This window comes from Erinaceus europaeus, chromosome 13, assembly GCF_950295315.1.
Source record: "Erinaceus europaeus chromosome 13, mEriEur2.1, whole genome shotgun sequence".
Lineage (NCBI taxonomy): Eukaryota > Metazoa > Chordata > Mammalia > Eulipotyphla > Erinaceidae > Erinaceus > Erinaceus europaeus.
In genome coordinates, this window is record NC_080174.1 from 58,763,266 (window position 1) to 58,835,354 (window position 72,089).

Genomic DNA, 72,089 nt, shown 5'->3' on the forward strand with positions numbered 1-72,089 from the left:
TCCTGGGTCTCTGTGCACTGTAATGTATTTAACCAGGTGTGCCACCACCTGGCCCTGGTTTTTTTTCTGTAGGCTTCACAATTGGAATTTATTTGATAATTTTCTTTCTTTTCTTGTTTTCTTTTTGCCTCCAGGGTTATTTCGGGGGTCTGCACTACGAATCTGTTGCTTCTGGTGGCCATTTATTCCCCCAATTTTTTTAGATAAGACAGAGAGAAATTGAGAGGGGAGGAGAAGATAGAGTGGGGGAAAAGATAGACACCTGCAGACATACTTCACCACTTGTGAAGCGACCCCCCACACACAGGTGCAGAGGGGGTGGGCTCCAACTGGGATCCTTGTGCAGATCCTAGCACTTCATAATATGTGCACTTTACCCAGTGTGCCACAGCCTGGTTCCCTCTGATAATTTTTTTAGGCTAAGATTGGGGTTATAGGATATTGGAAGGAAGATCACAAAGGTAAAGTCCCATTTTCTTTTATTTTTAAAAAAGATTTTATTTATTTATTAATGAGAAAGATAGGATGAGAGAGAAAGAACCATTTATCACTGGCACATGTGCTGCCAGGGATGGAACTCAGGACCTCATGCTTCAGAGTCCAAAGCTTTATCACTGCACCACCTCCCTGACCACGTAAAGTGCCATTTTCAACACAGGTTATAAACCATAGATACTAGCAACATGATTTATGGCTATTAATATTGGTTAAAGTTGTGCTAGACAGTTTTAATCGTAAAATAAACCTGTAGATACTGTCCCCCTCCTATTCCATACAATATGGTTTTGCTTGTCTAGCTCTAGTTAAATAACTATTATGCTATCTTTGCAGTCCAAAAAACAATCTTTGCTCATTTATTGTTTTTATTTGTTATTAATAGTGTTACAAGATTGTAAGGTTACAATGTCTAGTTCCACACCCTAACCACCACCAAAGTTTTGTATTCCCACCCTGCCAAAGATAATCACCACACTCTCACAAGTCCAAGAAATAATTATTTTTTTTTACTTATTTATTAAATATAGACAGAGAACAATTGAGTAAAGAGGGGTAGACAGGGAGGGAAAGAGACCTGAAGCCCTACCTCACCACTTGTGAGGCTTTCCTCCTACAGGTGGGGAACAAGGGCTTGAACCCTGGCCCTCGAACACTGTAATGTGTGTGCTTAACCGGTTGCACCTCTGCCTGCCCTCCATCCCCAAAGAATCTTTTTTAAAATTTTATTTAAGAAAGGATTAATTAACAAAACCATAAGGTAGGAGGGGTATAACTCCACACAATTCCCACTACCCAATCTCCATATCCCACCCCCTCCCCTGATAGCTTTCCCATTCTCTATCCCTCTGGGAGTATGGACCCAGGGTCGTTGTGGGTTGCAGAAGGTGGAAGGTCTGGCTTCTGTAATTGCTTCCCCCATCCCCAAAGAATCTTAAGGGTTGGAGACAACTCCTTGGATAGTGCGCTTTGTCTTGTGACCCAGGTTTGAGCCCAACCCCCACCACATTGAAGGAAGCTTCAGTCCTGTGGCTTCTTTTAATCCCTCTGTGCCTTCATTGTATCTCTATTACAAAAACAAAAAAACAAAACAAAACAAAAAAGGCTGCGGAGACAACACGATGGTTATGCAAAACCAAAACAACTTTCATGCCTGAGACTCTGAGGTTCCAGGTTAAATTCCCAGTACCAAGAGCCAGAGCTGAGCATTATTCTGCTATCTCAAGCTATCCTTATGTCTTTCCTTAAAATTTTTGTTATTGAAAGAAGCGGATGCTCCTTAGGAAACAAAATGGAAGAAATCTAACCACCTTTTTTGGTCCAGTAAAGGACTTATCCATAGTAGACCTTCAGTCGCCAAGATTCTGGCATAAAGCAACTACTTCCGGCTTTCTCGGCCAGCCTCACTTCCTACAGGGGCTTTTTACTGCGCGTGCGTAAGACCCACCCCCAGCCCCGGAACTTAACCGTTGACGAAAACGTAGTGTTTTAAATCCCCTGGGTCTGAAGCCAAGAGCTCGGGTGCCGCCCTTAATTTATTCAAGCAGATCGACGATTGGTCAAGCCTGGAACCTTTAAGGAGTGTTGATTGGCTGTCCCGCCTATACGTGGCGTTGACGGTATGTGACGTATATGGCACCGCCCCTTCTCCCTGATGGGTCGGCTCTGCGACCAGTAAGCAGGCGGGGCGCGGGCTTCGGTTTCTGGATCTTGTGTTTGCCGCCTCTGTTCCCGCGACCCAACGTCCCCAAGGCGGGGCGGAGCCGCTCCTAGGAGCCAGCTTCTGTTGCAGCCCAACAAACAGACGCTGGCTTGGCGGAGGTTGAGGTGAGTGAAGAGGATTCTGTGCCCGCTCCTCTGGAGGGGCGGCGGCGGGATGGCAGCCGGAAGGTGGGCCGCGTTCAGGCCCGGTTGGCGGCGGCTTGTGCTCTCAGCTCCAGGAGCCTGTGGCCAGTCATATGAACGGGAGCTGGTGGGAAACACTCGCTTGGAGGACCTCGAGTTCCTGGGAATCGCGTGTAGGTTGTGCGGCCGAGGTCCGCCATCGCTCAGGTTTCTCTTGGAATTGTTTTCTCTGCGGACGTGTTTGGGGACTGAAGGCCCGGGCGCCCGGGCTGGCGCCGCTCACAGTGCGGGACTCGGTTAATGCGGGAAATGTTTCACCCAGGGGTGGCAACGCGACACGTAGGGACTTGGCCACGGCGTGGAGGTGGCTGCGCAGAGCAGGCAAGTCCGTTGATGGGGAACGTGGGGCAGGCAGCAAGGCCGGTGCGAGGACGCAGTTTGCAGGCAGGTTGAGGCTGGGATAAGGCGGTGGGGCAGAGGGTGAGGATGTTGTTCTGTGTGCCTAAAGAGCATAATGGTTATGCAAAGAAGCTCTCCTGCCCGAGGCTCCAAAGTCCCAGAGTCAATCTCCCCACTACCATATAAGCCAGAGCTGAGCAGTGCTCTGGTCAATAAAAGAAAAAAGGAAAAGGAAAGAAAAAGAAAAAAAAAAACAAAGAGGAGTCACCCGTCTTCTTAAGCTGGAGAACTGTTTGGATCCTTCTTTTTTCAAATTAATTAAATGGAACGTGACTTCTGGTAATAAAAGAATTCCAAAGGATGATGAAAGAATATAGGGAATGCTGAACTGTAAAAAGAAAGCATTGAGGTTTGGCATTAGCTTTGGCTATTCGTCTTGTGTCTGTATCCAGTGTGCGGTTGGAGTATTGTTGCTGGTTTGTTTGAAACAGGCGAGAGTGGTAAAAGCTGAAAGCTTGCTGTGCTGAGACCCATAGGTACGGAAAAATGAGAGTAACTTGATGAACGGTGGAGCAGTGCAGCAGTTGTCTTCCTCGACCTCTGTGAGAGAGGAAGGAGCAGGTTGGCAGATACATAGGTATATCAGAGGACAGGTGGAATAAAAAAAGTAAAAGACTACTGATTTTCCACTGATTTAAAATCAGTTTGTGGGGAAGTTGTGCCTTTGTAGGATTGAAGATTTGTTGATTCTTATTAAAGGGCCAATTAATAATATATCCCCAGATTTCCTTGTTTGTTGCATTGTGGTTTTCTAAGTATCATGAAGCTTTTGGCTAATATCTCATATACTTAATAGTACTTACCAGTTCACTAAGTTGTTACGAACTTTGGGGGTTGGGGCAGAATCTGTGCTTTCCTTAGCGAATGGATATATATTGGTAGGCTTTGAAATCCAGAGTAAACACTAATTTGTAAGCAAAATGACAATGAAGTGTGAAAATTATCACAGTTCACAAGCATTTTAAAATTAATTTCTAAATGAAAATACTTCATATAAGCATCCAAATTTTGCCGATGATTTTAATATTTGGTTGAAATATAGATGCTGTTTTTTCTTTTTATCACTCATCACTATTCATTTCCTTAGGATGCTGAGCATTGGAGATTAAATAGATAATTACTAACGATTATGGAATATATCTGTCCTCGCACTGTACCCCAGATGAATACCAGGTAAGGAAGAGAGAAGCAGAGCATCATTCTGAATGAAAAAAATCTTTATTATTTATTTATTTATTTATTGCCTCCAAGGTTATTGCTGGGGCTCAGTGCCTGCACCACGAATCCACTGCTCCTGGAGGCCCCCTTTTGTTGCCCTTGTTTTATTGTTGCTGTGGCTATTGCTGTCATGTTGTTAGATAGGGCAGAGAGAAAGGGAGAGAAGAGGGGGAGAAAAAGATAGACACCTGTAGGCCTGCTTCACCGCTTGTGAAGCAACTCCCTCCACAGGTAGGGAGTTGGGGGCTTGAATTAGTATCCTTACAGTGATCCTTGCGCTTTGTGCCATGTGCACTTAACCCGCTGTACTACTGCCTGACCCCCAAATCTTTATTTTTTAAAATATATCTTTATTGGGAGTCGGGCGGGTAGAGCAGCGGGTTAAGCGCAGGTAGCGCAAAGCACAAGGACCGGAGTAAGGATCCTGGTTCGAGCCCCTGCCTCCCCACCTGCAGGGGAGTCGCTTCACAGGTGGTGAAGGAGGTCTGCCGGTGTTTATCTTTCTCTCCCCCTCTGTCTTCTCCTCCTCTCTCTATTTCTCTGTCCTGTCTAACAATATCAACAACAACAGCAATAATAACTACAATAAAGCAACAAGGGCAACAAAAGGGAATAAATAAATATTTAAAAATATATATGTATATATATCTTTATTTGTTTATTGGATAGAGAAAGCCAGAAATTGAGAGGGTAGGGGAAGATAGAGAGGGAGAGAGACACCTACAACACTGCTTCGCCACTTGCAAAGCTTTCCTCTCTACAGGTAGGGACTTGGGGCTCAAACCCAGGTCTTTCCTTGCACATTGTAACGTGTGCTCAACCAGGTGTGCCACCACCTGGCCCCATAAGTTTTTAATTAATATATTTATTTTACCATAACTTGGGAAGAAAAATAATACTCTAGATTCAGTAAAATCTGGTTCTATATCTTGTCACTAGTAGGTGGTTGACCTTGACCAAATTAATTAACTTAAAACTTTTTTAAGTTTCCTCTGTTTACTAGGGATAGTAATCTTTAACAGGATCATTGAAGGGTTTAATGGAATTGCTGAATTAAAGGATCTGCTATATAATAGACAGTAAATGCTAGTTTCATCCCGTCCTTCACTTATTTCATTTTCACAGAAAATCCTTTTATTGATGAGAAATTATACCTGAATACTTGAAGCTTAAAATCACACACATAATTACTTATATTATAGTACAGTGGGAAAGTAATTAGGTTCCCTTTCATCCAAGCTCTAATCCCTTTATAATGACTTTTTCACACTTTAGATAGTAGGTTTCCTTAAATAACCCTAAGCCTTTCCTTATTTATGTGGAGTAGGAAGGAGGAGCCTAACACCTGTCTTCTAATTTTCTCAGTCTGTCATTATTACTGTGAGGACCAGGCACACTGCCTTGTGTTAGTTGACTCTTTGACTTAATAATTGTTTGTTTCTTCCCCTAGAGAAGAACAGTTAATGCCAAGGCAATTTTTTTCCTCATTTAAGCTGGAATTGCATCTGTGAGTTGTCATTATTTTTTGTATTGGTCTTCTTCACGCCATATGTTCTTACTAAAGACAATGGAAACATGATCAGAGAGAATATCCTATTCCCTTATTCAGTTTGGCCCTTCTGTTCTCCCCTACTGTCACCACTTTTTTTCAAAATATTTATTTTCTTCCCTTTTGTTGTCCTTGTTGTTTTATTGTTGTAGTTATTATTGTTGTTGTTATTGATGTCGTCATTGTTGGATAGAAATGGAGAGAGGAGGGGAAGACAGGGGAAGAGAAAGAAAGACAACTGCAGAACCTGCTTCATCACTTGTGAAGCAACTCCCCTGCAGGTGGGGAGCCAGGGGCTCGAACCGGGATCCTTACGCCAGTCCTTGCTTGTGCCACATGCGCTTAACCCACTGTACTACCACCTGACTCCCTCCTGTTACCACTTTTTAAAAAATATTTTTATTTATTTATAATTTTAAAATATTTATTTATTCCTTTTTGTTGCCCTTGTTTTATTGTTGTAATTATTATTGTTGTCATCATTGTTGGATAGGACAGAGAGAAATAGAGAGAGGAGGGGAAGATGGGGAGAGAAAGGCAGAGTCCTGCAGACCTGCTTCACTGCTTGTAAAGCGACTTGCCTGCAGGTGGGGAGCCAGGGCCTCAAACCAGGATCCTTACGCCAGTCCTTGTACTTTGCACTGCCTGCACTTAATCGCTGTGCTACCGCCTGATTCCCCTAAATATTTTTATTTATTATTGGATAAATACAGAGAAAAATGAGAGAGGAGGGGGCGATAGAGAAGGTGAGAGACAGAGAGACACCTGTAGCCCTGCTTTACTACTCACTCACAGAGCTTTCCCCCTGCAGGTAGAAACCAGAGGCTTGAACCTGTGTCCTTGTACACTATAATGTGTGTACTTAAATTGCCTGGGCCCCCGGCAACACGTTTTTTGAAAACTACTCATCTTTGTTTCTTTGAAATGACTTTTTTTTTTTTAAACTTTCTTTTTATTTTTTAAGATGAGAAAGGAGAGAAAGAGCCAGACATCAGTCTGGTACATATGCTGCCGGGGATTGAACTTGGGACCTCATGGTTGAGAATCCAATGCTTTATCCACTACGCCACCTCCCAGACCACGAAATAACTTGTTTTATGTATGCATTTTTTATTTTATTTTATTTTGAATTGTCTGTGAGGGTCAAATTCATTCCATAGATTATAGTCAATAACATGAACCTGTGATTATTTTATTTTATTTTTTAAATATTTTATTTACTTTTTTATTTATTAATGAGAAACATAGGAGGAGAAAGAGCCAGACATCACTCTGGTACATGTGCTGCCGGGGACTGAACTCAGGACCTCATGCTTGAGAATCCGATGGTTTTATCCAATGCGCCACATCTGGGACCACTATTTTATTTTATTTTTTTAAACTAGAGCACTGCCACGCTCTGGTTTATGGCCGTGTGGGTGATTAAACCTGGGACTTTGGTGCCTCAGGCATTACAGTCTATTAGCCTGACAGCTTTGCTGTTGACTGGCTACGGAAGAAGGGCAAACGCTAGAAGAAGAAACATAACTATTATCCTAGCTCTCTAACCCTACCCCCAACTTGTGATTTTAAATTATTTTTCCTGGTATATTCAGTACTAGTTTCTTTTTTAAATATTTATTTATTCCCTTGTTGCCCTGTTGTTTTATTGTTACAGTTATTATTGTTATTGGTGTCGTCATTGTTGGATAGGACAGTGAGAAATGGAGAGAGGAGGGGAAGACAGAGGGGGACAGAAAGAGAGACACCTGCAGACCTGCTTCACCGCCGCCTGTGAAGCGACTCCCCTGCAGGTGGGGAGCCGGGGACTCAAACTGGGATTCTTATGCTGGTCCTTGTGCTTTGCGCCACGTGCTTAACCTGCTGCACTACTGCCGGACTCCCTCAGTTCTAGTTTCTTTTACTAATTTAGTGACCTGTTTTTCAGTAATCTATAGACATTAGGGCAGCAGTTAAGAATTTGAGAGGGACTAATCTATCCCTTCCAAAATTGTGTCTGTTTCCAGACATTGCCTCTTACAAATAGCACTGCCACAAACATTAAGTGTGCACAGATCTTTTTGGATAGATGTTTTTTGTGTTCTTTGGATAGATGTCTAGCAGAGGAATTGTATCATATAGTATCATATAGTAGTTGTATCATATAGTAGGTTTATTTTAAAAATTATTTTGTCTTTTTAAAAATGTTTATTTTATTTTATTTATTTTACCAGAGCACTGGTCAGCTTAGGCTAATGGTGGTGCTTGGAATTAAACCTGGGACCTTTGGTGCCAAAAGCATGAAAAGCTCTTTGCATAACCATTGTGCTGTCTCCCCAGCCCTGTTTTGCCTTTATTTTTGGATAGAGACAGAGAAGTTGAGAAGGACCGAGGAGATAGAGGGAAAGAGAAAAAGAGACCACTGTGGCATTGCTTCACTGCTTGTGAAGCTTTCCACACTGCAGGTGGGGGCTGGAGAATTCCAACCCTGGGCCCTTGTGCACTGTAACTTACGGGCGACTGGGTGCACCACCACCTGGCCCCAGTAGGTTGATTTTTTTTTTTATGTTTTCAGGAATCTCCAAACTTTTCTATGGACGCTACACTAATTTGCATTTCTTTTTTTTTTTCTCTCATTTTTTTTTTAATTTTTTATTAAAGAAAGGATTAATTAACAAAACCATAGGGTAGGAGGGGTACAACTCCACACAATTCCCACCGCCCAATCTCCATATCCCACCCCCTCCCCCGATAGCTTTCCCATTCTCTATCCCTCTGGGAGCATGGACCCAGGGTCATTGAGGGTTGCAGAAGGTAGAAGGTCTGGCTTCTGTAATTGCTTCCTCGCTGAACATGGGTGTTGACTGGTCGGTCCATACTCCCAGTCTGCCTCTCTCTTTCCCTAGTAGGATGGGTCTCTGGGGAAGCTGAGCTCCAGGACACATTGGTGGTGTCTTCAATCCAGGGAAGTCTGGCCGGCATCCTGATGACACCTGGAACCTGGTGACTGAAAAGAGAGTTAACATACAAAGCCAAACAAATTGTTGAGCAATCCTGGTCCCAAAGCTTGGAAAAGTGGAGAGGAAGTATTAGGGAGGTACTCACTGCAAACTCTAGTGTACTTCTGCTTTCTTACTTTGGTGCCATACTCCAAACTCGGTCAATTTCTGCTTTGCGTTTCTACTTCTTTTTTTTTTTTTACATGCATAACATTCCCCAGATTCCCATTCAACAATACAACCCCCACTATTTCATTCATCATTTTTCATGGACCTGTATTCTCCCCACCCACCCACCCACCCACCCCAGAGTCTTTTACTTTGGTGTAATACTCCAATTCCATTTCAGGTTCGACTTGTGTTTTCTTTTCTAATCTTGTTTTTCAACTTCGGCCTGAGAGTGAGAACATCCCATATTCATCCTTCTGTTTCTGACTTATTTCACTCAACATGATTTTTTCAAGGTCCATCCAAGATTGGCTGAAAACGGTGAAGTCACCATTTTTTACAGCTGAGTAGTATTCCATTGTATATATATACCACAACTTGCTCAGCCACTCATCTGTTGTTGGACACCTGGGTTGCTTCCAGGTTTTGACTATTACAAATTGTGCTGCCAAGAACATATGTGTACACAGATTTTTTTTGGATAGATATGTTGTGTTCCTTAGGATATATCCCCAGGAGAGGAATTGCAGGATCATAGGGTAGTCTATCATGTCAGATATGAGAATAGCTGTTCCTGCCCTTTTTTGTGGGCCATTGGCTTGAATGATAGTTTTCCATCCTTTCACTTTAAGTCTGTGTTTGTCTTGTTGCGTTAGGTGAGTTTCCTGTAGACAACATATTGTTGGGTTGTGTTTTCTGATCCATCTTCCTACTCTGTGTCTTTTAATAGGTGAATTCAGGCCATTGACATTTATTGATATCAAAGATTGAAGATATTTTAACACCATTCTTGTAGAGTTTTAGAGTGTTTTGATATGTGTTCTATTTGTGGTGGTCTGGTTGTTTATAGGAAACCTTTCAGAACTTCTTTCAAGGCAGGCTTGGTGATGGTTGCTTCCTTCAACTGTTGCTTGTCTGAGAAGGTTTTGATGCTTCCATCTAGTCTGAATGACAATCTAGCAGGATATAGTATTCTTGGCTGAAAGCCTTTCTCATTGAGCACTCGATAGATATCTTGCCATTCTCTTCTGGCCTGTAGTGTTTGTATGGAGAAGTCTGCTGCTAATCTTATGGGTTTTCCTTTGTAGGTGACTCTTTGTTTTTCTCTTGCAGCCTTGAGGATCCTTTCTTTATCCTTATTCCTTTCCAATCTAAGTATGACATGTCTTGGTGTCTTTAGGTCTGGGTTAATTCTGTTTGGGACCCTCTGGGCTTCTTGAATCTTTATGTCTTTGATGTTGTCTAGACTAGAGAAATTTTCAGCTATTATGGCCTGGAGAACGCTTTCTTCCTCCCCTTCTCTTTCTTCCTCTGGTAAGCCAATAATGCGTATATTGTTTCTTTTGAAGTCATCCCATAGGACTCTGTTGTTGTTTTCAGCATCTCTTAATCTCTTTTTGAGATCTCTTACTTCTTCTTTAGTTGTCTCTAATTCATCCTCAATCTTGCTAATTCTGTCTTCAGCCTCATTGATTCTATTCTCTCTGCCCTCTACTGCTTTCTGGAGTTCATCTATTTTGTTGCCCTGCTCTGATACTGTTTTAGCTTGTTCAGCTAGTTGCCTTCTTAGAATTTTCTTCCATATTCTCATTTGTTGTTCCTGCATTTCTGATTACAATTTTTTCAAATTCTTTACTCACTCCTGTTATTATTTCCTTAGCTAATGTTTGGATGTTGAACTCGTTGTTTTGTGCTTCGCCCTCTGGAGGACTTTTAGCTGGACTCTTGTCCTGGTTCGAGTCTCCATTATTTTTTCTTGTTGTTTTAACCATTTTATATAAGTTAACAGTTTTTTCAATCCCTGAGTTGGAGTTCAGTGGTATAAAAGCCTTTTTTTTTTTTCCCCTGTAGGCTATGGTAGCCTGAGGGCTTTTAAACTATCAATAGGCTTCTTGGCTTAATCAATTACTCCTGACCAAGAGATAAAGCAGGGTGTGGCAGAGATAATCCAGTGGTTATGCAAAGAGACTTTCACAGCCCTTCAGCTATGCCACCGAGGTATAGGTCTTCTCCTGAGTTTCCCGGTTAGATCTCTGTGCCCTGGTGTCCCTCCCTGTTGCTGCTCCAGATTCTGAGGGTAGTAGCAATGGAGACTCAGAGTTGTACTTGGTGAGTCTCTGGGGAGTCCTTTCCTCCCTTCAGCTGTCCCCTTTTTGGTGGAGCAGACTGGAGGTGGTGTCTCCACTGACAGACTGTCGAACTGTTAGCAGTCATTTAATCTCTCCTTAGGCCCCTCTCTCCTCTCTGTCACCAGCCACGCGTGTTTGTACTCACGGGTGATTTACTGGGTTTCTGTGGTCATTCTAGTCCTGTCTTGTTTCGGTCCGGGTGGTCTCCTTTGGTATTCCTAGTTGATCCGGGAGAGGAGAGGAGAGGAGAGGAGAGAAAGCCATCTGCTGCTCGTAGCTCCGCCTCCGGAAGTCCCTAATTTGCATTTCTACCAACAGTGTGGAAGGGTTCCTTTCTTTCCAGATCCTTGCCAGCAAATAATTTTTTTGTTGTTGTTAACTATTTACCACAACACTCTAGACTATTTTTTTTATGTCTTTTTTTTTTTTAATTTCTTTATTGGGGAATTAATGTTTTACATTCAACAGTAAATATAATAGTTGCACATGCATAACAGTTCCCAGTTTTCCATATAACAATACAACCCCCACTAGGTCCTCTGTCATCCGTCTTGGATCTGTATTCTCCCCACCCACCTACCCCAGAGTCTTTTACTTTGGTGCAATAACACATAATTATTTTTGCCCTTTTCTGTGTAAACCATTCTTTTTTTTTTAAATATTTATTTTATTTATTTATTCCCTTTTGTTGCCCTTGTTGTTTTATTGTTGTAGTTATTATTGTTGTTGTCGTTGTTGGATAGGACAGTGTGTAAACCATTCTTAGGGGTGAGATGATCAAAAGATTTTGAGACATAGTGATTGTGGGTTCGAACTCCCAGAGGGATAGGAAGGCTTCCAATGGAGGGGATGGATACGGAACTCTGGTGGTTGGAACTGTATAGAATTATACTTATCCTACACTTTTGTCAATCATTATTAAATCAATAAAAGATTTTGAGAAAAAGAGGAAGGAGAACTAGGGCATCTGGTATATGCAATGACAGGTACTAAATGTGGGACCTCATCCTTGCAAGTTCAACGCTGTAGCCTCTACACTATACATTCTTCTGAGCTGCCACTCCCAGTTCCTTTTTTTTTTTTTCTTTTTAAGCTTGTGTGTAGGAACCAGGTTGTGGGCACTTGGTAGAGTGCACCTGTTATAGTACACAAAGTCCCTAGTTCAAGCCCCTTGCTCCCCACCTGCAGAGGGTAAGCTTCATAAGAGGTAAAGCAGTGCTTCAGGTGTCTTTCTTTCTGTGTGTCTGTGAAAACTAAATATTTTTTAAACCTTATGCATGCATATATAAATTTATATATAGGGAAAGGAAAAAAAATCCATATTTAAATTTTGAGTGCTTATTCTCCATTCTCCCTATGGTTGTTATAATAACATTTCTGTTTTCTTTAACTTGGTAATATTTTCAACTCTTCTAAAATTGTTAAAGTAATCCAAAGAGCCCCATTTTTTTAAAGTTATATTATTTCTAATGAAAGTTTCTAATAAATTTGCTATACATGCTTTGATTTACAATTATACTTTTTAAGGTTCCCTTCAAGCAGGATGGTCCCTTTCTACTTTCCTCCATCAAAATATGCACTTTGGAACCCAATGCCAATTGGAGATTTCATCTACGTACGTATCAATCATTACAGGTATGTTTCTTGTTTCAGATAAAATCAAAAAGATGCTTGAGTAAAGCTGATTACTGTGACTAATCAATTTATTTAACTTTTACATTTAGAAACTCCCCTTAGACAAAATAACCCCTCTTTATTTTCGATTTACTTTTTATTTTAATTTTTACTTATAAAAAGGAAACACTGACAAAACCATAGGATAAAAGGGGTAAAACTCCACATAATTCCCACCACCAGAACTCTGGATCCCATTCCCTTCCCTGATAACTTTCCTATTCTTTTTTTTTTTTTAAAAGATTTTATTTATTTATGAGAAAGATAGGAGGAGAGAGAAAGAACCAGACATCACTGTGGCACATGTGCTGCTGGAGATCGAACTCGGGACCTCATGCTTGAGAGTCCAAAGCTTTACCACTGCGCCGCCACCTCCCAGACCACAACTTTCCTATTCTTTAACCCTCTGGGAGTATGGACCCAGGGTTATTATGGGTTGCAGAAGGTGGAAGGTCTGGCTTCTGTAGTTGTTTCTCCCGCTGAACATGGGCGTTGGCAGGTCGATCCATACTCCCAGCCTGTCTCTTTCTTTCCCTAGTGTGGCAGGGCTCTGGGGAAACAGGACTCCCGGACAACATTGGTGAGGTCTGCCCAGGGAAGTCTGGTTGGCATCATGGTAGCATCTGGAATCTGGTGGCTATAAAAAGAGTTAACATATAAAGCCCAATAAATTGTTGACTAATCATGAACCTAAAGGCTGGAATATTGCAGATGAAGATTTGGGGTCTCCGTTTTGAAGATAGCTAGTCAGCCTATTTTAGCTATAGTCCAAAGGGCCCATGACTATACTAGTTTTTTCCAGAGGCTGACATCTGATATGTAGGTGGACCCAAGTTGTCTGGGGAGATGATGTCATGGCTGGAAAAAAGGGCTAGAAAGCTGGATCAGGGAAGGCAGTAGCTCCCAAATACGGGAAAAGCGTATAAATATTATTAACTATAAACCCTATTGATTTGATCTGGGGCTCATATTCAGCTTAAGAGCCTATATGACCTCTGTATCCCTGTAGATCTGAACTCACATTCTGTGGTCATGAGTTCTAAGCTGCCCCAGTTTTAGGACCCATCTTCCTTAGGTGCTAGATAGAGTTTGTTGTCCAGCCTCCCTTCGGAGGATGGAACAGTCTCTAGCATTGTTGATCCACATTGAGGGCCGAGTCCTTTGGGGGCCCACAAAGGGTTCCATTGTGTTGTTCCTCACGGAGATGACTGATAACAATAGAGAGAGGGATCTATGTGGGGTCTAGGCCCATTATGTTTGTTTGGGAATTCCAGGACTCCCTGACTAGGGCCCCAGATGATGGGGTGGCCTGATAGTGACTTATTCGATTTACTTATTAATGATTGTAGAATTGTCTGTTCTTTTTTCCTTGTCTCTTAAGAAATCTCTTATATTTCCTGTTATTTTTCTGTTTTACATTTTGAGTTACTTTTTTTGTTCTTCAATTATACTAGCTTTCTTTTTAGCTGAACTTAAACACCATCTGATTTGCTAGTTTTGGTATTTTATTTTTTTGTTACAGGGTTGTAGTTGTGGTGCAGTGCCTGCATAATAACTCTACTGTTACCTGTGGCCTTTTTCTTTAATTTCTTCCTGTCTGTATCCTACAGTGATAGTAAGAAAGGGAGAAAGACATATGTAGCACTGCTTCACCTGCAGGTGGGAACAGGAGTCTTGAACCCATGTATGTTTGTGCATGATAATGTGTCTACTAGGTGCACCACTTCCTGGCCCCTGTTCATTTAGGTATTTTAAATGAGCTTGTTCAGGGGCAATGAGACTGTAACCTCATTTATTTATTTGTTTGTGTAATTTTATATGGGAGCTTTTTTAAAGATCAGGTTTTTTAAAATATACACTTTATTTATGAAAAAGATAGGAGAAAGAACCAGACATTGCTCTGGTACATGTGCTGACAGGGATTGAACTCAGGACCTCATGGTTGAGAATCCAATGCTTTATCCATTGCACCACCTCTCAGACCACTTGAAAGATTGTTTATAACATATGTGTAGTTTGTAATTAATAAGACATTTATGAGTTTACCCTCAGTTGGTGATATATTTCATTGAGCTATTTTTGTTTTGCTGTTAGTGCTTTGCAACTATGTGATTCCACCTCTCTGTTAAAGTGTTTATTTTTTTGCCTCCAGGATTATTGCTGGGGCTCGATGCCAGCCCAAGGAATCCACTGCTCCTGGAGGCTATTTTTTCCATTTGCCGTTGTGGTTGTTCTTGTTGTTATAGCTGTTGTTGTTGGATAGGACAGAAAGAAATGGAGAGAGGAGGAGAGAAAGATAGACACCTGCAGGCCTGTTTCACGGCTTGTGAAGCAACCCCCCTGCAGGTGGGGAGTTGGGGCTCAACCTGGGATCCTTACGCCAGTCCTTGCTCTTTGGGCACCATGTACCTGCTGCACTACCACCCAGCTCCCAACTGTTTATTTTTTAGTGGGGGAATTAAAGGTTTACAGTGAACAGTAAAATAAAATACAATAGTTTGTACATGAGTGACATTTCTCAGTTTTCCACATAACAGTTCCAACCCCACTAGGTCCTCCTCTGTCTTCCAGGACCTGAACCCTCCCCTCCCACCCCAGAGTTTTTTACTTTGGTGTAATACACCAACTCTAGTTACTTTTTTTACCTCCAGGGTTATGCTGGAGCTTGGTGGCAGCACTATGAATTCACTGATCCAGATAGCTATTTTGTATTGAATAGGACAGGGAAATTGAGAGGAGGGGAGATAAAGAGAAAGAGACACTTGCAGACCTGCTTCACCGCTCGTGGTCTCATGTGGTCTTGAATTTTGCTCTGGTTCACAAAATCTAAGCAAATGCTTACATAACAATTATAGCTCAAGTATCAGCTTGCAGTTTTGGTCTCCAGGAAGTCCTACCTGTTTCTAGGCTTTGACCGTAGTGTATGTATATACTTGTGTATAGGTTTTAAAGCTGTATGTTATATGCTAGGCAGTATTTCATGGATGGGATTGTTTTTTATGGTGTTATATTTACCACATTCATGAGACTTTTGTCGTTTTTCAGAAATCCAAAAGTGGTGGTAACTGAAAAGACCATCCGCCTTGCTTGCCGTCATGCTAAACAAACTAAAAAAAACTTGCCATGCTTCTTACTTGGTTCTCTCACAGTGGATGAAGGTAATGTACTTAAAGATGGTTTTATGACTAGAATAGAGCTTAAGTTTACAGTTTTTAATAAGAATAGAGTTCATGTTACTGATGAAAATTATTTTATAACTATAATAAAATGTATTTTTATTGATTTGATAAGAATTATTGTAAAGGACCAGGTAGTGGGAAACTTAGTAAAATGTACATTACAATGCACAAGGGTCCAGTTTCAAGCCTCTGGTCTCCACCAGCAGGGAGGAAGCTTCATGAGCAGGCCTGTAGATGTCACTCCTCTCTCCCTTCCCTCTCAGTTTCTCTGTCTCTAGCCAATAAATAAATGAACAAAATGTTTTTTTTTTTAAAGTAAATACAATAGTTTGTTCATTCCCCAGTTTCCCATTTAACAATACAACCCCCACTATGTCATTTATCATCCTTCATGGACCTGTATTCTCCCCACCCACCCACCCCAGAGTCTTTTACTTTGGTGCGATATGCCAATTACATTTCAGGTTCTACTTGTGTTTTCGTTTCTGATCAGAACCTGGGTTTTTTTATATAGCTACATGTATGTTTATTGTCTAACCCCTTAAATTTTATTATTTTTTAAATTTTATTTTATGAGATCTGTAGGTTGAGAAAGAAAGGACGGAGAGAGAAAGAGAGTAGAGTGCTAGTCTGGCATAATTGTTTTCAGGGACAAGTTCAGAGTTTTATTTATTTTTTAAAAATTGATTTATCTGGGGAAAGAAAACATCATTTGGCACATGGTATAATGGGGGTCAAACTCTGGATCTCTTGCTTGAGAAGACAATTTTTTTTCCAGTGCATCACCTTCTAGGCCCCTATTATCATTTTACTTTATTTAATTATTTAGGATAGAGATATGCGGAAATTGAGGGGGAATAGGAGATAGACACCTATAGCACTACTTCATCACTTGTGAGGCTTCTGCCTTGCAGGTGGTGGGTGGGGGCTTAAACCCAGGTCCTTGGTATTATAACATACACACTCATGTTTTGTTTTGTTTTTTAATTATTTTACTGTCTTTATTTATTGGATAGAGATAGCCAGAAATATTATAATGTGCATTCAAGCAGGTGCGCCACCACCTGGCACCTGTTTTTTTCCCCCCATAATTTAGTGTACTGGTGATTTACTGTCACGGAGGCTTGTTCATTGGATTTTCTGCTTTTAGTCCTTATGCAGTATAATAACTACTATTTTTCTTTAGATGAAGAAGGCATTACATTGACAATAGATCGCTTTGATCCTGGTAGAGAAGTGCCCGAATGTCTAGAAAGAGTGCCTACTGCTTTGCTTCCTGGGGATTTTGTGATTCCGTGCAAAATTCAAACTCAAGGACCGTGTTCAAGAGAAATAGGAGTTCATAATGCAGATGATTTTGCTTCTGCACTTAAGGTGTGATTCATTGCTGATTTGATTTGTGTGTGTGTTAGAATTAGCATATTTTAGTTTCACGTATGATTATTGTGCACTATGTGCTGAACCATTTCATTTCCTAGGTCCATATGTAATAAATATTAGGATTGACATTTTTTACTGGAAAGCTAAGTTGGAAATATTTGATTGAGATTAGGATAGTAATTTTTTTAATATTTATTTCCTTTTGTTGCACTTATTATTTTATTGTTATTGATGTTGTTGTTGTTCGATAGGGCAGAGAGAAATGGAGAGAGATGGGGAAGTTAGGGGGGAGGTGTGGGGTGGGGAGATAGACACCTGCTGACCTGCTTCAACACCTGTGAAGCGAATCCCCTGCAGGTGGGGAGCCGGGGGCTCAAACCAGGATCCTCATGCTGGTCCTTGTGCTTCGCACCATGTGTGCTTAACCCGCTGCGCTACCACCCAACTCCCATAAATCTTTATTTTATTAAAATGTTTTTTATTTACTTTTCTTTAATCTTTATCTGTTTCATAGATACAGCCAGAAATTGAGAGGAGGATATAGAGAGGGAAAGAGACAGAGAGACACCTGCAACACTGCTTTAAAGCAGGTGGGGACCAGGGGCTTGAACCTGGGTCCTTGCAAATTGTAAGATGTGTGGTCAGTCTACCAGGTGTGCCACCACCCGGCCCCTGATTAGTATAGTAAATCTTAACTTTGACATAATCATTCATGCAACCTTCTGGACAAGTGGATAAAATAAGACAGTTGAAATGTTACAAAACTAAAATCACCTAATTCTTGTTTTTACTTTTTATTTTTTTAATCTTTATTTACTTATTGGATAAAGACAGCCAGAAAGGGGAGATAGAGAAATAGAGACACCTACAGCACTGCTTCACCACTCGCAAAGCTTTCCCCCAACAAGTGGTGACTGGGGTTCAAACCCTAGTCCTTGCGCATTGTAACGTGCACTCAACCAGGTGTGCCACCACTCATCCCCCAGATCATGTAATTTTTGTTAGTACAAGTTACATATCTGTAGGCACCAGTATGAAGTGAAACTTTTAGAGCCATGGATCTATTTCAGAGTTTTAAAAAGTACTTGTCTAATATTGATTCTTCAGGCTCTGCAGCACCATGTGTGTAGCAAAGATTCCTTGGACTGTGGTCAGCTACTTTCCCTAAGAGCTCATTTCACTTACAGTGAGAATTTGGACAGTACTGATACTGACTTGCACTGGACAGCAGTAACTTTGGCAAATACCTTCAAATGCACACCTGTGAAGCCCATCCCCATTATTCCTACAGCTCTAGCAAGAAATTTGAGCAGTAATCTGAATATTTCTCAAGTTCAAGGTATTTATAAATATGGGTAAGTAAGAGACATGCAGTCTATTATTTTAAATATTGGACCTACTTATTTATTTTATTTTTTAAATTTATTTCTTTATTGGGGAATTAATGTTTTACATTCAACAGTAAATACAATAGTTTGTACATGCATAACATTCCCCAGTTTCCCATTTAACAATACAACCCCCACTATGTCATCCATCCTTCATGGACCTGTATTCTCCCCACCCACCCACCCCAGAGTCTTTTACTTTGGTGCGATATGCCAATTACATTTCAGGTTCTACTTGTGTTTTCGTTTCTGAACCTACTTATTTATTTTTATACCTAATACTTTTATATATAATATTCTCAAGGCATGAAATAATTGTACAGTTAGTTTAGATGCCAGTGATGTGTTATGCTGAGATAAGTAATCAAGGTGAAAAATGAATTCAATATTGCTTTCCTTTCAAAGATATTTTGAAATATTTTTGCTTAGGTTTTAGCTCACCATATTTTTCTCCACTTTTCTATTTATTTGTTTATTTGAGAGGAGAGGAGAGGAATCAGAGCTCCACTCTGGCACATGTGATGCTTTGACCACTGTGCCATCTCCTGGACTGCATTTCTTTTTTTTTTTTTTTTTTAGCTATACCATGTAAAACTAAGAAAAGTTGGAGAATTTCTTTACAATATGCAGTTTTTTTAATGTTTGTTTCTGTTTTTAGAATTTATTTATTCATGAGAAAGATAAGAGGAGATACATGTGCTGCCAGGGATTGAACTCAGGACCTCATGCTTGAGAGTCTAGTGCCTTAGCCACTGTGCCACCTCCCGGACCACTACAATATGCAGTTTTAAGTATGAATAATGAGCATTGCAGATAAAGGAAATAATTAAATAAAAAGTTACACTACTTTATAGTACTCTTATCAAATAGTCTACCAATTGAGGGTGGAGCTTCCTTTCATAGCTCTAGCAACCTCCCCTCCAACTTCCTATCGCCACTCTTAGTTTCTTAGGAAATGTAATACAGATTGCAGCCTCTGATCCTCAGCAGGCCTGCTTTCCTGAATCCTCTCCCACTTTCTTTATCCATTGTTTACTGACTTAGGCTAGACAATGTAGGTACCCTCTGCTTTAAAGTCAAGCAAGTTGCTTTTGGCTTTCTTTCCCACTGACTCCACCCTAGTTCCTGTTAGGCCTCTAGAGTTGAAAATGTTTGCCAAGGTGTATGCAAATCCAAGATTTACTCTCACAAAATGCTTCTTCAAAGAAGATGAGAGGGGGAGATAGCATAATGGTTATGCAAAGAGACTAATGCCTGAGGCTCCAAAGTCTCAGATTCAAACCCCCTTCCTTCATCACCTTAAACCAGAGGATAAGACAAAGAGAACTTTCTTTTTAGAGGATCCCTAGAGTAGTAAGAAAATTTTCATTTTTGAGTCTCACATGCTGACCAGAATACTTTTTGGGTTGGAGTAGCACAAAGCAAAAAAAAAAAAAAATAAAAGTATTATTTATTTAGTATATTCAAAAATAATGAAATTGAAGTGGAATAATTAAGTAAATATTTCTCTTATAGTAACACCAGGGCATGAGAATTTAAGTTGAAATTAACCACAAAATTATTTTGCTTAATGATCCTTCTTGTGTATTAGTAAAGCATGATTTTTACCTTCCTTAGAATAATGCTTCTGTGTATTCTAGGAGTAACCTAGGCTGTTCAGTACTCTATTTCTCTTGCCTACTTGCTGTGTTTGCCCCCCCCCAAGCATTTAAAAAATAGATTTATTTTGTTTGTCTTAACATGAGATAGACAGAACACACCACTCTGCTGCATACAGTGCTGGGGATTGAACTAAAACCTCATGCATACAAGTCCTGTACTCTGCCAGTTGAATTATTTTCCCAGTTACTGCCATTTACTTCATTTGTTTACCCTATTCTTTTTTTTATTTTTTTTTGTTGTCCTTATTGTTTTATTGTTGTAATTATAATTGTTGTTCTTGATGTCATTGTTTGGATAGGACAGAGAGAAATGGAGAGAGGAGGGGAAGAAAGAGGGGAGAGAAAGATAAGACACCTGCAGACCTGCTTCACCGCCTGTGAAGCAACTCCCCTGCAGGTGGGGAACCGGGGGCTCCAACCGGGATTCTTACACCGGTCCTTGTGCTTTGCGTCACCTGCGCTTAACCCACTGTGCTACTGCCCGACTGACTCCCTGTTTACACTATTCTTTTTTTTTTTTTTTTAATTTTTTATGTGTATATATATTTTTTTATTTAAGAAAGGATTAATTAACAAAACCATAGGGTAGGAGGGGTACAGTTCCACACAATTCCCACCACCCAATCTCCATATCCCACCCCCTCCCCATTAGCTTTCCCATTCTCTATCCCTCTGGGAGCATGGACCCAGGGTCATTGAGGGTTGCTGTTTACCCTATTCTTATTAATATCTTATTATGGTATAGATATTGACACTAGAATAAATAGATTTTTAAAAAATACTTAATATAGTGGTCCAGGAGGTGTCGCGGTGATAAGGCTTTGGACTCTTCAAGCATGGGGTCCCAAGTTCGATCCCCGGCAGCACATGTGCCAGAGTGATGTCTGGTTCTTTCTCTTTCTGTCTTTTTCATAAATAAAATCTTTTTTTAAAAAAAATACTTAATATAAACATGTAGATAAATAATAGTGGGACTTTATGAGAACCGAGTGGTGGTACCCCTGGTTAATTTAAGCACACACATTACCAAGTTCAAGGACCCAGGTTTCAGCTCCCATTCCATACCTGCAGGAGGGTCCACTTCACAAGCAGTGAAACAGGTCTGCAGGTGTCTTTCTCTTCTTCTATCTTCCTTTCCTCTCTGTTTTTCTTTTTTAAAAAATTTATTTCTTTATTGGGGAATTAATGTTTTACATTCAACAGTAAATACAATAGTTTGTACATGCATAACATTCCCCAGTTTCCCATTTAACAATACAACCCCCACTATGTCATTTATCATCCTTCATGGACCTGTATTCTCCCCACCCACCCACCCCAGAGTCTTTTACTTGGGTGCAATATGCCAATTTCCTCTCTTGTTTTTCTCTAATACAAATTAGAAAGGAAGAAAAAAGAAAGGGGGGAAATGATCTCTAGGATTGGTGGACTCGTAGACACTGAGCCCCAGCCATAACCCTGGTGGCAATAAGAAGGAACAAAAAAAGGTGGGTGCAAAGAGAGTAGGAAGGTTCACCGAAAGTGGTGAAATATGGAGTGCCTATGCTATTTATGTACTTATTCTGTTCCCCTTTTTTTCCCCTCAATATCTTATTTTTTTAAGTTTTATTATTTATTCCTTTTTTTTGCCCCTTTTTTTATTGTTGTTGTTATTGATGTCGTTGTTGGATAGGACAGAGAAATGGAGAGGGGGAGAGCAAGAGAGACACTTGCAGACTTGCTTCACTACCTGTGAAGTGACTCCCCTGTAGGTGGGGATCCAGGGGCTCAAACTGGGATCCTTATGCTGGTCCTTGCGCTTTGCGCCACCTGTGCTTAACCTGCTGTGCTACCGCCTGACTCCCTAATATTTTATTTTTAATGACAGAGATACAGAGAGAAAGACCAGAACACTTTCAGCTCTGGCTTATGGTGATGCTGGGGTTTGAACCTGGGAACTTGGAGCCTCAGGCATGAAAATCTTTTGCATGACCATTCTGCTGTCTCCATAGTCTTCCTTCCTTCCTTCCAATAGAAATTGAGAAGGGAGGGGAGTCGGGCTGTAGCGCAGCATGTTAAGCGCAGGTGGCGCAAAGCACAAGGACCGGCATAAGGATCCCGGTTCGAACCCCGGCTCCCCACCTGCAGGGGAGTCGCTTCACAGATGGTGAAGCAGGTCTGCAGGTGTCTATCTTTCTCTCCTCTTCTGTCTTCCCCTCCTCTCTCCATTTCTCTCTGTCCTATCCAACAACGACAACAACAATAATAACTACAACAATAAAACAACAAGGGCAACAAAAGGGAATAAATATTTAAAAAAAGAAAGAAAGAAATTGAGAAGGGAGAGGAGATGAAGCGAGACACTTGCAGTACTGCTTCACTGCTTGTGAAGCTTCCCTCTACAGGTAGAGACTGGGGGCTTGAACCACTCAGTTCTGGCATATACGGTGCGTTAGGTATAAAACACTGTCTTCTGCCACTGAGCTATATCTCTAGCCCTAGAGCTGACTTAAAATTTATCAGGTGGTCAAAGAAGAGCTTTCAATGCCAGTATGTTTTTGTTGGTGTGTAAATTTCCTGCCAGCTCTGACTTAATCATCTTGTCATGTGAGCTATTAGATTCATTATCTTTGTGTCTTAGGGCTTCTGTGGCAGTAATAGATATTTTTTTGGGGTACTGTCAAGACCACATCACAAATAGCATTATTTAAATTTTATCGATTTTTTATCCTTGGGCATTTTTGTTTATTTATGTTTATTTATTTATTTTAAAGTAAAGGATTAGAAACAGGGAAAGACAGATAAAGAAATAAGGAGAGATACTATCACACTGTTCCAATGCTCATGAAGTCCCCCTTTTGCATGGTGTTCCTATGTGGTGGTCTCAGACTTTAATGTAGTTCATCTCTCTCTCTAGACAGTCATGTATGCACTCTATCACATGAGCTCTCTGTTGGTCATTGGGGGGGGGTGGTCTTCTCATGTGCTTGGGGCCAACTTTTTCAGATAGAGAGGGAAAGGTACCGTAGCACCAAAGCCGCCTCCAGTGCAGTGCCAGCCTTTGTTGTTTTGGGATTCTTTTTTTTTTTTTTGCCTTCAGGGTTATTGCTGGGGCTTGGTGCCTGCACCACCATGAATCCACCGCTCCTGGAGGCCTCCCCCCCCCCCTTTGTTGCCCTTGTTGTAGCCTTGTTGTGGTTATCATTGTTGCCGTTGATACTGTTATTTGTTGATTAGGACAGAGAAAAATGGAGAGAGGAGGGGGAGAGAAAGATAGACACCTGCAGACCTGCTTCACCGCCTGTGAAGCGACTCCCCTGCAGGCGGGGAGCCAGGGGCTTGAACCCGGATCCCTGCATTGGTCCTTGCAATTTGCACCACGTGCGCTCAACCTGCTGCTCTACCGCCTGGTCCCCCCCTTTTTTAATATTTACTTTTTTATTCCCTTTTGTTGCCCTTTTTTTTTATTGTTGTTATTGATGTCATCGTCGTTGGATAAGACAGAGAGAAATGGAGAAAGATGAGGAAGACAGAGATGTGGGGAGAGAGAGAAAGACACTTGTAGATCTGCTTCACCACTTGTGAAGCGACTTCCCTGCAGGTGAGGAGCCAGGGACTCGAACTGGGATCCTTAAGCCGGTGCTTGTGCTTTGCGCCACCTGCGCTTAACCTGCTGCGCTACCACCTGACAGCTTGTGAAGTGGCTCCCTTTTGCAGGTGGGGAGCCAGGTGCTCGAACCGGGATACTTATGCTGGTTCTTGTGCTTTGCGCCATGTGCGCTTAACCTGCTGCACTACTGCCCTGCCCCCTCTTTTATTTTCTACCCAATTCCCCTCTTCAATTTTAAGGTAAAATGGTATCTTAAAAATGTGTAGCTGTTGGGAGTTGGGTGGTAGCCCAGCGGGTTAAGCCCACGTGGCGTGAAGCACAAGAACCAGTGTAAGTATCCCAGTTTGAGCCCTCGGCTGTCTACCTGCAGGGATGTCGGGAAATGTGTCTGTCGAAAATGGAGTCGCTGGGTGAAGTGCAGAGGACTTAGGGTAGGTCAGGATCAGGGCAGGTGGAGGGACAGGAGGTTTTGCTTTCTCTAGAATGCATGTAAGGTGCTGGGCAAGCAGAATGACTGTCTCCTTTAAATCTGGGATTGCAGCCTCAAGGTCCCTTAGACTGGTGCCGTTTTCCAAGTTAGAGTTACCACTCTCTGCAGGAGACACGGGAGGGGGAGCCGGGGAAGTCTTAGTGGGTACTTCCTTGGCCTTTTTGGGAGGGGGCCTTGCATATCTCCTGAAAGCTGTGATCATGGTCAAGAGTAACCAAGGTGTGGCCCAGAGCAAAATGTCTCAGAGACAGAGAACCTGTCTAGTAAACAAGGAGTAGAGGGTTTGGGAATCCTCTTGATGAGGAAGGTTGCCAATGACAGAAGGGTCTCAGGAAATAAGAGGGAGAAAAGGAACCACAGTGCCTTTGTTAAACATGGGTCTGCAGAGAGCCAAGCAGCTGTATACTTACACGGGGCTGGGGAGCCTTCGTACTTCTACCGCTTGTGTGTGAAGCCGAGGGGGGTAGGCCCCACATTCAGGCGCTAGATGCTGGGCTAGCATGGGGGGGGGGGGTGCCTCTTCCCGGGCGCGTACTCTGGGTTGGAGAGAACTCGACCTGAGCCAGCCTGGGCTGCTACTCACTCAGCGACGCGAGGGAAAGATGACTCATGAACCAAGCTCCTGGCAGGGCAATGCAACATATATTTACTGATCAGAGAGCCACGGCTTTTAAAAGATAGACCCGGAAGTGGCAAGTTGGAAATGGAAATGGCTAGGAAAGGGACAGAGAAAGGCTGGAAAGGTAGGAACTTCCTTAGCAACTTTTGTGAGGGTTTTAACTGGTGGGATTGATATGACCCTGCAGGCAGGGAGGGTCTCAAGGGTAGAAAGAAGGTAGATCAAAGGAATGGAATGGGTGGGGATCTTTCAGGCAATGATTATGTAGATAGGCCATAGTATCAGGAATGCAGGGTGCTTTGTAAGCCCTGCCAGGCTCAACCACATCTGCACAATTTCCTGACATCTCCCCCTTTCTTTTTAGCTAATGGTCATAATATCAGGAATGCGGGGTGCTTTGTGAGGCAGGAGTCTGATAAGACAAGGCACACCTTTGGGGTTACTCCTGTCTCTCCTTGCTCAACCTCTTGGTAGAGAGAAAGACTGACAGGATAGACACACTACTCAGGTCAAGCCCTGCCAAGCTCAACCACATCCTCACAATTTCCCGACATCGGGGAGTTGCTTCACAAGTGGTGAAGCAGGTCTGCAGGTGTCTGTCTTTCTCTCCCCCTCTCTGTCTTCCCCTCCTCTCTCCATTTCTCTCTGTCCTATCTAACAATGATGACGACAACAACAATAACTACAACAACAATAAAAAACAAGGGCAACAAAAGGGAAAATAAATAAATATAAAAAGTTATTTTTTAATGTGTAGCTGTTTTAATAGATACTTTTAGATATCAGATCCTTATGAATGTCTTCTATTTAGATATCTCACCATGGATGAAACACGCAAATTGTTACTTTTGCTGGAATCTGATCCCAAGATTTTTTCTCTACCATTAGTGGGAATGTAAGTATTGCATTGTTTTCTAGAAACTTTTTCAGGCTTTTATGTGTTCAAATGTATATTATAAGTATGTAAGTCAGCTGTACTGCCTATATGTAACTTATTCTTAGGCTTCTTAATAAATCCACAAATGCCAATAATTCCTGATTTTTCTTACTTTAATGGCAGTATCAGTTTAAACAAGATGTTGTGTAATCTTAAGAGAAGCTTCGGTATATGACACTTCAAGTAGAATTCTTTTTTTTTTCTTTTGCCTCCAGGGTTACTGCTTGGGCCAGCACTAGAAATCCACTGCTCCTGTAGGCTACTTCCCCCCATTTTGTTGCTCTTGTTGTGATTGTTATTGTTGTTAGATAGGACAGAGAAAAATCAAGAGAGATAGGGAAGACAGAGAGGAGGAGAGAAAGATAGACACCTGCAGACCTGCTTTGCTTCACTACCTGTGAAGTGACCCCTGTGCAGGTGGGGAGCTGGGGGCTTGAACCTGGATCCTAACTCCGGTCTTTGCACTCCACGCCATGTGTGCTTAACGCACTGCACTACTACCCAGCCCCCTCGAGTTGAATTCTCTTGGCTACTCTCTGTCTTTAGACTAGGTAACCCAGGGCTCAGAATCACACTAAAATTCACTGCCAGGTAATTGTGCAGAAGTTTCTTTTTGTGTTAATGACTTACTCTTTAGAGTTAAAGATAAATGACATTGAGCTGTTAAAATAGCTCATTTGGATAGTGCTCTGCTTTGCCACATGGTGAACCAGGTTTGAGCCTGGCCCCCACTGCACCAAAGGAAACTCCCCCTGCCTCTCCATATCTGCCTGTCTCTTTAAAAATAATAATAATAAAATATTAAGGTTAATGACATTTATATAGATTATTCAGTCAGGAATTTATATTTAGTACTTCTTGAGTCTTTCATATATATAAAAAATCTTTTTTTTCCTTTTTAATATTTATTCCCTTTTGTTGCCCTTGTTTTTTTGTTGTAGTTATTGTTGTTGTTGTTATTGATGTTGTTGAATAGGACAGAGAGAAATGGAGAGAGGAGAGGAAGACAGAGAGGGGGAGAGAAAGATAGATACCTACAGACCTGCTTCACCACTTGTGAAGCGACTCCCCTGCAGGTGGGGAGCCGGGGGCTCGAACTGGAATCCTTAAACCCGTCCTTGCGCTTTGCGCCACCTGTGCTTAACCTGCTGTGCTACCGCCCGGCTCCGAATGTTATGTTTGATACTGGCTTGGGATATAAATTTTTTCAGTGAGGGTCCCACGAGATAAGTCAGCCAGTAGAGTGCACACTTTACCATGAACAAAGACCAGAGTTCAAGCCCCCAACACCCTATGGAAACACTATTGTTGCCAGAGGAAGAAGCTCCATGTATGGTGGAATAGTGCTGTGATGGCTGTCTTTATCAAAAATTAAAAGGAAACAGTGGACTCTCCCTTGCATGAAACTGCAGCACATATAAAAGATTAAAAAATTTTTTCTTTCTTTTTTTTGTCAGAGCACTGCTCATTTATGGCATATGGTGGTATAGGGACTGAACTTGGGACTTCAGAGACTCAGGCATGAGAGTCTCTTTGCATAACCATCATGCTATCTACCCCTTGCCCCCCAGAATTATTTTTAAACTCTATTCAAGGGGAAGGGTTGTGGTGCACCTGGTTAAATGCACATATCACCATGCTCAGACCTGGGTTCAAGCCCCTAGTCCCTACTACAAGGGGAAAGCTTCTCAGGTTCTGAAGCAGTGCTGCAGGTGTTGCTCTTTCTCTTTCCGCTCTCAGTTCTCTCCTAACAAAAGGAAAGGAGGGGTCAGGTGGTGGCGCACCTGGTTGAGCGCACACATTACAGTGTGCAAGTACCCGGTTCAAGTCCCCGGTCCCCATCTGCAGGGGAGAAGCTTTGCGAGTGGTGAAGTAGGGCTACAGGTGTCTCTCTATCTCTCTCCTCTGTCTCCTCCTTCCCTCTCTATTTCTGGCTGTCTCTATCCAATACATAAATTTTTTTTAAAAAAGGAAAAGGAAAAAGACAAAGTGGCTATTGGGAGAGGTGGGTTCAGAGTACTGGTACCAAGCCCCAGCAATACCCCAGAGGCAAAAGAGAAGAAGGAAAGAAAAAAAAAAAGGAATTTATAGCCAAGGCAAGACAATACAATTTTTACATATAGAATGGCAAGTAATATGTGTATGATTTGCATAAAATAAGCACTATTAACAGTGAGTGCTGTTAGTACTTATGAGAGAGACAGGTGATAGGTCAATTTTCTTTTAAAAATTTAAACTTGCGGTCCGGGAGGTAAGCGCAGTGATAACACTTTGGACTATCAAGCGTGAGGTTCTAAGTTCGATCCCCGGCCAGAGTGATGTCTGGTTCTTTCTCTCTCCACCTATCTTTCTCATTAATAAATAAATAAAGTCTTTTTAAAAAAATTTAAACTTACTATAGATTTTTACGTATTTGGACAATAGAAGTGGGAGTTTGGGGGGAAAAAAAGGGGAAGAGAAAGATAGACACCTGCCGACCTGCTTCACCACTTGTGAAGCGACCCCCCTTGCAGGTGGGGAGCCGGGGGATTAAACCGAGATCCTTATACTGGTCCTTGCATTTAGCACCATTTGTGTTTAACCTGCTGCACTGCCGCCCGACCCCAAAATTTTATTATTTTTTTTTATCAGAGAAATAATCAACTCTGGCTTTTGGTGGTGTGGAGTTTTGAACCTGTGACTTTGAAGCCTCAAGTGTGAGAACAAAATTAAAAATTGAGAATGAAAAAAAAGTGCTTTCTGTGGACCATGAAAACTGTTCTCTGTCACAATGGTCCTGGTATTCACTTTGGGTTGTTTATACAATTTAATTCTATATATCTCTGTCTATACTATCCCTCTTAATTATCAGCACGTGACATCTATTATTCATAGATTTTATGTGACCTTCATTTATTGTAGATCTTGGCAAATATCTTCACTGTATTACCTTGAAAATGTAATCTAAAGTATATTGAGTATTGATATGTAAATAATTATATTTTTAATTTTAGTTGGCTGTCTGGAATTATACATATCTATAGTCCCCAGGTTTGGGCTTGCTGCTTGCGATACATATTCAGTTCTTTTATTCAAGAAAGGTAAGTAATATTTTTTTTTGTGATACTTTATCTTGACCTGTTTGACTGGTCTCATTTAATTTTATGCAATGCCTTTATATTTTTTCTTTTCTGGAGTTGTATCTTCATATGTGTGATTTAATGTCTCCTTGGCCAACTTTTTCATTGAGGCAAGAAAGAGCAGAAGAAAAAAAAAAAAAAGAAAGAGCAGAAGAGACAACACAGCATCAGTGTTGCTGCTTTGTGTCATGGCAGTGTGATTGTGGTGAAGTGGTTTGAACTTGGGCTGCATATGACAAGTCACATGTCATATCTGGTGGGCCATCCTTAACTTTTAATATTATAAACCTAAGGAATAAGCACATTAAGAGAATTAGACACTCATGCTGCTTTGCCATGTGCACAACCCAGGTTCAAGCCTAGCCCCCATCACATCAAAGGAAGCTTCAGTACTTCTCTTTAACTCCCTTTCTCTGCCTCTGCCTATCTTAATATATATATAATTTCTAAAACTCTGCACTAGCATTCTGTTAGTAGATAACTCAGTTTTTAGTAAAACAAGTTTGAGCTTAAGTTATACCTTACTGCTGCTAGTCTTCTTTTTAAAATAGTTATTTATTGAAGTGAGAGGAGAGAAACCAGAATGTTACTGGCATATGCAGTGCTGGGGATTGAACTCAGGACCCCATGCTTGTAATCACAGTGCTTCAGCACTATACCTCTCCTGGCTGCAACTACTACTAGCCAAGAAATATGTGAAACTAGATGCTTTATTTTCTCCATCAAACTAAAGCCTGAGCCTTGGAGTTAGTAGGGAATCTTTTCTTTCTTTTCTTTTCTTTCTTTCTTTCTTTCTTTCTTTTATTTTTTTTTTTGAAACTTTTTTATGAAACACCAGAGCACTGCTCAGCTCTAGCTTATGGTGGTATGGGGGATTGAACCTGGGACTTTGGAGCCTCAGGCATGAGAGTCTGTTTGCATAACTATTATGCTATCTCCCCCACCCAGTAGGGAAACTTTTAAACTATTTTTTTCTCTTCAAATTCCAAGTCATTTTACTGAGTAAATGTTGATTTATAGGATTGTTGTCACTAAGGTACATTTTCACATTTCCCCAAGATAGGTGACCAGTATATTTCATCCTCCACCTTAATATATATATATATATATATATATATATATATATATATATATATATATATTTTATCAGAGCATTATTCAGCTCTGGCTTATGGTTGTGTGTGGGGGACTGAACCTGGGACTATGGAGCGGCAGGCATAAGAGTCTCTTTACGGGAGTCGGGCTGTAGCGCAGCGTGTTAAGCGCAGGTGGCGCAAAGCACAAGGACCGGCATAAGGATCCCGGTTCGAACCCCGGCTCCCCACCTGCAGGGGTGTCGCGTCACAGGCGGTGAAGCAGGTCTGCAGGTGTCTATCTTTCTCTCCTCCTCTCTGTCTTCCCCTCCTCTCTCCATTTCTCTCTGTCCTATCCAACAACGACAACAACAATAGTAACTACAACAATAAAACAACAAGGGCAACAAAAGGGAATAAATAAATAAAATAAATATTTTTTTAAAAAAGAGTCTCTTTACATAACTGTTAGGCTATATACCCATGCCTACTGTATTCTTTAATATATTATTGTTGTTTTTATTATTATTATTATTTTGTCTCCAGGGTTATCACTGGGGCTCAGTCCTGGCACCACGAGTCCATTGCTCCTGGTGGCCATTTTTTCCATTTTTATTGGATAGAACAGAAAAAAATTGAGAGAGGAGGAGGGGGAGACAGAAAGGGAGAAAGATAGACACTTGCAGACCTCCTTCACCGATTGTGATGTGACTCACCTACAGGTGGGGAGCTGGGGGCCTCGAACCAGGATCTTTGCACAGGTCCTTGTGCTTCATACTATGTGTGCTTAACCTGGTGCACCATTGCCCGCCCCCTAATAGAATATTTTTTAATGAGATAGACTGAAATACCACTCCACCATTCATGAGGTCCTACTTGTCTTTGTTTTCCTTTTTTCTCTCCCCACCTGTCTCTGCCTACCAGAATCTCAGTCTTTTTGCATAACCATTATGCTATCTCTCCAGCCCAGATGGTTTTATGCATAGTCTTGTATCCAGATAATACAGCATATTCCTTTAAAAAAGAATTTGGTGAGGGGGGGAGATAGCATAATGGGTATGTAAATAAAATCTCATGCCTGAGGCTCCAAAATTTCGGGTTCAATCCTCCACACCACCATAAACCAGAGCTGAGCTGTACTGTGGTAGAAAAAAAAGGGGGAGGGGACAGGGGTAAATAGCATAATGGTTATGCAGAGAGATTTTCATGCCTGAGGCTCCAAAATCCCAGGTTCAGTCCCCTGCACCACCATGAGCCAGAGCTGAACAGTGCTCTGGTAAAAAGAAAAAAAAAAAGAAATATATATATATATATATATATATATATATATGAATTGATTAATTTAACCAGAGCACTATTCAGTTCTGGTTTATGGTGGTGTGGACAATTAAACTTGGTACTTTGGAGCCTCTGGCAAGAGTGTTTTGAGAAACAGCATAACCATTATGCTATCTACCTTTACCCTTAATTCACTTTTTTTATTTTCATGACAGCCATACAGAGAGAAGGATACAGAAAGACCAGAGTACTACTTAGTTCTGGTTTATGCTGGTGCTGAGTATTGAACCTGGGACCTCAGGTTCTTTTGCATAATTATTATGCTATTCCCCCAGCCCTATATAGCATATTCCTAAATGTGAGTCAGAGTTTATTAGCATTTAGAACATTGGCATTACAAAATTGTTATTCAGAAAGACTGACAATTTAGAATCTCTAAAAGCATATGAGGAATGTATATTTGAAATGTTTTTGTAGGTCTAGGAAAACATTTAGGAAATACATAGTTATTGGCAGATAGTGTAGAGAGGCTTCCCCCCCACACACCTTCATTTGCCAGCTAGGGGTCTTATGTCTCTGTTCCAAGCTACTTTTACATTCAGATGGACAGAGAAAGACACATCAAAGTTCCAGAGCATCTCATGGCCCCACACTCCTATCTAGAACTTGGACTGCGTGCACGACAAAGTATTGTGTTGTCAGAAAAGTCATGGCATATTTTTATTTTTATTAATTTATTTGTAGCTAGTTTTTGTATTTATTTATTGGTTAGAGACAAAAATTAAGAGGGTAGGGAGAGAGAGACACCCACAACATTACTTTATTGCTTGTGAAGATGCTTATCCCTTGCAAGTATGCTACTGTCTGGCCCTATTTTTTTTTTATTAAGATTTTTTTTATTTATCTATTCATGAGAAAGATAGGAGACAGAAAGAACCAAACATCACTCTGGTATATGTGCTGCCATGGATTGAACTCAGGACTTCTTGCTTGAAAGTCCAATGCTTTATCCACTGCGCCACCTCCCAGACCACTGTTTTTTGTTTTTCTATGCAAAAATGCATTGTGAATTTTCTAATAACTCGGTCCCTACCTGGTGCACAATCACTTCAAACCCTGGTGTGGTTTTCCTTTTCTGAATTATATATTCATTTGCTTGAATTTTTTTTTAAATATTTATTTATCTATTCCCATTTGTTGCCCTTGTTGTTTTATTGTTGTTGTTGTTGTTGATGATGTCATCATTGTTGGGTAGGACAGAGAGAAATGGAGAGAGGAGGGGAAGACGGGGAGAGAAAGATAGACACCTACAGACCTGCTTCACCGCTTGTGAAGCGACTCCCCTGCAGGTGGGGAGACGGGGGCTCGAACTGGGATCCTTACACTGGTCCTTGCGCTTAGCGCCACCTGCGCTTAACCCGCAGAGCTACTGCCCGATTCCCTGCTTGAATTTTTTAATTAACTTATTTAATCATTTTGGAATTGGACAGCAAAATTGAGAGTGGAAGTTGGGGGAGAAAAGGAGAAATACCTGCAGGTGTTATGTGGTTAATATGAGCTCTATCAGGCGTACCACCACTCTGCCCCCATCAGTTGATTGAAAATGTATAAGAGATAGTCATTTCACATTGAAATATATTTTAAGAATCAGTAACATTAAAAAGTATGTGTTTACTCTCTAGTTTTCTTCCCAAAATTAGACTTAAATTGAGTCTGTTAAATATTATGAGGATTGAGAGACCTACATAGAGTGCTTTTGAGTCTCCTGCTGTTGTTTTTAGTGAATTTTAATTGACCTTTTTTGTCCAGGGTTTTTTCAGAATCTGGAAATTTCATTATAGTTCTCTACTCTATGACACATAAGGATCCTGAATTTTATGAATGCTGCCTTCATTGTGATGACAAGTTATCTGACCTTCAGTTCCAGCTACTAACCAGTAAGGAAACATTACATTTTTTCAAAGTAAGTGATTTGATTGCCCACTACATTGATGACTGTTGTTTTATCCGGGCTGGCTTCACGGGCGCGTAACAGACGACCCGGGACTCATGGCTGGGTTGTACACAGTATCTCTTTATTCATGCAGGACGCAGCGTAATCTATACCAAGCTAAGCTAAACTAAACTACTACAAACAATGTTGTCCTTATAAATATAGGATGCTACGCAGAGAGGGTGGAGGATGCTATGCAGAGAGGGTGGAGAGAAAAGTGACTGGTGAAAATCAGGGTATGACAAGGAGAGGGGGCGGAGCAGGTGAGAATTCTACCACTAAACCACCAATGCCCTGGAGGGAAGGTGGTGCATGTTAACAGAGTTTATGTAAATAGAATACAGTGTTATATAAATAGAATGCAGGGGGGATTAAACCAAATGAAACAGAAGGGGTTTTTTTAAAGCATACCAACAGATGACTACTTCACCTGCATATTGACAATTTAAACTCACTGATCTTTAAAACAGTAACGGGTCAGGCAGTGGCACACCTGGTAGAGCACATATGCTACAATGTAGAAGGACCCAGGTTCAAAGCCCTGGCTACCACCCGCAGCGAGAAAGCTTAACGAGTGGTGAAATAGTGCCATCTGTATTCTCCCTCGTCCCTCTTGATTTCTTTCTATCTAATAAGTAAATATTAATATTAAAAAAGTAAAACAGTAGCAAACTTTTAAAGATTTATGAGAGAGAGAACCAGAACACCACTTTGGCATATACCATTCCTGGGATTGAACTCTACCTCATGCCTGAGAGTCCAACACTTTATCCAGTGCACTACCTTTAACTTGCTAGTAACGTTTACTTTTGTTTATACTCAGTCTTTATATAACTTTATATATTTATATAACTTTATATATTAACCTAATTTATTTGTGCTTAACTTTGTATTGTGAATTTCACACCAGTCTCCAAAAACAGTACAGACAGGTTATCCATCAAATAAGTTACTCATACTTTCCTAAAAGCTTGAAGAATACATTAAGGACTTAAACCTTTAAATTATTGTTAATTTGTTATCATAATGTGTTTTTTATCTGAACTTTATAAAAATTAATTTTTTAATGGAAGATAGGTAGGGAGGTAGGTGCTGGGCTTATGGTGATGCTGGGGACTGAACCTGGGGCCTGGGAGCCTCAAGCATGAGTGTCTTTTGCATAACCATTATGCTGTCTCCTCAGTACCCCCCCCATTTTTTATATGTGTGTTTAACATTTGGTTTTTCATACTTATGTCAGTATATTATAGAACCCTAGCAATCAGAATAAATTGTTACTTTAATGAAATGCATAAAAATACTCCATGATGGTCACAGATACTTTTCAATCTAATGATTAGTTGTTATGGCAATAATTGCATAGTATTACTATATTACTAATGACAAGATAACAAGAAAATCTGTGTTTAATTGCAAAAATATTGAATAAACCTAAAATGCATGTCTTCTCACTCGGATCTTATTTGAAAAATGATTTATTTAATTTCACTAACTGGTTAATGGATCAAGTTGTGTTTTCATTGTAAATATAATCTTTTCTTAACCTATTTTCCATTCGTTAGCATACAATTGACTTTAATTTTTAAAATTTATTTATTAGATAGTGATAGCTAGAAATTGGGGGGGTGAGAGACAGGGATATATGCAGTCCTGCTTCACCACTTGGGAAGCTTTCCCTCTGCAAGTGGGGATTGGGGGCTTGAACTCAGGTCCTTGCACATTGTAACATGTGTTCAAACAGATGTGCCACCATCCGGCCCCTAAATGCAATAATCTTAAAATAAGGTTTCCATATACATAATAGAATGTTAGCCATATAAAAGAATGAAATCTTTTTTAAAAAATGTTTTATTATTGATTTACAAGATTATAAAATTACAGGGGTATAGTTCCACATTGGACCCACCACCTAAGTTCTTTGTGCCCTACTCCCCCACCCCACTACCACAGCTTATATTTCTGACCATAGTAGTTCTCACAAAGTGTTAGAGATAGTTTATAGGTTGGCTACTTTTAATTATTTATGTTGAAAGATGATGTGTGTCCATTCTCTATATTTCACATATGAATGAAATTATCTGGTAGTTGTCATTCACCTCCTTACTTCACTAAGCATAGTCAGGGAAAGTATGGGAAATCTTGACTATTTTTTTTATCTTGTGGCAACTTGTACCAATTTCTTCAGAATATCTTTCTTTTAATTTACTGATCTATACTTTGATAGTAATAAAATGACTTTTGCTCTAAAGAAAGGAAAAGACAAAAGAAATCTTGCTATTCTTAGTAACATGGTACACCTTGAGGACATTATGCTGAGTAAAATAAACCAGAGAAAGAAATAATTTATGATCCCACTAAAGATGAAAGGAAAGAAAAGGAAGGAAAGGAAAAGAAAATAGTTGATTCTTTGTGAGATTGGCATGTGTATATTCAGTCTCAGATTGAAAATCTGTTTTTATGTATTTATGCCTATGTTGGTTACATCTGCATCAAACATACAAACTCACATTTCCTTGTCACTATTTTCTAAGCAATATAGTATAGCAGTGACTTAACAATGTATGAGGTGTTTTCCTCGTCAGGGATATGTATAGACTATATGCAAGGGACTTGAGTATTTGCAGGTTTTGCTATCTATGGAGGTTTCTGGAAAAAGTTCCCTGAGGATTTCAAGATACAATTGTACTTACACTTGCAGATAACAGATTTGTGGTTCAGGAGATATGTAGGAGAGATAAAATGATTTAATTGGGGGGGGCATACTGGGTATGCAGTGGCATACCCAGTAAAGTGCATACATCATGCACAAGGACTAGGCTTAAATCCCCATCCCCATCTGCAGGCCAGAAGCTTCACCAGTAGTGAAGCAGTGCTTCTGCATTCTCTCTCTCTCTCTCTCCCTCTCCCTCTCCCACCTCCTCTCCACCCCCACTCTGTATTTCGGGAAAAAGCAATAGCATGACTTAAAGAAGACAAAAATAACATATGATTGAAGTTGGCTAATGTTAGACGTCCTGAGCATGTAATATATGACACTGTGACTAGAGTTATTAATATGGTATTAGTACCCCAGGGGGTGGTGCAAATGAATATTGTTGGGCTTTCAGTCATGAGGTCCTGAGTTTGATCTCTACCAGAGTGATACTCTAGTTCTCTCACTTACCCTACCTCTCGTCAAAATTTAAAAAATAACTGTGTTGTGGATAGAAAGAATCTAGGAGAAGGGGTCTTCAAAGCTCTCATAGCAAGAAAATAAATAAGTTAAAGTTATAGAAATCTTACTTTAAAAAAAAAAGATTTTATTTATTTATGAGAAAGATAGGAGGAGAGAGAAAGAACCAGATATCATTCTGGCACATGTGCTGCTGGGGATCGAACTCGGGACCTCATGCTTGAGTCCAAAGCTTTACCACTGCACCACCTCCCAGACCACAGAAGTCTTCTTTCCCTTAAGGTTTTATAATCAGTTTTCATCTAAATAGAATTTTCTGCTGTTTGTAATTCAAATATCAAAATATAAACTACTTCATTTCAGAATGTTGAACCATCTGACAAAAATCCAATTCACTTTGAACTGAGTGCTGAAAACCAAAATGTAGAAACAGAGCTTTTCAACATTTCTAAGAATCTTTCAATTAAGAGGTAACATTATTTTATTATCATGTGTATAATATTATATTAATAATTTTGTTGAGTGATTATAGTTGCTTCTCAGTTATTTCTAATGAAACTTTGCATATTTTATGTACCAAAAATATTTTTGCTTTAATTGCAGTTTTTCATACTTAGAAATTGGATGATAATTTTTAGTAGAGTAACATGGCTGAAATAATGGCTCCATTTGAGCTACTGCATGAAAGGAGAAATGTATATGTCAAGAAATTATCTTGCTTAAAAAACATCTATTTTGGGGAGTCAGGTGGTAGGTAGCACAGCGGGTTAAGCGCAGGTGGCACAAAGCGCAAGGACTGGCATAAGGATCCCAGGTTCCAACCCTCGGCTCACCCCCTGCAGGGGGCTTGCTTAACAGGCAGTGAAGCAGGTTTGCAGGTGTCTATCTTTCTCTCCCTCTCTCTGTCTTTCCCTCCTCTCTCCATTTTTCTTTGTCCTATCCAACAACAATGGTATAAATGACAAGAATAATAACAACCACAACAATGATAAAGCAACAAGGGCAACAACGGGGGAAAAAGAGCCTTAAGGAGCAGTGGATTCGTGGTGCATGCACCGAGCCCCAGCAATAACCCTGGAGGCCAAAAAAAAAAAAAAATCTATTTTTGTGTAGGTTGACTCATTTATTCTTTGTAATTTTAAACCTGGGCATATTAGAGAAACTAAAAAATAATACTTGTGGCAGCCTGAAAAGGGGATACAGTGATGAGAAATTGTATCCATGTGTCAACAATTACTTGTAAACCATTAAGCACCTAATGAAATGATAGGAGTGGGAGGGAGAGGAGGTTGCATAGTGGTAGCACTCTAGACTTAAAAGGATAAGGTCCGGAGTTCAGTCTTACTAAAACACTTTGTTGAGTTTCAGAAAGAAACAAATGAACACTATTACCGAAGACCTGTCTCTTCCTTCTACTCTTTAGGTCTTCCCAAAGGACATCTCCTGGGGCAGTGCCAGTAAATGATCATGACTCAGGTGTTGAAGATGAAGATTTTTCTCCAAGACCAATTCCTAGTCCTCATCCTGTGAATCAGAAGGTATCATCGATCCGATAAATAACTCATTTTTTTGTCATTAGAAACCTAAAGGCCCTGGGAGTCGGGCGGTAGTGCAGCAGGTTAAGTGCAGGTGGCGCTAAGCACAAGGACCTGCACAAGGATCTTGGTTCAAGCCCCCAGCTCCCCACCTGCAGGGGGTCGCTTCACAAGTGGTGAAGCAGGGCTGTTGCTTCACAAGTGGTGAAGCAGGGCTGTAGGTATCTGTCTTTCTCTCCCCCTCTTAGTCATCCCCTCCCCTCTCCATTTCTCTCTGTCCTATCCAACAATGACAACATCAGTAACAACAACAAAAATGACTACAACAATGAAACAAGGCAACAAAAGGGAAATGAATAAATAAATATTTTTTAAAAATAAAGACCACCACAACAACAATAAAACAAGGGCAACAAAAGGGAAAAAAAATAGCCTCCAGGAGCAGTGGATTCGTGGTGCAGGCACCGAGCCCCAGTGATAACCCTGCAGGCAATAAATAAATAGATAAACAAAAAAACAAAATAAAGACTTACTTGTTTTATATGAGACAGAGAAAGAAAATTGATGTACCACTAAGGATGGAGTCAGGAGCCAGAGCCACGCACATTCTGTGCTCTACCAGCAGAGCTGTTTCCTCAGCCTCTTGACATTACCTTGTTTAGTTGATTTAACATTAGTTTATAGTATTATCAACAGAAGATTTTAAGAAGCCAATGAAGTGACAAAGTAACAAGAGTGCTGGATTTAAAAGACATCAGGTCTGATGTATTACACCAAAGTAAAAGACTCGGGTAGGGGCAGGACCCAGGTCCTAGAAGACAGAGGAGGACCTAGTGGGGTTTGAATTGTTATGTTGAAAACAGAAATGTTACACATGTACAGACTATTGTATTTTATTTTACTGTTGACTACAAACCATTAATTCCCCAACAAAGAAATTTTAAAAATAAATAGATATCAGGCCCCAAGTTTAGTCTCTGGCATTGCATATTGCCAGAATGAATCTTTGGTTCTATCATACTAAACAAATAAGCATTTCATTTACTTATTTTATATTTATTTATTTATTTATTTATTTTCCCTTTTATTGCCCTTGTTGTTCTGGTAGCTATTATTGTTGTTGTTATTGATGTTGTCATTGTTAGATAGGGCAGAGAGAAATGGAGAGAGGAGGGGAAGACAGAGGGGGAGAGAAAGACACCTGCAGACTTACTTTGCCACTTGTGAAGTGACTCCCCTACAGGTGGGATCTGGGGGCTCGAAACAGGATCCCTAAGCCAGTCTTTGAGCTTTGCGCCACATGCGCTTAACCCACGGCACTACTGCTGACTCCTATAAACTTATTTTTACCAGAATATTACTTGGCTTTGGCTGGTGCTAGTGATGGGGATTGAACCTGGGACCGTGGAGTCTCATATGTGAAAGTCTTCTGCATAACCACTATCTTATTTCTTTTGCCCAATAAATCTTTAAAAAAAACGTTTTTAGGGAGTCTGCGGTAGTGCGGTAGTAATCTCTTCTTGGAGATTACTTGCTAATAACACACACACACACACACACGTTATTATTACTATTATTATTATTATTACCACCACCAGAATTACCACTGGGGCTTGGTGTCAGCACAGAAACCCACTGCTCCTGGTGGCCTTTTATTTATTTTTTCTATTTTTGTTTTAAAGGACAGAAAGAAATTGAGAGGGGAGGGAGGGACGAATGAATGGAGGAATAGATAGAGATGGAGGAATAGATAGAGATAGATAGGTAGGTCCAGGATAAAGCATTAAGGTGGGGAGGGCAAAGACACAGCCATCTAGACCTGCTCCACTGCTTGTGGAGCATCCCCTGCCAGGTGGGGAGCAAGGGCTTGAACCTGGGTCCTTGCTTATGGTAACGTGTGTTTGACTGGATGTGCCACCACATGACCCCTCTATTTTTTATTTACTTATTTATTTGTAACTAGTGCAGGGTATTTTAGACTTACTATAATGTAATTAGACCAATTGCTTAGTAGAACAAAAGGAAGCGGAATTTTTAGCCGAGACTTCACACGCATGTTTCTACTGCTTCTGGGCTAATGGGCTAATTTTTCATTCAGAGGGAGAAACACCACATCACCAGAGCTTCCTCTTGTGTTGTGTCACTCCCATGTGGTGCTGGAACACTAACCTGAGCTGTGCACATGTTTATTTGGTGAGCTATCTTCTGGACCCAAGATTTTTCTTTTACGTTAATATCACAGTGTGACCAAACTCATTACAGTGTTTTGTTTATTCTTTTTTCTTTTCTTTCAACTTTCTGTTGTTGACAATGGAAAGAATAGCTTACTAATTTCACTTAGCAGAGACTATTTTGAAATATTTATTGGAAGATCCTTTACTATTGAAGATATATGAACACTTTGCTACTAGGTCTGTTGAAGCATTTTGCCTGCTGTAATTTTAATGTTATTATTTATTTTTGCCTCCAGGGTTATCGCTGGAGCTTGGTGCCAGCACTATGCATCTACTGCTCCTGGCCATTTTTTCCATTTTTATTGGACAGGACAGAGAAATTGAGAGGCGAGGAGGTAGAGAGGGAGAGAGAAAGATAGATACTGCAGACCTGCTTCACCACCTTTGAAGCATTCCCCCCTACAAGTAGGGAGCCAGGGCCTCAAACCTGGATCCTTGTGCTTAGTACTATGTGCGCTTAACCGGGTGTACCACTGCCCGACCCTCTCAGAGAGATGTTAAAAAAAAACTTTTTAAAAAATTTCCATCTTGTGCTCTGTGATGTGATCAATATTAATCAGTGTCACAATGAAAAGAAGTTAAATAGGTTTATGAAATGCTAAATTTTGTAGCTAGTGGACATTTATTCTTTACATAATAATGTTTATTAACACAAGGAAAATGTCCAGAAAACTTTTTCTTTTTTTAGTTTTCATTTATAAAATGGAGACACAAGACCATACAATTCCACACAGTTCCTGCCACAGGAATTCCATATCCCATTCCCTCCCCTGATAGCTTTCCTACTCTTTAACCCTCTGGGAGCATAGACCCAGGGTTATTATGAGGTCCAGTGGGTGGAAGGTCTGGCTTCTATAATTGCTTCCCTGCTGAACATGAGCATTGACAGGTCAATCCATACTCCCAGCCTGTCTATCTCTTTCCCTAGTGAGGCAGGGATCTGGGGAGTTGGGGCTCCAGGACACATTGGTGGGGTCATCTGCCCTGGGAAGTCTGGTTAGCATCATGGTAGCATCTGGAACCTGGTAGCTGAAAAAGAGTTAAGATCGAAAGCAAAGCAAATTGTTGACTAATCATGGACCTCAAGGCAAGAATATTGTGGATGGAGATTTGGGGTCTCCATTTTGTAAAAAGCTAGTAGTTCTATTTTAGGTATATTCCAAGGGGTCCATGACCCAACTAGTTTTTGTCTGCACCTGACATCTAATATGCAGATGACCTAAGCTATTGTCTGGATGGTGTCACAGTAAGAAAAAGGTCTAGAAAGCTGGATCAGAGAAGAGAGTAGCTCCCAAATATGGAAAAAGTATATAAATATTGTTTACTGTAAACCCCATTGATCTGATCTGGGGCCCATGTTCAGCACAGAGGCCTATGTAACCTCTGCATCCCTGTAGGTCTGAGCTCACATTCCGTGATCATGGCTAGGAAAATTCCAGGCTGCGCCAATTTCAGGATCCATCATCCTTGGGTGATAGGCAGAATATGCTATCCAACTTCCATTCAGAGAATAGAACATTCCCTACCATTGTGGATTCTCACTGAGGGCCAGGACCGATAGGGGACCCACAGAATGGACCCACAAAGGGGTCCATTATGTTCTTCCTGATGGAGATGAACAGTGACAGTGGTGAGAGGGATCTGTTAGAGGTCTAGGCCCATCATGTCTTTGTGGGAATCCCAGGACCCCTGACTGGAGCCCCAGGTTAGAAAGTATTTTCAGAGGCGGGCGGTGGCTCAGCGGGTTAAGCGCAAGCACAAAGCGCAAGGACCAGCATAAGGATCCTGGTTTGAGCTCCCGGCTCCCCACCTGCAGGGGAGTCGCTTCACAAGCGGTGAAGCAGGTCTGCAGGTGTCTGTCTCTCCCCCTCTCTGTCTTCCCCTCCTCTCTCCATTTCTCTCTGTCCTATCCAACAATGATGACATCAATAACAACAACAATGAAAAACAACAAGGGCAACAAATGGGAAAATAAATAAATATAAAAAAATTTTTAAAAAAGTATTTTCAGCTATTAAAGAAAAGGCACTTTTAGGCAGTCGGGCGGTAGTACAACTGGTTAAGCGCAGGTGGTACAAAGCACAAGGACCAGCGTAAGGATCCTGGTTCGAGCCCCTGGCTCCCCACCTGCAGGGGAGTCGCTTCACAGGCGGTGAAGAAAGTCTGCAGGTGTCTCTCTCTCTCTGCCTCTTTGTCTTCCCCTCCTCTCTTCATTTCTATCTGTCTTATACTACAGCGACATCAATAACAACAACAGTAATAACTACAATAATAAAAAAGGGCAACAAAAGGGAATGAATAAATATTTTTTAAACAAAGGAAAGACACCTTTAAATAAGTAACTGGGGGGAGGGGAGTCAGGTGGTAGTGCAGCAGGTTAAGCGCAGGTGGCGCAAAGTGTAAGGACAGGTGGAAGGATCCCGGTTGGAGCACCCAGCTCCCCACCTGCAGGGGAGTTGCTTCACAGGTGATGAAGCAGTTCTGCAGGTGTCTTTCTCTCCCTCCCTCTGTCTTCCCCTCCTCTCTCCATTTCTCTCTGTCTTGTCCAACAACAATGGCAACAACAATAATAATAACTAACAACAATAAAAAAATAAGTAACTGGTTGTAATATGGGAAATATTGATGTGAAGAAAGTGACATGCTGTCTTTCTCCTGAAAATTACCCTTTAATTTCTCTCCCACCTGTAGGTTTCTAAGATTCAACCACTTGTTCCTGAACTTTCACTTGTGTTGGATGACAGTTGTATAGAATCAAATCCTAATTCATTGGAAATGGTGAACAAGGAAAATCCTCCTTCATTAAATAATCACTGTGAACACGTGGAGCCATTGCAGCTACACCTTTATGATGAGAAACATAATCCAGAAGTTGAAGCAGGGGCACCTTCATTGAGAAGACTGCCAGATCAGTTAAACCAGGGCTCTGCTTCTTTGAGACACTGCAAAGTGAAACAGTCATCTACATGTACAAAAGAGAACCCTCACATCAGGGGCAGTGTTAAACCATCATCTCTTGATGTGCTGTCTTCTGATACATCTGAAACACTTCAAACAATTTCTGCTGGAAGTGCACAAAAAGAAGAGTATCCTCTAAGATCCTCCACATTTAACTCCAAGCTGTCTTCTCTTGCCCCACAGTCCCACCCACACAATTTTGTTTTTCCCCCGCATAATTCAGGAAGATTGAATGAATTTCAGATACCAACTCCCCCACCATCACCTTACCATTCCACAAATATTTGCAATTGCTGTCAGCATCATGGCCATATTCAATATACTCCAGTGAATTCTTGGCAAGGAATGAACACAATAGGGTCTGTTCCAGATCTTCATCCGGAAGCCCTTCAAAAACACACATTATTTCACGCAAGTGGATGCCCAGCTCTGTGCCATAATGCATTCTATTCTTCAAGTAGTCCTGTAGCCTTGAGACCTCAGGGAAGTGTAGGCTCTTATTCTCCCCACAGTAGTGTAGAACCATCACCTGTGGCAAGACTACCTTCGAACATGGACTCATGTAACCCACAACCTTGTGCAGTATGCCTGCACACACCCAAGACTGGCTCAGATAATGGAATGATGGGACTATCTCCAGATGCTTATAGGTTCCTCACAGAGCAAGACAGACAACTGAGACTGCTTCAGGCACAGGTTTGCACAGACCTTTTCAATTCTACTAGACTGTTACTGTAATTATTTTATTTACCAGAGCACTGCTTAGCTCTGGCTTATGGTGGTTCTGGGGATTGAATTTGGGACCTCCAAATTTGGATTGAATTTTTTAGAGGAAAAGAGAAAGATAAACACCTACAGAGTTTTCCAGAGACAAGAGACGATAAGATACTAAAGCAATGGAGGTCGGGTGGTAGTGCAGCAGGTTCAGCACAGGTGGCTCGAAGTGCAAGTACCAGCGTAAGGATCCCGGTTCCAGCCCCCGGCTCCCCACCTGCAGGGGAGTCGCTTCACAGGCGGTGAGGGAGGTCTACAGGTGTCTATCTTTCTCTACCCCCTCTGTCTTCTCTTTCTCCATTTCTCTCTGTCATATCCAACAATGACGACATCAATAACAACAACAATAATAACTACAATAACAAGGGCAACAAAAGGTTGGGGAAAAGCAAATTAAAAAAATAAAAATAAACTTAAAAATACTAAAGCACTGAAGCACGCGTATGCACGTGTGTGTATGTGTGTGTGTGAGAGAGAGAGAGTGATGGGGTTGGGGAAGGTTGTGGTTCTTTGACTTGTGAAATAGGTATAAAATGTTGAAGGTTAGCATTCAGGTTTTTTTATTTATTATTTTTTATATTTATTTATTGGGTAGAAATAGCCAGAATTGGCGAGAGGGGAAGGAGAGAGACATACATCTGTAGCCCTGCTTCACCACTTACAAAGCTTTTCCCCTGCAGGTTGGGCCAGGGGCTTGAACCTGAGTCCTTGCGCACTGTAATAAGTGTGCTTAACCAGGTATGCTATTGCCCAGCCCAACATTCAGGTTTTTCAATGTGAGTGCCAATTTGTGAATGGTAATCAAAACCTGTTTGTCTTCACTTTTAAATTAACATTTAGATCAAGTTGTTATTATAAAGAATTGGGAATTTCTACATTGAGTAAGTTTTCTGTATATAGTCTGTGGTAGAAAAATAGAGCTAAAAGTCAAATTATTTAAAATAAGGGTACTTCATAATCCACTCTTAAGACTTGCTGCCAGTCTTGTTAATTACTTTACTGTCAACTTAAAATGTTTTTAATTGGTACAGATTCAGCGCTTGTTGGAAGCACAGTCTCTGCAGCCCTGTCCCCCCAAGACAGCCACTGCTGAAGACACGGTGGGAGCTGCAAGACAAATGGAGCTGGTTTCCATGGAAACTCAGTCTTCTCCTGGTTTACATGTGCGAAAAAGTGTGAGCATTGCTGTGAGCACAGGTAATTTTATTTATTTATTTATTTATTTATTTGCCTCCAGGGCGAGTCCCAGCACTACAAATCCACTGCTCCTGGAGGCCATTTTTTCCCATTTTGTTGCCCTTGTTATTGTTGCCATTGATAATGTTTGATAGGACAGAGAGAAATCAAAAGAGGGGGAGAGAAAGATAGACACCTGCAGACCTGCTTTACTGCTTATGAAGCGAGTGAACCCCACTGCAGTTGGGGAGCCGGGGGCTTGAACCAGGATCCTTATACTGGTCCTTGCGCTTTGCGCCACCTGCGCTTAACCTGCTGCGCTACCGCCCGACCCTTAGTAGTTTTATTATTTTTTATTTATTTATTTATTTTTTTAAAAGATTTTATTTATTTATTTATGAGAAAGATAGGGGAGAGAGAGAGAGAACCAGACATCACTCTGGTACATGTGCTGCCAGGGATTGAACTCAGGACCTCATGCTTGAGAGTCTAGTGCCTTAGCCACTGCGCCACCTCCTGGACCACAGTAGTTTTATTTTTTATTTGAAATAGTTCTAATGCTTTCTTTGTTCATGTGAAAATACTTACATTGATGTTGGTGTTTGGTACAAGAAAGAAATGTACTTTAATGTAAGCAACATTGAAGATTTTACCCGTAGCTGATAATGTAAATAATTATTTATTTTTACATATTTTATTATTGGGGATATATATATATATATATATATGTATATATATATATATATATATATATAGAGAGAGAGAGAGAGAGAGAGAAAGCCAAGAGGGAAGGAGGAGATCGAGAAAGAGACACCTACAGTCCTGTTTCACCACTGGTAAAACTTCCCTCCTGCAAGTAGACAGAGGGTTGAACTTGGATCCTTGCCCACTATAACATGGACACTCTTAACAAGTATGCCGCTACCCAGCCCCGATATATATATTTACATACATGTTTACTCACTCCCACACCATGAAATCATCTTGAATATCTTTGTGTCCTAGGATCTAGCAAGGTATGTGGCTCATAATGTGGTGATAAGTAAGAAGAGTAAGCCTTGTAGAGTGGTGATAAGATTTGATAGTTTACTGGATATGGAAGTTGAGCAAAAAGGAGGTTTTGAAAGTTACTTCAGTTTAATGCAATTTGATATCCTGGCACAGGAAGGGGACTTTGGGGCAAGGAGATTGGTAAAATTGTAAGAAAGTCTGCTTTTAGTAACTGGTATCAGTGTTGGTTTCTTCTTTGCAGTATCAAGAGAATGAACCCAGAACCCCTGATATGCTTAATACCCCTAGGGGGAGAGAACAAGAGTAGCCCTTTGGCACATGCAACACCAGGGACTGAATCCAGGACCACACACTTGACAGTCCAGTGCTTCATCTAGTGTGCCATCTCCAGGGCTGCAATTTATTTTATTCTTTCCTTTTTCCCCTTCCCCCCCATTCCTCTTCCTCCTTTCCTCTCCCTCCCCCTCTCTCCTCCCCCTTTCCTTTTTTTAAATATATATTTTATTTTTTAACTTTTTTCCCTTTTGTTACCCTTGTTTATCATCATTGTTGTTGGATAGGACAATGGAGAGGATGGAGGGAGAAAGACACCTGCAGACTTGCCTGTGAAGCGACTCCCCTGCAGGTGGGGAACTGAGGGCTCAAACTGGAATCCTGATGCTGATCCATGCACTTTCCGCCCTGTGTGCTTAACCCGCTGCACTACCGCCCAGCTCCCTCCTTTCCTTTTTTTTTAAATATTTTATTTATTTGTTGCCTTTTGTTGCCCTTGTTTTATTGTTGTAGTTATTGTTGTTGTTGATGATGTCGTTGTTGTTGGATAGGACAGAGGGAAATGGGGGGGGAGAGAAAGGCAGACACCTGCAGACCTGCTTCACCGCCTGTGAAGCACGAGTCAGGGGCTCGAACTGGGATCCTTAGGCCAGCCCTTGCGCTTTGCGCCACCTGCGCTTAACCTGCTGTACTACTGCCTGACTCCCCCCTCCTTTCCTTTCCTTTTTTTTTTTAGAGGGAGAGCCATCCGAGCAGCTCTCCTGATATCTTCTGTGGTGTTGGAATTCAAACCTTAGTCATAATCATGACAAGATGGCATGCACTTTACTGGATGAACTGTATACCAGTCTTCATTGGTAGTTTCTTAATTTTGAAAAATGTGCTGTGGTAATACAAAATCTTAGCATCAGAAGGACCTGGATAAGGAGTATATCAAAAATATATTTCAAGTGAGTTGGGTGGTAGTGTAGCGGGTTAAGTGCAGGTGGCGCAAAGCGCAAGGACCAGCGGTGTAAGGATTCCGGTTCAAGCCTCTGGCTCTCCACCTGTAGGGGAGTCATTTCACAAGCAGTAAAGCAGGTATGCAGGTCTCTCCCCCTCTCTGTCTTCCCCTCCTCTCCATTTCTCTCTGTCCCATCCAACAACAACGACATCAGTAATAACTACAACATTAAAACAAGGACAACAAAAGGGAATGAATAAATAAATAAACATCAAAATATATATATTTCAAAATTAAAATTTTACTAAGAATGAAAAAAATCTACTTAAGGGTATTGAATCTGGATAACTGATGGAACAGTGATTGTGTTAACCAGACAAGGTAGAAAAGAAAGAACTGATTTCAGCCTATATCTATTGAGATTGAGCTCCTTTTGGGGATTATAAAATGATACCTATATGTCAGAAGAGTGAAAATGGGTCAGTGGTATAAAACTCGTAAGAGTAACAACTCAAGATTTGAGCCTTGAATATTTTTTCATTGCAAGTGATGATGAACCACATTAAAGGTAGTTTTGTCAAGGAAAAGGTAATTTGCTGGGTGGTATGAGGATGTTTCATTGGGTCCATGACCAAGAGTAGAACTGGACTTTAGGGAAAAAAACTAGAAGATGAATATTTCATTTATTTATTAACACAAGATGGTAGGGGAGAGAGGGGGGAGGGGGAGAGGGAGAGAGAGAGAGAAAAAAACACCAAAGCATTACTCTGGTACATAGGATACTGAGGGTTAGACTTGGGGCTTCATGCTCCCAAGTTCAGCACCATACTCAAGTGCCACCTACCTCCCTGTTCCTCTATTTAGTTGTTCTATTCAATTCTGTCTGTAGTGTTTACTGCTCTAAATTTTGAAATCAAAACTGTAAAGCTGTGTGTTATACCATTCTAATCATATGCACAAACTATAGCTAATTTTACATCAATTCCAGTTTCAAATTGCAAAAAATCAGTCTTAGTTTAGATTAGGTTTTAACCCCAGCTTCGGTGGCCAAGGAATTGAGATGTACATACTAGGGGGCTATCTGTTGGGATCCCTCCGTCCTTTGCTACTTCCTTTCTTTCTTCCTTTTTCCATATTCCTAAAGGGGTAAATGATAAGGGAAGTAAACCAAAGCACTCTGAATCTCCATTCCACAAGTACCCAAAGCACTTGTCACCAGGAATCTTGTTTTCACACCATCAATGAAAGAAAAGTGGATCTTGTAACCACCAGAAGAAGGCACTATTTCTCTTATTTGAGAGAGAAGAGGAAAAAAGGAAAGACAACCAAAAGTAGTAATTAGGTGTAAAGGTGAATTAGAAAGGAAGTGAAGGCAGAACCCTTGGTGAAAAAAATGGGAAGTATATTTAGATTTAGATATAGATAAAGAATCAGCCCATATCAATGATCTTGGGAGAACTCTTGCAGTTTTCATTGGAGAAGATGGGGACACAGAACTCTTTTTTTTCCTTTGTATCCCAGCTTTCTTTTTTCTGCTGTTCACTTACATCTTCATGACTTTCTGAAGAAATATAATGTAAACATAATTCTAGATAATTGTGTTAAAATAATACAGCTAGTCTTATTAGCAAAGATTTTTGTCAGAATTTTTATAGTTATTTACTTACTATCTGTTTTAAATTTCTTCATCTCCAGGTGCTAGCTTGTTTTGGAATGCAGCAGGAGATGCTCAAGAGACTGACTGTCAGCTGAAGCAAGATGATACCAAAATTTCCAGTGAGGATATGAATTTTTCTGTGCATATTAATAATGAAGTCACAAGTCCTCCAGGCAGTGCATCTTCATTAAAAGCAGTTGATATCCCCAGCTTTGAAGACAGCAACATTGCTGTGGAAGAATTTCATCAGCCACTTTCTGTATCCAAGTAAGATGATCTCTTTTATTAACATTCATCCTACTTTTTTTTCCTTTTACAATGTTTTTGTCTTTTTGACCAGACCCCCGATTACTATGGCTATTGGTGCTGCTTAGGATTGAATCTGGGATCTTGAATGCAAGGTCTGCACCATCTCACCTCTCCCCACTTTTTTTTTTTTTTTTAAACCAGAGCATTGCTCAGCTATGGTTTATGGTGGTTCGGGGGATTGAACCTGGGACTTTGCAGCCTTAGGCATGAGAGTCTTTTTGCATAACCATTATGCTATCTACCCCCAGCCCACTTTTTTTTTTATTAGAAAGATAAGAGGATAGAAATAATTTGGTGAGGTTGGGTAGTAGCACAGCAGGTTAAGTGCACATGGTTCAAAGCATAAGGATCCTGGTTTGAGCACCAGGCTCCCCACCTATAGGGGAGTAGCTTCACAAGTAGTGAAGCAAGTCTGCAGGTGTCTCTCTTTCTGTTCCCCTCTCTGTCTTCCCCTCCTCTCTCCATTTCTCTCTGTCCTATCCAACAACAATGACCGCAAAAATCACAATAATAATAACCACAATAATGATAAAACAGCAAAAGGAGTAAAAAATTAGCTTCCAGGAGCAGTGGATTCATAGTGCAGGCACTGAGCCCCAGCAGTAAACCTGGAGGCAATAATAGTAATAATTTGGATGATGCCTCAAGATAAGTCCCATGTTTTATTTAGAATAATTAGTGAAACCAAGAACACAGAGAAATTAACTGTATATACTTATTCTCTTTGACTTTTTCCTGTAAACTGTAGTCAACTTTCTAGAATTATGGTGGGGGGGGTCTCCACTCCAAAACCGATTTTATTACTATATTTCATACAAGAGAGCTTCATATAAAGGAGAGCTTGAAGCTATAGCACCACTTGAGTACGTGCAGCACAAGGGGTCAAACTAGAAAACTCAGACATGTAAGTTTTGTGCTTTTCCAGCTGAGCTACTTCCTTAGTCACATAAAGAACTTTATATTTTTTAATATATATGTATATTTTAAATATTTATTTATTCCCTTTCGTTGCCCTTGTTGTTTTATTGTTGTAGTTATTATTGTTGTCGTTGTTGTTGGATAGGACAGAGAGAAATGGAGAGAAGAGGGGAAGACAGAGAAGGGGAGAGAAAGACACCTGCAATCCTGCTTCACCGCCTGTGAAGCGACTCTCCTGCAGGTGGGGAGCCGGGGGCTCAAACCAGGATCCTTACGCAGGTCCTTGCGCTTTGAGCCATGTGCACTTAACCCATTGCGTCACCACTCGACTCCCTATATATATATATTTTTATTTATGAGAAAGATAGGAAAGATTCACAGAGTGCTGACCTGGTATTGTGGCTTTGCACATAGGCTCTGAGGCAGGAGAGGAAAGACTCCAACATTACACTTGCACATGTGTTGCTAGGAATTGAACTCGGAACCTCATGCTTGAGAGTCCAGTGCGTTATCTACTACACCACCTCCTGGACCACTATTATTAATTTTTATCAGAGCACTGCTCAGCTCTGGTTTATGGTGGTACTGGGAATTGAACCTGGGAAGTCAGGGCTTCATGCATGAAAGTCTTTTGCATAACTACTATGCTGTCTCTCAAGCATTTTTTGCTATTACTTTCTATGACTGTTCTAAAAATAATTATTTAAATTCCAAATTTTCAAGTAATGTTCATTAAATACTTTTTAGATTTTTTTTTTAAAGTATTTATTAATGGATAGAAATAGAAATTGAGAGGGAAGGACACAGAGAAACACCGTTAAGCTCACAGAGTACAAAGTATAAGGATCCATGCATGGATCCTGGTTTGAGCCCCTGACTCCCCACCTGCAGGGGGGGTCATCCCACAGAGCTGTGAAACAGGTATGTTGGTGTCTGTCTTTCTTCTCTCTCAATTTCTCTCTGTCCTATTCAAGAGAGAGAGAGAGAGAGACCTTGCAGCCTTGCTTCACTACTTAAGAAGCAACTTTTTTTTTTTTTTTTTGCTTATGTGGTTCCATTCCTCTGAGACTTTTTTTTCCCTCTATTCCTTTTTATATATAATGTTGAGAGAGGAAGAAAGATACCATAGTACTACTCTACCACTTGTGAACCTTCCTCTGTGTGTGACATCCCTACCCAGTATACTTTAAACATTTACATAAGCTTAAAAAAATTATTATACAGGGGCCAGGTGGTGGTGCACCTGGTTGAACACACGTTACAATGCATAAGGACCCAGGTTTGAGGCTCCCATTCCCACCTGCAGAAGGAAAGTTTTGCAAGTGGTGAAGCAGGGCTGCAGGTCTCTCTCTCTCTCCCTCCCTCCCTCTCCTTCCTTCTCCCTCTCTACCTTTTCCTCCCCTCTTGATTTCTGTCTCTTTGTCCCACAAATAAAGATAATTTTTAAAAAATATACCAAAAAAATTACTACACCACATTCAAGGTAAATCATCTGGTTGTTTTTCATCTTTTAAAGAATGAGTTCTTTTTTTTAATATTTATTTATTTTTCCCTTGTGTTGCCCTTGTTGATTTTTATTGTTGTTGTTGATGTCATTATTGTTCGATAGGACAGAGAGAAATGGAGAGAGGAGGGGAAGACAGAGAGGGGAGAGAAATGTTGTTGTGTGCCTCAGAGAAGAGAGGAGGTACGGAGCGAAGAGGAAACACAAATCTTTATTTGCGCTGGCACCTCAGAGTTGGGTGCTAGAGAAGCAGGTTGGGCCACGTGGAGGTAGCGAAAATGGCCGCCTCACGCAGTAACCTTTCCTGCGTCTGAACACCGGAGTGAAGCTCTGGCAAGAGAGCAAGGTGCAGAAGAAGAAGGGCTTTTATAGGAGCAGCTTTCGTGAGAATGGGAAGGGAGGAGTAACCACAGCACTCCAGGATAGGATAATGACTCTCCTGAGAATGGGAGGGGGGGAGGAGTAACCAAAGCACTCCAAATATCGCAGGGAAATAGACAATGCCCTGAGGGCACAGCATGGCGAAACAGGCACTCCGAACTCTCGCGGGAACTAGCAGTAGCCTGAGGGGACAACATGGCAGATGTGACTGCATCTGCACAATTTCCCAGCAGAGAAAGTGAGACACCTGCAGACCTGCTTCATTGACTGTGAAGCAACTCCCCTACAGGTGGGGAGCTGGAGGCTTGAACCAGGATCCTTACGCTGGTCCTTTGTGCCACCGCCCGACTCCCAAGAATTAGTTCTGTATTACTACATAGCATACCTTTTAAAGGTGGTATGCTGTTTCTATGTAGTCTTCCAGGATGATTAAGAATTGAAAATATAAACCAGAATGTTACAGCTTGATTCACATCCTTTTCTTCCATAGTTACTGCACTTCAGATAGGTTAAAGGTACCCTGATAACTAACTTCCCTTGTATGTGTCTTTTCAAGCAGCTCTTCTCCAGTTGTGAAAAAAGAACTTGATGTGCCTCTGTTTTTTCCGAATTCCCCGCTGGCAGAGAATACAAGCATGTGCTTACAGAATGAACCAGTAGAGGGTGCCAGTAATAACTATGTAACATCAGGGGAGCCAAGATCTGAGCAAGTTATACAACCCATATCTCAGCAACCATCGGATAATCAGAAAATATACCAGGATTTATTGGTGAGACAGTCTTTCTTTCGTGAGATGTATATTAAGGACATACAGTAGTTAAGCCTTTCTTTATGTGAATTGGTACCTAATGTAAAAAAAAAAAAAATCCCAGCAAATTAATGATGAAAAATTAATGTTATTAGTTTCTTTTAGCTTTTTTCTTTTTTTGAGATTATCTTTTAATTTCTTTATTGAATTAATGTTTTATAGTTGACAGTAAATACAATAGTTTGTACATACCTAACATTTCCCATTTTTCCACATAACAGTAGAACCCCCACTAGGTCCTCTGCCATCTTGTTCCAGGACCTGAACTCTCCCCCACGCCAGAGCCTTTTACTTTGGTGCCTTTTACTTTGGTGCAATACACCACTTTTAGCTTTTCACAAATTATGATAACCTAGATTTAATATTTTATTATAAGCATAAAATTTATTAAGTAGGGAGTCGGGCTGTAGCGCAGCGGGTTAAACGCAGCTGGCGCAAAGCACAAGGATCCCGGTTCGAACCCCGGCTCCCCACCTGCAGGGGAGTCGCTTCACAGGTGGTGAAGCAGGTCTGCAGGTGTCTATCTTTCTCTCCTCCTCTCTGTCTTCCCCTCCCTCTCTCCATTTCTCTCTGTCCTATCCAACAACGACAACAACAGTAATAACTACAACAATGAAACAACAAGGGCAACAAGAGGAAATAAATAAAATAAATTAAAAAAAAATTATTAAGTAGTGCTACAGATATCTCTCTGTCTCCTCACCTCTTCAATTTCTCTCTGTCCTATCAAAAAGAAGAGGAGGAGGGGAAAAAAGGCATTTAATACTTATAGATAACTAGGGAAGAAAGGTCTTATTTTTAAAAATATGTGTAAGTATTGTCCTAGAACAAGCACAGATTTACAGGAAGTTTAAAAATTAGCATGTAGAATATTTATGATAAAATTTTCGGATTTTAGTTCATATGAAAATTTTTATTGAATAGTCAGCTCAGTCTTAAGAAAGTATCTAAACTAGTGGGGAGAAATATACAGATAACAACCTCTGCGCTTGAGAACGTAGGGGAACTAGGCCATGCTACCAACCATTAACAATTATGGGACAGACTGAAATGCTGTAAACAAAAGGCAGCACAGAATAAAAGGAAATAGTCATATTGGAAAGGTTAGAATGTGGACTAAAGCTTAAAGGTCAAATGACTATTACTGCCATCCAAATTACAGATTTTTGGAACATTTGATCTCTATTTTTAATTGAGGACTAATTTAACATAGATCATAGAGCTCTAATTACTCATCAGTTAGCATGTATTGGTTATTTACTAGGTCCTAGACTGATGCTAGTAGTATGCTCAAGGAGTGAAGTGGGTTTTAATGTCAGGGAAGATGGATCATATTAGAGCTCATTCAGAGTGAGTAAAGGGGTCGGTCAGATTCTAAAAAAATTAAAGGCCAAATTAAAGGTAACTCTTAAGTCACCATTTTCCAAATGAAAGCATGACTTTTTTATGTAAAACTTGTTTATAGTTTAGATTAACCCATGACACATTCCTCAAATGATAAATGACTTTTTAGATACTTATTTATTGGGTAGAGACAGAGAAATTGAGAGTGAAGGAGGAGATAGGAAAGTAGAGAAAGACCCCTAAAGTATGCCTCCACCTCTCATGAAGCTTCTTCCCCTGCAGAGGGAGCTGGGGGCTTGAACCTGGGCTCTTGCACATTGTTATCATGTATGCTCAACTGGGTGAACCACTGGCTCCATGATTTTATTTATTTATTTATTTATTTATTTTTATTTATTTTCCCTTTTGTTGCCCTTGTTGTCTTTATTGTTGTAATTATTATTATTGTAGTTATTATTGCTATCAGTGTTGTTGCATAGGACAGAGAGAAATGGAGCGAGGAGAGGAAGACAGAGAGGGGGAGAGAAAGGTAGACACCTGCAGACCTGCTTCACCGCCTGTGAAGTGACTCCCCTGCAGGTGGGGAGCTAGGGGCTCGAACCGGGATCCTTACGCCAGTCCTTGTGCTTCACCCCACGTGCGCTTAACCCGCTGTGCTACCACCCGACTCCGATTTTATTATTTTTTTTAACTAGTCATCTTTTTCTGGGTATTAATCTCAGGATATGAAAGGACACAGGGGTGCTGGGAAAGGTCACAGACAACAGCAAAGAATGCTGGCTGGGGAAATGGCTCAGCTGGTAGAGCACCAGGCTTGCATGCCTGAAATTCCCTGTGTGATACTCAGTAAACAGAATGCTAATCTACCCTGAAATGCAGATGAACAAAATATCAGAATGCCTGGCATTTGCTTTTTGTTCTGTTTTACTTTATTTTTCTTATATTTGATAGAACAGAGAAAAATTGAGAGAGGAGAGGGAGAGTAAAGAGAAATACCGCAGCACTACCCCACTGCTTGTGAAACTTCCCTCTTGTGGGTGGGTACCCGGAGCTTGAATCTGGTCCTTGTACATGGTAATATGTGCACTCTACCAAGGTGTACCACCACGCGGCCCCTAGTTTGCCATTTGTTTTAAAATAACAAGGAAGAGATCCAGTTACATAGTTACATAGCTTACTTGGGAAGACACCTGTTTTGTGCCGTGAGCAACCTGATTTTGAGCCCCTGGTCTCCACAGCAATGGAGAAGCTAGTATGCTTCTTGTGTTTCTTTGTGTGTCCCCGTCTCCCCCCCCCCCCACTCCCCATTGCTTAGTTCTGGTTTGTGGTGGTACCGTGGGGGAAATTCACCTAGGGGCCTTGGAGCCTCTGGCATGAAAGTCTTTTGCATAACCATTATGTTCTTTTCATGTGGTGTAGGCTGTGTGTGGGTGTGTGTCTGTCCTCTTGTAATAAACAAATCTTTAGGGCCTCGATGCTAGTATAATGGTTGTGCGAAGAGACTTTAATGCCTGATGCTCCAAAGTTTTAAGTTCGGTCTCCCACACTACCATAAACCAGAGTCCAGCAGTCTTCTGGTTAAAATAATAAATCTTTTTTAAAAACTGAAAACCACAGAATGCACCCTCCAATTAGACCCTCTTAATTGGTACTTGTACAACTATTCATATTAGTTTCTTGTAAAAGATCAATGGTGGGGCCTGGGAGATGGCACAGTGAACAAACGATTGAGTTCTCAAGCATGGGCTCAAAATTTATTCTCCATAAATATTTAATATGTAAATAAGTTTCTGAGTAAAAAGTATAAAAGCTCCCAACACTAGGCCTCCCAAGTCATGCTCTTTCTTCATGTTATACTTCTTATAACACAGGAAACAAACTTTGAAATATTTCAGTAGAGCCTATTGGAGTGAAATCCTAAATCATTATCCAATTTGGCAGCTCAAAGCACTTTGGCATTCAAGAGCTGCTTCTCCTGTGGAGTAGCCAGCACTATATTGGAATCTTGGGTATCTCAAATGGTTTAAATATAGTGGCATTAAAATAAGCAGGTTCTATACAGAGCATTCTAATGTCTCAAAGTTCTGAGGAAGTCATTCATTTCAATGAACTTTTACATAAAAAGCTTCATATACTTGTAGATATTACTTCACACTGCAGATTTTTGCAAGATAGTATTTTTCTTTTGTTTACATTTTTATTTCCTAAGATTGTTAATTTTGGTTTTTAAAATGTCTTTTCTTTCTTTTTTTTTTTTTCACCAATCAGGGCCAGGTGAATCACCTATTAAATAACTCTTCCAAAGAAACTAAGCAGCCATCTACTAAAGCAGTGATTATCAGCCATGAATGCACCAAAACCCAAAATGTTTACCATACGAAGAAAAAAAAGCATGATTCAGGACTGGGGGACAAAGATTGTGTCCTTAATGCAACCCTTAAACAACTAAGGAGTCTTGGAGTAAAAATTGATTCTCCTACCAAAGTGAAGAAAAATGCACATAAAGTAGATCATGCAAGGTAACTTGAAATTTTGTTTTTAAAGATAAATAATTTTAGGTGTATTGCAGTAGTTTCATGAGAAAATATCAACTTGCCTGTCAATTGATTGATCATCTATTCAGAGTCTACATATACATGACGAGTATCTTTTAAAATACATATACATATACATGACCTCTATCTTTTAAATCATGTTTTTAGGAGAAAGTCACATATGTAGGGGATAATTTGAGAGAGATCTCTTGTGGCAAAGATATCAACAGTATACTCTAGGAGTTGTTAGGAAAGGAAAATGAGCGTTTAGCCATTTCTTGTGTCTAGAAAGCCTTTGTGGAGTGATAAGTTCTGTGCCGGGTACTGTGTGTACTTTCATGTAGTTGAAGCATCCAGAAAGCAAAAGCATTTCTTGAGCATAGTTAAATGAACCTTACTTATCTTTCTGATCAAATGACTCCTGTTCATCAAAATTGAGCTCAGCACACGTTTATAAAAGTAGCATAAAGCCAGGTGGTGGCACACCAAAGATTAAAAAAAAAAAAAAAAGAAAAAGAAAAGCATAAAATCTGAAATTTATTAAGGTTGGATTTTTTTGTTGTTGTTGTTAATTAGTTTTGTTGTTACTGAATTACAAAAATAATGTAGTCATAACTTTAAAAAAAGAAAAAAGAAATACGCAAGAATAATAGGAAAACTGCAAAACCTACCAAGGATACTAAAGTGGGAGGAAGAAAAAAAAAAAAAACCCAAAGTTGCTGATCTGCTGGTCTTTAGTAGGAAACTATACAATAAGAAATATGAATTAAATTAGTGCTGAGGGAAAGCAATGGGGAATATGAAGTGTTTGACAGAGTAAGGTTTAAAATATTTGATAGAGAAGATTTTCCTTTAAAAGACTTCTGTGATATAGAGTACCTAGCTCATAAAAATACCACTAAAACCTTGCTATTGCTGTACATGTGATGCAGAGGAAAAGGCACATCTGCTAGTTAACATTAATGAGATAATATCAACAGAAGTGAATTAGAGATTGTATCTTGTGAAAGCAAACTAGTATACACAGGTTGGGCAGTTGGACAGTGGTGTACTTGCTAGAAAGCTTGTGTGAGAACCAGGTTCAAGCCTTCTGGTCTCTCTACTTGCAGTGGTGAAACAGTGCTGCAGGTGCCCTTCTTTCTCCTTCCCTGTCACTTCTCTCTATCCAAAAAATGGAATCTCTTCAACTATGTTTGTTTTCAATCTATTTAATATGGTGAGCTAATCATCAAACTTTTTTATTATTATTATTATTTTCTTTTTTATTATTTTTATTTATTTGATAGACAGGCAGAAATCAAGTGGGAAGGGGGTGATAGAGGCAGAGAGACACCTGCATCCCTGCTTCACCATTTGCAAAGCTTTTCCCCCTGCAGGGATCCAGGAGCTCAAACCTGGGTCCTTGAGCATTGTAACAAGTGTGCTCAACCAGGTATACTACCAGCCAGCCCTTATAAAAGTTTTGTTTGTTTTTATTTTTGTTTTACTTTGTCAGTAATGAACGACTTTTACATTTTATTTTCGGTCTTAAAAACCAAAATTGATGGTGGTCTTGGAGGTGATACAGAGGATAAAGTATTGGGTCTTTCAAGCATGAGGTCCTGAGTTTGATCCCCCAGCAGCACATGTACCAGAGTGATGTCTGGTTCTTTCTCTCTTACCCTATGTTTCAAATAAATAAATCTTTAAAACAAAACCAAGACTGGTGTACAAAATTAGGAATTTTGTGTTCTGCTTTTCAGTCTGAATCATAAATTACCTTTGAATTTATCTGGGTCATCTGGATTTAGACATCTGACCATTCAGATGAAAAGCACCATGAGACTTAAAGCTAAAAACCTTTTGTTGATTCCAAAGAGTTGGATGAGTATATGTGTGTGTGTGTATTAAAAAAAAAAAACAAAAAACATTTATTCATTCCCTTTTTGTTGTCCTTGTTATATTTTTGTAGTTATTGTTGTTGTTATTGATGTCATTGTTGTTGGGTAGGACAGAGAGAAATGGAGAGAGGAGGGGAAAACAGAGAAGGGGAGAGAAAGACACCTACAGACCTGCTTCACCACTTGTGAAGCAACTCCCCTGCAGGTGGGGACCCAGGGGCTCAAAGAGTTGAATATATTTATAATAAGACTATTCAGTACTCAGGATACATGATAGCCTATTCCTTTGTGTCTTTCAGTGTGTTGGCATGCATCAGCCCTGAAGCAGTGGTCTCTGGATTAAACTGTATGTCATTTGCTAATGTCGGAATGAGTGGCTTAAGCCCCAATGGCGTGGATCTGAGCATGGAGGCAAATGCTATAGCTCTGAAGTACTTAAATGAAAATCAGCTATCACAGCTGTCTCTCACTCGATCAAACCAAAGTAACTGTGATTCATCTCTAAGCCTGCGACATGTTAATACAGAGAGAAGCACAGTGGGGCTTAGTTTAATTTCACCAAGCAACATGTCATTTGCAACTAAAAAGTATATGAAGAAATATGGACTCATACAAAGCAGTGACAATAGTGAAGATGAAGAGGAAGAACCTCCAAACAATACAGAGAAGAAAAATGAACACCCAGTAAATCAAAACCTTATATCCACACCTGAACAACAGAAAGAACCTTTTGGAAATGCCTGTGAAATAATTAATTGTTACACCCATACAGATATGCCAGTTTTGAGAAACATTACAAATGAAGTTGTTCAGCCAAAAGCAACACAACAGTTGAGTGAAAACCCAGCTTTTTTATTAAAGAACCTAAAACCTAGTCCTGCAATGAACCTCCGAACTGGAAAAGCAGAGTTCACCCAACATCCTGAGAAAGAAAATGAGAGGGACGTTCCAGTTTTCCCTGAAAGTTTAAAACCTTCTGAAACTTTAAAGCAAATGAATAGTATGAATTCAGTAGGCACTTTCTTGGATATAAAGCGTCTTAGACAGTTGCCAAAATTGTTTTAACCACCTGTCCTCCTGAGGATAGGCTATCTCCTGAAGATATTTGAGGAGGTCAGAACCTTTTGGTAGTTTTGCAGTTGTTAATCATTCTAGGGGCCACCCTGTTCTTGGTAGCAGCTGATTGCAAAGAGTCAAATAAGTTACCTGATTATCTTTGAGATGGCTGGGTAGTTGGAGGACTAAGTTTTCTTTGTTCAAATAGGGTAGTTCAGCATCACTAAAACCTTTAAAAAAAATCAGACCTGACATCAGTCATTTCAACAATTTTAGATAGACATCCAACTCTGAATCTGAAGTATTTTTTCCCAGAGTTTTTATTTTTTTTATTTTACTGTAAATCACACTTGAAGGGATTCAGCTATTCCTTAAACATTCATGAACTTTGGGGTTCCATTTCATCTGTCCCGCCTTTGAAAAGTCGATTTTCCTAGCACATTGCATCTCTGCATCTGCCTGGTGTCACCAGAACAAATAAAGTTATCATGACCTGACTAAATTAGCTAAATCAACCCTTACCGAGTTTAAGGGGGGAGGTTTTATTTTTAAAAGGTAACTTAAATTGTTTATACAGCGAGTGTATATATCCTCTTAATTAAGATTGCACATTGGTTAAATTCTGTAGAAGTAAAACTTTTGCAGTCTAGTGGGTTGATGTTAATGGAACATTTTCAGTATGTAGCACTATCACACACACAAAAAAAATCATTGGATGTGAGTGTGTTTTTTAAACTTTTTCAAATGTTTTAATATTTTAGTAGGACTTAATAAAAATATCTAGATTGACTGCTTTTTCCTTTTGTTCTCTGCTGTATCATATACTTTCCCACTTAAAAAAAAAGCAAAAAACTTTAGGGGCTGGGTGGTGGTGCACCTTGTTGAGTGCATATATCACAATATGCAAGGACCAGGGTTCAAGCCCCTGTAGGGAGAGAAGCAGTGTGGCAGGTTTCTCTCTCCCTCTTTAACTCAACCTCCCCTCTCGATTTCTGGCTGTCTATCCATTAAAAAAAAAGTCCTGGGAGCCAGGCAGTGGCACACCAATTGAGCACACATGTTACCCCATGTGCAGGGGAAAAGCTTCAGGACTGGGGAAGCAAGTCTGCAAGTGTCTTTCTCTCTTAACTCCTACCTTTTCAATTTCTCTCTGACCTATCAAATAAAATAGAAAAAAGGAAAAATGGCCACCCGGAGCAGTGATTTCATAGTATTAGTACTAAGCCCCAACAGTAATCCTGGTGGCACAAAAAAAGATTCCTAAGAAATTATAACAGGAAGTCAGGCAGGTAGCGCAGCGGGTTAAACGCATGTGGCATGAAGCACAAGAACCGGAAGAAGGATCCCGGTTCGAGTCCCCAGCTCCCCACCTGCAGGGAGGTCATTTTACAGGTGGTGAAGCAGGTCTGCAGATGTCTTTCTCTTCCACTCCTCTCCATTTCTCTGTCCTAACAACGACAACAATAATAATAAAAAAAGGGCAACTAAAGGGGAAATAAAAATTTTTTTAAATAAAAAAGCTATAACAATACTAGGAGTCATGATGTACTCATTAGTCGGTGAACACCCCCACCCCAGACCTTATGTCATTATATAAAATTGTCAAAATCAAGAAATTGACGCTGGGTACAATATTAATAACAAAATCATAGACCTTTTCAGATTTCACAAGTTTCTCCATGTAGTCATTTACTTTTGATGTATAGCTCTAGAGAAAAAGAAAAATTAACCCTTTACAAATTTGCATAACCATTACCAAGATCAGCATACAAGAACGCTTCCCACAATAAGGAAACTTTTATTAGCAGCCTTTTAAAAACATCCTGAAACCAACATTCTGTTCATAGCTGGAATTTTGAGAATATTACTATACATGGAATCATACAATACATGTAATTTCTTGAAATTGAATTTCACTCAGCATGATGTCCTTGAGCTTCAACCAATTTGTTTTGTGTATCAATAGTTGCTTCCTTTTTTCCCTTATCTTTTTAGAGACTAAGTTTTCAATTCTGAGTATAAAAGAGAGAAGCACTCATTTGAGAATTTGAAGCTCTTCTGCTGAAGTCAAATTAAGATGGCATTGCCTGGGCGGGGAGACAGCATAATGGTTATGCAAACAGACTCTCATGCCTGAGTCTTCTAAGTCCCAGGTTCAATCCCCCACACCACCGTAAGCCAGAGCTGAGCAGTGCTCTGGTGTTTCTCTCTGTGTGTGTCTCTCTGCATCTCTCAAAAAATAAAACTAATTTTAAAAAATTAAAGAAAAAAATGTCATTGCCCTGAGTCTGCGTTGTGGCTTACGCAGCAGAACATACACATTACCTTGTGAGGACCCAGGTTCAGGACTGGGGAAGCAAGACTGCAAGTGTCTACAGGTCTCCCCCTGTAGAGAAGAAGCTTCATGAGTGGTGGAATAGTGTCACAGGTGTCTTTCTTGACTTAAAATAAAGGGGGGGGGCGGGTGGTAACAGCAGGTTAAGCACACATGGCGTGAAGCACAAGGCCCAGCATAAGGATCCCAGTTCAAGCCCCTGGCTCCCTACCTGGAGGGGGTTGCTTCACAAGTGGTGAAGCAGGTCTGCAGGTGTCTTTTTTTTCTCCCCTTCTCTGTCTCCCCCACCTCTTGATTTCTCTCTGTCTTATCCAACAGTGACAGCAATAACAACAATAATGAAAAGGGCAACAAAAGGGAAAAAATGGCCTCCAGCAGCAGTGGACTCGTAGTGCAGGCACTGAGCCCCAGCAATCACCCTGGAGGCAAAAAAAAAAAATCCTCCGGGAACCATGCAGCCACCAAGTCCCAGTGATGACCCCCCAAAACAAGGTGCTACCTTATATCAAAGTTTTATGTGTGAACTGGAAATAAATGGACTTTGAATCCATAGGAAGGAGACTGATGGAAAGAAACGGACTTTCCAACCCAGCTGGAATCTTCAGAGGGAATAAGCTGATAAAGACAGTTTGTAATTGGCAAGTCCAAGTGTGGTAGTGTGACTCTCTGCTCTTCCTCAAGGGAGCTGGTGAGCACGTTAAGACACAAATGACATGATGTATCTCTTTTGGTTTCCATATGTGTCATTTGAGGCCTCAGTTATTTTGATAATAGCATGAAAATAACATTCATGGGTTTCACTGAGGTGAAATTTTAAATATCATTTCAAGTGTACTCTTAGACATCAATGTTTCATGCAAGAGTTGAATATAGGTGCAATTTATATTTCCCATTATTGAAAGAATAGAGAGAATGCTATTGAGTTAACTGACAAGCCTCATTAACTATATTGTCATCATTGAGAACCCTATAATTTCCCACATCAAACAAGAAGCTATTTGAACAGTAAAAGCCTGAGACCCTACCTGCAAGGGGGAAGCATCAACTGAAGCAGGTCTTCAGGGCTCTATCTTTTCTCTCCCTCTCTCACTCTTTCAATTTTTCAATTTCTCTCCTATCAAATAAGAAATAGATAAAAGGTAGTCCAGGAGGTGGTGCCGTGATAAAGCTTTGGACTCTCAAGTATGAGGTCCCGAGTTTTTTTTTTTTTTTAAGATTTTATTTATTTATTGATGAGAAATACAGGAAGAGAGAGAAAGAACCAGACATCACTCTGGTACATGTGCTGCCGGGGCTTGAACTTAGGACCTCACGCTTGAGAGTCAAGTGCTTTATCCACTGTGCCACCTCCCGGACCACGAGGTCCCAAGTTTGATACCCGTCAGCACATGTGCCAGAGTGATGTCTGGTTCTCTCCTCCTATCTTTCTCATAAATAAATAAAATCTTTAAAATAAAAAAGAGTATGAATGTAGTGACTTTAATATTAAAAAAAAGAAATAGAAAAAAGGGAATGGTGCGCCGCTATGTTCCATCGCTGGGGAGCCAGAGACGACCCGAACTGCCCCTGCGGCTCCAGACAGACTATGACCCACATAGTCAACGACTGCCACCTCTCCAGATTCAAAGGAGGTCTCGAAACTTTACATCAGGCTCAACCTGACACTGTTGACTGGCTATGGAAGAAGGGCGAACGCTAGAAGAAGAAGAACTACCAGGAGATGTGAATTTGTAGTGTTGGCACCACCACCACCACCCCACACACCCCTCTGTGATAACCCTGGTGGCAATAAAAAAATAAACCCTCGAGACTTCTTAGGTAAATTCTAATTAATCACTTCTGTTAACCTCATCTAATTTGGCTATTGCTAAGACATTTAAATAGCTTTGGGCTGACTGAAGATTAATTCACAGAATGCTTCTAAAGACTACTGGTAAATAACATGTCCAGAGAAGAGGTTCAATTTTTTAAAAATATTTATTTATTTATTTATTTATTTCTGTTGCCCTTGTTGTTGTATTGTTGTAGTTATTATTGATGCCGTCGTTGTTGGATAGAACAGAGAGAAATGGAAAGAGGAGGGGAAGACACAGAGGAGAAGAGAAAGATAGACACCTGAATACCTGCTTTACCGCTTATGAAGTGATTCCCCTGCTGGTGGAGATCTGGGGGCTTGAACCGGGATCCTTACACCACTCCTTGCGCTTCACGCCACATGCGCTTAATCCACTGCATTACCGCCTGACTCCCTTTTTTTCTTTCTTTTTTTTTTTTTTTTTACCATGGAAAGTTATTTGTCAAATATTTTGCTAAAATAGCTTTTAGGTAACTTTATGATGCCTGTTACTGGGAAAATTGGATTTAAAAGTCTTTAGAGATGGTTGCTCAAGTGTCATTTATTTTTTAAAATTCATCTAGTTCTACAGCATACTGTTCAGATACTACTTCAGAGAAAATAAGAAAATGATGGAGTTTCTATTACTCAGTTTCTGAAAAAACAAACCCATTACTCTGGGGCTTGGCCACTTGCCCACACCCTAAACTATCAAATGTACCCACATACACCTCTAAGCCCCTCCTGGCCAGTAACTCCAAGCTCACTTGTTCTCCACCTTACGCTGCCTTTTCACAGAAGTGATATGACATGTTAGACAAACTGCTGCCAGCTGGAAGACCAGAGAAAACAAAGCTTGTTAGCAGTCATACAGTGATATGAAACTGTGGTGAAAAGCTAGCCAGTGATTCAGACTGTAAGAAGTCATGGCATTGGATAGTGTGCTGCTTTGCCGTGTATGTGGGCCAGCCTCCCTTGCATTGAAGGATGCTTCCGTGTTAGTGTCTTTCACACTCTCTCTGCCACTCTGTATCTAAAACAACAATAACATAACTGTGCAGAGCATTTCATATCCTTCTAAGCTTCCTGGCTGATAGAACCCAGTTGGTGAACCCAGTTGGTGATGGTCATCCTCTTAGCTGAGGAACAGCCTGAGTGGAGGAGGAAGGAGTGAAGTAACTTAATGTCACTAAGTTACTACCAGAGGTACAAGCCTAAGTAGAGGACTTGTTTTTTTGTTTGTTTGTTTGTTCTACCTTTTTTTTTTTTAGAGGCAGAGAGAGATTATAGCAGTAAAACTCTTCAAAGCAGTGGGGGCCAGGCTTGAACATAAGTTTACACACATGGCAAAGCAGCACACCATCCAAGTGAACTGTTTTGTTAACCTTCAAGTAGAATTTTCTTTCCTTTTCTTCCTCTCTTCACTTCTTCCTCTCTTTCTTTTGGATAGAGACAGAAATTGAGAGTGAAGGGGTTTGTAGAGGAGAAAGATACCTCCAACACTGCTTCACCATTTGTGAAGCTTCCCTGTTGCAGATGGGGACCTAGGACTTGAACCTGGATCCTTGTGCACTGTAATGTGTGTGCTCTACCATTGTACCACCACCAAGACCCTCAAGTAGAGTTCTTACTGTGTGCCACTTAGTAATGCAACTTGTTATAAAGCACAGAGGTGTGATTATGGACAGCACTAAAAGAGGGGCTGGCACAAGAAATGAGGATGGAAGAAAAATAAATACATAAATAAAAGAATCAGCAACAACTGGGTTCCTCCAGCCCCCCAATTTTGTGACATTGGGCAAGTCACTCCATGTCCTGAGACTTCAGTTTCCCCTTTTTGAGGTAATGATGTTTACTCAGGTATCTGTGACATATTGTGAGTGGGTGGAATGATAACACAGAAAGAAGGCAGAAGCAGTGGAAACAAATTCAGAGGAGGGGAATTCTGCAAGAAACAGCACTGGGATTGGGCTTTGAAGGATTTCCATAGTTGTAAATGTTTCTTAAGTTTATAATGTTTCACAACTTAACTCTGTTTTTCCCATAAAATGTTGGGGAATAATATATTTTCAAAGGAGCCTCAAGGTGTCTCTGCAGACCCCAGTTACACTCAAGAGTTCAAAGTTCAGTGAGAAGGGAAAACATCAAACTGGCAAAAAGGAGTACTAGGGTTTGGAAATCTAGGTGAGAAGCCCTATCTCCACCCTATCTCTTCTCTACTCCCCAAACCGGAATTGTCTGGGTCAGAGAGCACATCCTCAGAGGAAATCCTGCTTTCCTACTTCCTGGTACGAGGCTGAGCTTCAGGAAAAGGACGGATTTGGGGAGAGCCCTGTGTCCTGCCTCTTCATGGGAGGTCTGGGACCTGGAGTGTGAGAGGAGCTAATTAGAAACACAATGGAAAAGATGACATCAGCTATCCAAGGGTGTCAGAACTACATGGGACCTTAAAGAGGAAAAAGAACTCTCTCTTTGTGTGTGTGTGTGTGTGTGTGTGTGTGTGTGTGTGTGTGTGTATTTTAACTCAAAGCTGGCCCTGGAATTTTGAATGCTATCCTCCTAGACTATACTATTATACATTAGGGATTTTGAGTCAGTAAGTTTGATATCAAGCAATCAAACTAAGGCCTCCCGAGTCTCTTTCACAGTATAAGGAAAAGAAAAAGCAGTATTCTCTTGCCTCAACCCCCCTGAGTTCATAGTTCCTTGTGTTCTGCAAAACATAACATAAATGCTCTCCCACCACTGTCCCTGCTCATATAGTAAGACACTTTCCCAAAAAGAGTTACAGACTAGATCACTGGAATGTTCTGGCTGTATCTGGGACTTTGGGCTTGACTCTGGGGAGTATAATAAAAAAAGAGGGGTTGGGTGGTGGTGCACCTGGTTGAGTGCACACATTACAATGAGCAAGGACCCAGATTCAAGCCCCCAGTCCCCACCCGCAGGGGGGAGCTTCACGAGTGGTGAAACAGTGTTGCAGATGTCCCTCTGTCTCTCTCCCTATTAATCTCTCCTTCCCCTCTCAATTTCTGTCTATATCCAAGATAAATTTTTAAAAAGACTAAGAAAGAGGGAGAGAGAGTGAGGTAGAGAGAGTGAGGTAGAGAGAGGAGGTGCTGTTAGACCTTCATCGTAAAAATGCAGTTATAATTTGTTCTGCATTATATCTTAACTCTTTTTCAGCCACCAGGTTCCAGATGCTACCATGATGCCAACCTGACTTCCTTGGGCAGAGGACCCACCATGTGTCTTGGAGCCCCACTTCCCCAGAGCCCCGCCCCACTAGGGAAAGAGAGAGACAGGCTGGGAGAATGGATAGACCTGCTAATGCCCATGTTCAGTGGGGAAGCAATTACAGAAGCCAGACCTTCCACCTTCTGCACTCCATAATGACTCTGGGTCCATGCTCCCAGAGGGTTAAAGAATAGGGAAGCCTTCAAGGGAGGGGATTGGATATGGAGCTCTGGGGGTGGGCATTATGTGGAAATATACCCCTCTTATCCTATAGTCTTGTCAATACTTCCATTTTATAAATAAAAAAAGAAAAGAAATGTGGTTATGCCAACACCCATCTACAGAGTCATATTCACCTAACATTTACCAAAGTCCTGCCCAAGAAAACATTAAGCCTCATAAAAACCCTGTGAAATAACAGAAGTAAAGTCTTGGTTCAGGACAGTGAAATGAGGATAAAATGAAGGGGAGGAGAATAGGGAGGTGAGATGTGAGATTACTCTTAGGAAGTTTTTATTTTGGAGTTTCTTGTTTGTTTATTTGTTTGTTTTTGTTACCAGAGCACTGCTCAGCTCTGGTTTATGATGGTTGAGTGTGTATGGGGGTGGGGGTTGGTTTGTTGAATCTGGGACTTTGGAACCCCAGGCATGAAAGTCTCTTTGCATAACTATTATGCCACCTACACTTAGCCTGTTTGCTTTTGTTTGTATGGTTTTTAAAAAAAATTTTTTATTTAAGAAAGGATAAATTAACAAAACCATAGGGTAGGAGGGGTACAACTACACACAATTCCCACCACCCAGTCTCCATATCCCACCCCCTCCCCTGATAGCTTTCCCACTCTCTATCCCTCTGGGAGCATGGACCCAGGGTCATTGTGGGTGGTAGAAGGTGGAAGGTCTGGCTTCTGTAATTGCTTCCCCGCTGAACATGGGCGTTGACTGGTCAGTCCATACTCCCAGTCTGCCTCTCTCTTTCCCTAGTAGGGTGGGTCTCTGGGGAAGCGGAGCTCCAGGACACATTGGTGCGGTCTTCAGTCCAGAGAAGCCTGGCCGGCATCCTGATGACATCTGGAACCTGGTGACTGAAAAGAGAGTCAACATACAAAGCCAAACAAATTGTTGAGCAATCATGGACCCAAAGCTTGGAATAGCGGGAGGAAGTGTTAGGGGGATACTCACTGCAAACTCTAGTGTACTTCTGATTTCAGGTATATATTTTGCAGTAGTTTATGGATACGTGTGAGCATATGCTCTCTCACACAGAAAATGGTGTATATCTAGGTTTTGGGACTTTGTTAGAAAGTGAACCACCTGAGATGGAATTAGAGTATACTATGAAAGGAAAGGTCTTACCCGAGTAATGAAGCTGAAGGGTTGTCATTCCACATGTGAAGTCTCTGGACACAGTCTGAAGTGAAGCATGTTGAGGTGGCAATCGTTGCGTTGTGTTTTGTTTTTTTAATTGCAGTCTCTCTCTCTCTCTTTTTTTTTTTTTTACCAGAGCACTGATCAGCTCTGGCTTTTGGTGGTGCAGGGGATTGAACCTGGGACTTCAGAGCCTCAGGCATGAAAGTCTCTTTGCATAACCATTATGCTGTCTACCCCTGTCCTGTTTGTATGTTTTTATTATTGTCACTAGGATTATCACTGGGGCTTGATGCCTGTGTAATAAAATCACCATTTCTGACAGATATTGTTGTTCCTTTTTATTATTTTTTCTAGAGAAAAATTGAGAGTGAAAGAGAGATGGAAAGAGAAAGACACTGGGATAACACTGGGATAACAGCATAATGCTTATGCAAGCAAATTTTATGCCTGACGTTCTGAGGTCTCAGGTTTAATCCCTGCACCACCAAAAGCCAGGATTGAGCAGTGCTCTGGTGAAAAAAGAAAAGAACAAAGGAAAAGGAAAAGGGAGTCAGGTGGTAGCACAGCTGGTTAAGCACACATGGGACGGAGCACAGGGACCCGCAAAGATCCCGGTTGGAGGCTCTGGCTTCTCACCTGCAGGGGAGTCGCTTCACAGACAGTGAAGCAGGTCTGCAGGTTTCTACCTTTCTCTCCCCCTCTCTGTCTTCCCCTCCTCTCTCCATTTCTCTCTGTCCATTCTAACAATGATGACATCAATAACAACAATAAAAAGCAAGGGCAACAAAAGGGAAAATAAATAAAATAAAAACCAGAGAAGCTAGCTTGATTAAGAGCGTTATATAAACATATAGTGCTTAAAAAAAAAGAAAGAAAGAAAAGAAAAGAAAAGAAAAGGAAAAGGAAATACCTGCAGCACTGCTTTACCATTTATGAAGATTTCCCCCATAGGTGGGGACAGAGGATTGATCCAAGGTTCTTTAACATAGTAATATATGTGCTTTACCAGGTGTGCCACTGTCAGGTCTGGGATTTTCTTTTCCTGTCCTTTCTTTTCCTCCCATTCCCTTTCCTTTCCTTTCCTTTCCTTTCCTTTCCTTTCCTTTCCTTTCCTTTCCTTTCCTTTCCTTTCCTTCCCTTCCCTTCCCTTCCCTTCCCTTCCATTCCCTTTCCTTTCTTTTTTTTTTTAATTTTATTTATTTATTCCCTTTTGTTGCCCTTGTTGTTTTATTGTTGTTGTCGTCGTCGTCGGATAGGACAGAGAGAAACGGAGAGAGGAGGGGAAGACAGAGAGGGGGAGAGAAAGATAGACACCTGCAGACCTGCTTCACCGCCTGTGAAGCGACTCCCCTGCAGGTGGGGAGCCGGGGTTCGAACGGGGATCCTTACTTTTTTTTTTTTAAATAAGATTCTGAGGTCTTTTTAAAAATTATTTTTATTTGTTTATTGGATAGAGACATCCAGGAATTGAGAGGACAGGGGAGATAGAGAGGGAGAGAGACAGATAGACACCTGCAGCACTGCTTCAGCACCCATGAAGCTTTCCCTATGCAGGTGGGAGCTGGGGGCTCAAACCCAGGTCCTTGAGCACTGTAACATGTGCACTCAACCAGGTGAGCCACCACTTGGCCCCCTTTCCTTTCTTTCTCTTTTTCTTTAAAATATTTTATTAAAGGGAGCTGGGCAGTAGCGCAGTGGGTTAAGTGCAGGTGGCGCTAAGTGCAAGGACTGGCATAAGGATCCCAGTTCGAGCCTCTATCTCTCCACCTGCAGGGGGTTCGATTCACAGGCGGTGAAGCAGGTCTGCAGGTGTCTATATTTTTCTCCCCTCTCTGTCTTCTCGGTTTCTCTCTGTCCTATCCAACAACAACAGCAACAACAACAACAATAATAACAATGACAATAAACAACAAGGGCAACAAAAAGGGAAAAAATAAAAATTAAAAAAATTAATTGCCAGCTACCTGTTCAGTAAATATAACTTTTATTATTAGTGATTTAATAATGATTAACAAGATTATAAGATAAGAGTATACAATTCCATATAATTCCCACCACTAGAGTTCTGTATCCCATCCCCTCCATTAGACGTTTCCTTATTCTATTTTTTTTTTTAACCATAGCACTGCTCATCTCTGGCTTATGGTGATGCAGGGCATTGATCCTGGGACTTTGGAGCTTCTGGCATGATAGTTTCTTTGCATAACCATTATGTTATCTTATCCTTGCCTAGGTTCCTTATTCTTTATCCTTCTGGGAGTATGGACCAAAGATCTTTATGGGGTACAAAAGGTGGAAAGTTTGGCTTCTGTAATTGCTTTTCTTTTCTTTTTATAAAATATTTTATTTGTTCATTATTGGATAGAGATAGAGAGAAATTGATAGGGAAAGGAGAGAGAGAGGGAGATAGAGAGACAACTGCAGCCCTGCTTCACCACTCATGAAGCTTCCCCCCTGCAAGTGGAGACCAGGGCCTCTAACCTGGGTCCTTGCGCACTGTAACACAAGCACTCAACCAGGTGCACTGCCTGGCCCCCATGTAATTGCTTTTCTTTCTTTCTTCTTTTTTTTTTTTTTTTAAATTTAATGTATTATTGGATAGTAATTGGAGAGAAATTGAGAGAGGAGGGGGAGATAGAGAGGGAAAGAGACACCTGCAGCCCTGCTTCACCACTTGAGAAGCTTTCCCCCTACAGGTGGGGACCAGAGGCTTGAACCCTGGTCATTGTGCACTGTAATATGTGAGCTTAATCAGGCGCACCACTGTCTGGCCCCATGTAATTGCTTTTCTTTCTCTCTCTCCCTCTTCTTTCTTCTCTCCTCTCTCTCTTCTTCTTTCTTTCAAGTTTTGTGAAGATCACCAATTCCCTTCTAGGGAGCCAGTGTCATGTACTTGTATAGTCCCGGATCACACAGGAAATGGCTGTTACAGCCCTTCTCTCTTCTAATTGTATTAATTCAGTAGATGACAAGAGTCAAGTTACGAAAGTCGGGCGGTCAGGCGGTAGTGCAGCGGGTTAAGCACACGTGGAGCAAAGTGCAAGGACCGGTGTAAGGATCCCGGTTGGAGCCCCCGGCTCTCCACCTGCAGGGGAGTCACCGGCGGTGAAGCAGGTCTGCAGGTGTCTATCTTTCTCTCCCCCTCTCTATCTTTCCTTCATCTCTCCATTTCTCTCTGTCCTATCTAACAACGATGACATCAATAACAATTACAATAATAACTACAACAAGGGCAACAAAAGGGAATAAATAAATATTTAAAAAATAATAAAAATTAAAAAAAAGAGTCAAGTTACTAAACATTCTTGATATCTAGGCCTTTTTTTTGCATTTGAATTTACTAATGCCTCATGATAACTGTATGAAATCCTTGATCTCCTCCTTTTTCTCCTCTTCCTTTCTTTCTTTTTTTTTAATTTTATTTATTCCCTTTTGTTGTCCTTGTTGTTTTTTTATTGTTGTAGTTATTATTGTTGTTACTGATGTCATTGTTGTTGGATAGGACAGAGAGAAATGGAGAGAGGAGGGGAAGACAGAGAGGGGAGAGAAAGAGAGACACCTGCAAACCTGCTTCACCACCTGTGAAGCGACTCCCTTGCAGGTGGGGAGCCGGGGGCTTGAACC

At 40.8% G+C, this 72,089-nt stretch overlaps 1 protein-coding gene across 7 annotated transcripts; it reads left to right on the forward strand.

Annotated features, from left to right (window-relative positions):
* The first annotated feature begins 2,154 nt into the window (after positions 1–2,154).
* Positions 2,155–60,478, forward strand: STIL (STIL centriolar assembly protein). Of its 7 annotated transcripts, XM_060205941.1 has the most exons (18): positions 2,155–2,322; positions 3,887–3,972; positions 7,224–7,359; positions 12,369–12,476; positions 15,561–15,673; positions 16,881–17,068; positions 18,182–18,429; positions 25,633–25,716; positions 28,752–28,838; positions 33,038–33,191; positions 36,757–36,863; positions 37,817–37,931; positions 42,854–43,816; positions 44,926–45,091; positions 48,993–49,221; positions 52,623–52,836; positions 56,488–56,738; positions 58,933–60,478. In XM_060205941.1, exons 4-18 carry the CDS (start codon positions 12,385–12,387, stop codon positions 59,696–59,698), a joined length of 3,777 nt encoding a protein of 1,258 aa, XP_060061924.1. In that variant the 5' UTR covers positions 2,155–2,322; positions 3,887–3,972; positions 7,224–7,359; positions 12,369–12,384; the 3' UTR covers positions 59,699–60,478. The 7 variants fall into 7 exon arrangements, with proteins under 7 accessions (XP_060061924.1, XP_007521403.1, XP_007521404.1 ...); XM_007521341.3 differs by lacking the exon at positions 7,224–7,359; XM_007521342.3 differs by lacking the exon at positions 7,224–7,359 and having other exon boundaries at positions 52,626–52,836.
* Positions 60,479–72,089: the final 11,611 nt, after the last annotated feature.

Bases quoted from the DNA above. Each gene is read 5' to 3' on its own strand.
- STIL (XM_007521341.3), top strand. From the start codon at position 3,929: ATGGAATATATCTGTCCTCGCACTGTACCCCAGATGAATACCAG. The intron at 18,430-25,632 runs GTAAGTAAGAGA...TCTTCTATTTAG, and splicing joins CAAGGTATTTATAAATATGG to ATATCTCACCATGGATGAAA. The intron at 33,192-36,756 runs GTAAGTGATTTG...ACTTCATTTCAG, and splicing joins AAACATTACATTTTTTCAAA to AATGTTGAACCATCTGACAA.